The sequence below is a fragment of the Engystomops pustulosus genome, chromosome 1 (genome assembly GCF_040894005.1).
Source record: "Engystomops pustulosus chromosome 1, aEngPut4.maternal, whole genome shotgun sequence".
In the NCBI taxonomy this organism is placed as follows: domain Eukaryota; kingdom Metazoa; phylum Chordata; class Amphibia; order Anura; family Leptodactylidae; genus Engystomops; species Engystomops pustulosus.
Genome location: NC_092411.1, coordinates 2556521 through 2628609, shown reverse-complemented (window position 1 = coordinate 2628609; position 72089 = coordinate 2556521). Strand labels below are relative to the sequence as shown.

Sequence of the window (72089 nt, the reverse complement as noted above, 5' to 3'; positions counted from 1 at the left end):
CATCTAAATGATAGGTTCAACTTTTCTTCTGTTCGGGTCTTTTTGGTTAATTCTGGAGCTAAACAAGATTCCTGACATTTCTTATAGATTTATAAATTAGTTTCTATATATATGAGAGTTTCTGTTTTGTTTTGATTGTAATTACTTTACTTGCCAATCGGATGTGGCTCCTGATGCAGCACAGACAGATGATTCCGACATAACGGAGCTACCAGTAATCTGTGGAGAATGGTCTTTTGATCCATCTCAGCTTCCGTACTAGTACGGTTCCTAGATAACTTCGCAACGTCTGCCCCCATATTCATGCAGAAGGCTCAACGATTAGGTACGTCTCTCCTTCCGTGATACTTACAGAAACCACTAGAAGTTTAGGGCACACATGATTATATGAATGTAATATTCCTAAACCTGATTGCCCCGACCAGGACCCGGTCTCTGGGGGTAGAGACGCTGCAGAGAGGAATTTCACAATGGATTTATTTCATCACTGAGACCCCCACAGATCAGATTAGTGGGAAACCCCCTTTAAACCTTGTTTTCTCCAGACGCAGACTCCACCCCCTTGTCTTTTGATTTGATTTAATCTGAAACAACTTACCACCATATTTTTTGTATGGAACATTCATATATTTATATAAATTAATCATGTCCCAGTCGGCTCTTTTCCAGATTAAATAAATCTAGTTGTTTTAATCTTTCCTCATAACTGAGACCCTCCGCACCCCTTATCATTTTTGTGGCTCTACGTTGAACCCTCTCCAGCTCCAGGGCATCCTTTTTATGGACCGGAGCCCAGAACTGGACGGCATATTCCCGGTGAGGCGGAACCAGTGCCTTGTATAGTGGTAATATTACATCCCTATCCCGAGAGTCCAGACCACTGATACATGACACGATCCTACTGGCTTTAGAGGCAGCTGATTGACATTGTGTTATTTAATTTATGATTACATTGTTTTTACTATGACACTAGTGGTCACCGGAATCAGGGAGCCCATAGCTCCACGTGTCTGCACGGTTTCCTTGTGAGCGCCTCGAGTATTTATATCTGTGAGTACATTTGGTACTTGACGAAGACTTTTGTCCCAAGCAGAAACATGTTCCATCAATAAAGTGGACCAATGGAATAAAGAGACAAGGTGTTTATTGTGCTCTAGTTCTTTATGTGCCAAAAGCCTCCAGGATTCTGCTTTGGGGTTCCACATGTTACACAGGGGAGCGGCCATTTCCATGTTTAGGATGTTTAGGAAATGGTTTAACTAGAAATCACAATTGGATTCACATCAGAGAACTCACACAGGTATGAAGCCATTCTCAATGCAGGAAATATTTTACCTTTACATAAAGCCTTGATATACATTAGAGAACTCACACACGAGTCACCATTTCCTTTTTTTTTATAGTTTTTGAGAAAAATGGTTCTGCCTGTTTGTCATTGGACTGAGAGGTGCGCTGATGACGGGTGTCATATAAACCAGCGCTGTGTGTACGAGCCCATAGAAATACATGGGGCCACAAGCTCTCCCTAGAATCTACCACAAAATCAGTTTCCTGTGCTTGTAGCCAGAGAGTGATTAAGATTAAATGAAATGCAGAGAGGATCTCATAGAACTAGAAAGAACAGAGACTCAAAACGTGTTAAATTCTCTTATTAAATGTCCTCTCTGTGCGTTTGGGTCTTTCTTTATTCTTTAGATGGTAATATGACTGTATCCCGCCACTGAGGTGTCCTAGACTGTATCCCACCACTGAGGTGTCCTAGACTGTATCCCACCACTGAGGAGTCCTAGACTGTATCCCACCACTGAGGAGTCCTAGACTGTATCCCACCACTGAGGTGTCCTAGACTGTATCCACCGCTGAGGGGTCCTAGACTGTATCCCACCACTGAGGTGTCCTAGATTGTATCCACCGCTGAGGAGTCCTAGACTGTATCCCACCACTGAGGCGTCCTAGACTGTATCCCACCACTGAGGTGTCCTAGACTGTATCCACCGCTGAGGAGTCCTAGACTGTATCCCACCACTGAGGCGTCCTAGACTGTATCCCACCACTGAGGTGTCCTAGACTGTATCCCACCACTGAGGTGTCCTAGACTGTATCCCACCACTGAGGTGTCCTAGACTGTATCCCACCACTGAGGTGTCCTAGACTGTATCCCACCACTGAGGTGCCCTAGACTGTATCCCACCACTGAGATGCCCTAGACTGTATCCCGCCGCTGAGGTGACCTAGACTGTATCCCACCACTGAGGTGTCCTAGACTGTATCCCACCACTGAGGAGTCCTAGACTGTATCCCACCACTGAGGTGTCCTAGACTGTATCCCACCACTGAGGAGTCCTAGACTGTATCCCAGCACTGAGGTGTCCAAGACTGTATCCACCACTGAGGTGTCCTAGACTGTATCCAACCACTGAGGTGTCCTAGACTGTATCCCACCACTGAGGTGTCCTAGACTGTATCCCACCACTGAGGTGTCCTAGACTGTATCCCACCACTGAGCTGTCCTAGACTGTATCCCACCACTGAGGTGTCCTAGACTGTATCCCACCACTGAGGTGTCTTAGACTGTATCCCACCACTGAGGTTTCCTAGACTGTATCCCACCACTGAGGTGTCCTAGACTGTATCCCACCACTGAGGTGTCCTAGACTGTATCCCAGCACTGAGGTTTCCTAGACTGTATCCCACCACTGAGGTTTCCTAGACTGTATCCCACCACTGAGGTGTCCTAGACTGTATCCCAGCACTGAGGTGCCCTAGACTGTATCCCACCACTGAGGCCTCCTAGACTGTATCCCACCACTGAGGCCTCCTAGACTGTATCCCACCACTGAGGCCTCCTAGACTGTATCCCACCACTGAGGCCTCCTAGACTGTATCCCACCACTGAGGCCTCCTAGACTGTATCCCACCACTGAGGCCTCCTAGACTGTATCCCACCACTGAGGCCTCCTAGACTGTATCCCACCACTGAGGCCTCCTAGACTGTATCCCACCACTGAGGCGTCCTAGACTGTATCCACCACTGAGGCGTCCTAGACTGTATCCCACCACTGAGGTGTCCTAGACTGTATCCCACCACTGAGGTGTCCTAGACTGTATCCCACCACTGAGGTGTCCCAGACTGTATCCCACCACTGAGGTGTCCCAGACTGTATCTCACCACTGAGGTGTCCCAGACTGTATCCCACCACTGAGGTGTCCTAGACTGTATCCCGCCACTGAGGTGTCCTAGACTGTATCCACCACTGAGGTGTCCTAGACTGTATCCCACCACTGAGGTGTCCTAGACTGTATCCCACCACTGAGGTGTCCTAGACTGTATCCCACCACTGAGGTGTCCTAGACTGTATCCCACCACTGAGGTGTCCTAGACTGTATCCCACCACTGAGGTGTCCTAGACTGTATCCCACCACTGAGGTGTCCCAGACTGTATCCCACCACTGAGGTGTCCTAGACTGTATCCCACCGCTGAGGTGTCCTAGACTGTATCCCACCACTGAGGTGTCCTAGACTGTATCCCGCCACTGAGGTGTCCTAGACTGTATCCACCACTGAGGTGTCCTAGACTGTATCCCACCACTGAGGTGTCCTAGACTGTATCCCACCACTGAGGTGTCCTAGACTGTATCCCACCACTGAGGTGTCCTAGACTGTATCCCACCACTGAGGTGTCCCAGACTGTATCCCACCACTGAGGTGTCCCAGACTGTATCTCACCACTGAGGTGTCCCAGACTGTATCCCACCACTGAGGTGTCCTAGACTGTATCCCGCCACTGAGGTGTCCTAGACTGTATCCACCACTGAGGTGTCCTAGACTGTATCCCACCACTGAGGTGTCCTAGACTGTATCCCACCACTGAGGTGTCCTAGACTGTATCCCACCACTGAGGTGTCCTAGACTGTATCCCACCACTGAGGAGTCCTAGACTGTATCCCACCACTGAGGTGTCCTAGACTGTATCCCACCACTGAGGTGTCCTAGACTGTATCCCACCACTGAGCTGTCCTAGACTGTATCCCACCACTGAGGTGTCCTAGACTGTATCCCACCACTGAGGTGTCTTAGACTGTATCCCACCACTGAGGTGTCCTAGACTGTATCCCACCACTGAGGAGTCCTAGACTGTATCCCACCACTGAGGTGTCCTAGACTGTATCCCACCACTGAGGTGTCCTAGACTGTATCATACACATTTTATGTTCTTCAACAACTGGAGAAGCAAGATGGCAGGAAAATCAAATAAAACTGGCAGCTGTCTCTGACTGTCACGTTGTCTGTGGGGAGATTTATCAGAAGTGTCTGAGAGCAGAACTGTTCTAGTTGCCCATGGAAAGCAATCAGAGCTCAGCTTTCATTTTCCCCCATCTGTTTATAAAATGACAGCTGAGCTCTGATTGGTTTCCATGGGCAACTAGAACAGTTTTGCCTCAGATATTTCTGATAAGTCTCCCCCTATCTCTGTCTCTCTCCATATTACCTCACACATAAGCGTCTTATACTCATTGCCTGTAGTAACCAATCACAGCTCAGAGCTCATATTACTGACCTGTGGCAGCAGCCAATCACGGCTCAGCTTCCAACTGCCCCAGCAGCAGCAGCAGACAATAGCTCCTGTATATGGGGGGTAATAAGTGGGCTTTGGAAAGTGCAGGGTGAAAATTTTGGCTCAAAACCGAATCTATGACATTCCCTGAGTCACAGAGAGCGAATTTGGTGATTGTGAATGTGACGGTGCATGCACAAACATACATACAAAGACATGCATATACATACATACACAGACATGCATATACATACACGTCATATACATACATACACGTCATATACATACATATATATACACACACACACATATATATATATATATATATATATATATATATACATACACGTCATATACATACATACACACACACATATATACATACACATATACATACATACACACACATATATATACATACACATATACATACATACACACACATATATATATATATATACACACATACATACACAGCTTTATATATCAGTCTCGTGTCGCTCTTCTATACGTGGCCGAGCTCCTCAGTATCTGGGTGACAGGACGGGGCGATACTTCCTTGTCTCAGTATCCGGAGGGGATGTTCTGGTTTATACTTTATCAGGGACCTCGTGGTTCTCATCTTGTCCTGACTTTCAGGTGATAACTCGGGAAACCCTGCAGAAGACACACACGACGGCTGCCGAGCGCTCGCTCATCCCTCACACACCACAAACATCCACAGCCCCGGCACCTTCATCCCCTGCTGTGCACGGAGGGTCCTCACTGCTGCAGCTCGAGGCCGAGATAGAAGACAACGAGAGAGAGAGGAGTCTCATCCACAGGATCACACAGGAGACCGCGCAGCGTCTGTCATCCCTGTACATTCATTACTGCGACCTCTGTGTCTACTGGGGGTGTCACATCCTGTCACCTCCAACCCAAGAGACGCGCAGTCCCATGTAACCTCCAACCCAAGAGACACGCAGTCCCATGTAACCTCCAACCCAAGAGACACGCAGCCCCATATAACCTCCCGCAGACACAGTCCCATGTAACCTCCCGCAGACACACAGCCCCATGTAACCTCCAACCCAAGAGACACGCAGCCCCATATAACCTCCCGCAGACACAGTCCCATGTAACCTCCCGCAGACACACAGTCCCATGTAACCTCCAGCAGACACGCAGTCCCATGTAACCTCCAGCAGACACGCAGTCCCATGTAACCTCCCGCAGACACACAGTCCCATATAACCTCCGGCAGACACGCAGTCCCATATAACCTCCGGCAGACACGCAGTCCCATGTAACCGCCGGCAGACACGCAGTCCCATGTAACCGCCGGCAGACACGCAGTCCCATGTAACCGCCGGCTGACACGCAGTCCCATGTAACCGCCGGCAGACACACAGTCCCATGTAACCGCCGGCAGACACACAGTCCGATGTAACCTCCAGCAGACACGCAGTCCCATGTAACCTCCGGCAGACACGCAGTCCCATGTAAGCTCCATCTCCTGTAGCAGTCCCATGTAACCTCCCGCAGACACACAGTCCCATGTAACCTCCAGCAGACAAACAGTCCCATGTAACCTCCGGCAGACACGCAGTCCCATGTGACCTCCGGCACATATGCAGTCCCATGTAACCTCCAGCAGACACGCAGTCCCATGTAACCTCCAGCAGACACCCAGTCCCATGTCAGCTCCAGCAGACACCCAGTCCCATGTAACCTCCAGCAGACACCCAGTCCCATATCAGCTCCAGCAACCACGCAGTCCCATGTAACCTCCAGCTCCTGTAGAAGTCCCATGTAAGCTCCATCTCCTGTAGCAGTCCCATGTAAGCTCCATTTAATGTAGCAGTCCCATGTAAGCTGCATCTCCTGTAGCAGTCCCATGTAAGCTCCATTTAATTTATCAGTCCCATGTAAGCTCCATTTAATGTATCAGTCCCATGTAAGCTGCATCTCCTGTAGCAGTCTCATGAAAACTCCATCTCCTGTAGCAGTCTCATGAAAACTCCATCTCCTGTAGCAGTCCCATGTAACCTCCATCTGCCGTAGCAGTCCCATTTAAGCTGCATCTCCTGTAGCAGTCCCATGTAAGCTCCATCTCCTGTAGCAGTCCCATGTAAGCTCCATCTCCTGTAGCAGTCCCATGTAAGCTCCATCTCCTGTAGCAGTCCCATGTAAGCTCCATCTCCTGTAGCAGTCCCATGTAAGCTCCATCTCCTGTAGCAGTCCCATGTAAGCTACATCTCCTGTAGCAGTCCCATGTAAGCTCCATCTCCTGTAGCAGTTCTCTGGCTGCTCCTTCCTCCATACACACATGTATCAGACATCACTCCTGCCCCGCCTCCTCCACGTGTCGTCACATCATCCCCACCCCCTGCATGTAAAAGACACGCCCCTTGTCCCTCCCGAAAACACGCCCTTTCCGGTGACGTCACACCCGCCTCCTCCGCGTGCCGTCACAACATACCGACCCCCTGCATGTAAAAGAAACGCCCCTTGTCCCTCCCGAAAACACGCCCCTTCCAGTGACGTCACACCATATACAGGAAGCCGCAACAGAGATTATCCACAGGTGTGTACAGCGTCCGAGAGAGGATAGGGGTGTACATTACATGGGACTGCAGGCTGGAGGAGGAGAGGGGTGTACATTACATGGGACTGCAGGCTGGAGGAGGAGAGGGGTGTACATTACATGGGACTGCAGGCTGGAGGGGGAGAGGGATGTACATTACATGAGACTGCAGGCTGGAGGAGGAGAGGGGTGTACATTACATGGGACTGCAGGCTGGAGGGGGAGAGGGGTGTACATTACATGGGACTGCAGGCTGGAGGAGGCGAGGGGTGTACATTACATGGGACTGCAGGCTGGAGCAGGAGAGGGGTGCACATTACATGGGACTGCAGGCTGGAGGAGGAGAGGGGTGTACATTACATGGGACTGCAGGCAGGAGGAGGAGAGGGGTGTACATTACATGGGACTGCAGGCTGGAGGAGGAGAGGAGTGTACATTACATGGGACTGCAGGCTGGAGGGAGGAGATGGGTGTACATTACATGGGACTGCAGGCTGGAGGAGGAGAGGAGTGTACATTACATGGGACTGCAGGCTGGAGGAGGAGAGGGGTGTACATTACATGGGACTGCAGGCTGGAGGGAGGAGAGGGGTGTACATTACATGGGACTGCAGGCTGGAGGAGGAGAGGGGTGTACATTACATGGGACTGCAGGCTGGAGGAGGAGAGGGGTGTACATTACATGGGACTGCAGGGTGGAGGAGGAGATGGGTGTACATTACATGGGACTGCAGGCTGGAGGAGGAGAGGAGTGTACATTACATGGGACTGCAGGCTGGAGGAGGAGAGGGGTGTACATTACATGGGACTGCAGGCTGGAGGGAGGAGAGGGGTGTACATTACATGGGACTGCAGGCTGGAGGAGGAGAGGGGTGTACATTACATGGGACTGCAGGCTGGAGGAGGAGAGGGGTGTACATTACATGGGACTGCAGGGTGGAGGAGGAGATGGGTGTACATTACATGGGACTGCAGGCTGGAGGAGGAGAGGTGTGTACATTACATGGGACTGCAGGCTGGAGGGGGAGAGGGGTGTACATTACATGGGACTGCAGGCTGGAGGAAGAGAGGTGTGTACATTACATGGGACTGCAGGCTGGAGGAGGAGAGGTGTGTACATTACATGGGACTGCAGGCTGGAGGAGGAGAGGGGTGTACATTACATGGGACTGCAGGCTGGAGGGGGAGAGGGGTGTACATTACATGGGACTGCAGGTGGAGGAGGAGAGGGGTGTACATCACATGGGACTGCAGTCTGAAGGAGGAGAGGGGTGTACATTACATGGGACTGCAGGCTGGAGGAGGAGAGGGGTGTACATTACATGGGACTGCAGGCTGGAGGGGGAGAGGGGTGTACATTACATGGGACTGCACATGGCAGGGGGGGGGACATTACATGGGACTGCAGGCTGGAGGAGGAGAGGGGTGTACATTACATGGGACTGCAGGCTGGAGGAGGAGAGGGGTGTACATTACATGGGACTGCAGGCTGGAGGAGGAGAGGGGTGTACATTACATGGAACTGCAGGCTGGAGGGAGGAGAGGGGTGTACATTACATGGGACTGCAGGCTGGAGGAGGAGAGGGGTGTACATTACATGGGGCTGCAGGCTGGAGGAGGAGAGGGGTGTACATTACATGGGACTGCAGGCTGGTGGAGGAGAGGTGTGCACATTACATGGGACTGCAGGCTGGTGGAGGAGAGGGGAGTACATTACATGGGACTGCAGGCTGGAGGAGGAGAGGGTGTACATTACATGGGACTGCAGGCTGGAGGAGGAGAGGGGTGTACATTACATGGGACTGCAGGATGGAGGGGGAGAGGGGTGTACATTACATGGGACTGCAGGCTGGAGGTGGAGAGGGGTGTACATTACATGGGACTGCAGGCTGGAGGAGGAGAGGGGTGTACATTACATGGGACTGCAGGGGGGAGGGATATACATTACATAGGACTGCAGGCTGGAGGAGGAGAGGGGAGTACATTACATGGGACTGCAGGCTGGAGGAGGAGAGGGGTGTACATTACATGGGACTGCAGGCTGGAGGAGGAGAGGGGTGTACATTACATGGGACTGCAGTCTGGAGGAGGAGAGGGGTGTACATTACATGGGACTGCAGTCTGGAGGAGGAGAGGGGTGTACATTACATGGGACTGCAGGCTGGAGGAGGAGAGGGGTGTACATTACATGGGACTGCAGGCTGGAGGAGGAGAGGGGTGTACATTACATGGGACTGCAGGCTGGAGGAGGAGAGGGGTGTACATTACATGGGACTGCAGGCTGGAGGTATGAGCGGGCTGTACATTACATGGGACTGCAGGCTGGAGGAGGAGAAGGGTGTACATTACATGGGACTGCAGGCTGGAGGAGGAGAGGGGTGTACATTACATGGGACTGCAGGCTAGAGGAGGAGCGAGGTGAACATTACATGGGGCTGCAGGCTGGAGGAGGAGATGGGTGTACATTACATGGGACTGAAGGCTGGAGGAGGAGAAGGGTGTACATTACATGGGACTGCAGGCTGGAGGAGGAGAGGGGTGTACATTACATGGGACTGCAGGCTAGAGGAGGAGCGAGGTGAACATTACATGGGGCTGCAGGCTGGAGGAGTAGAGGGGTGTACATTACATGAGACTGCAGGCTGGAGGAGTAGAGGGGTGTACATTACATGAGACTGCAGGCTGGAGGAGGAGAGGGGTGTACATTACATGGGACTGCAGGCTGGAGGAGGAGAGGGGTGTACATTACATGGGACTGCAGGAGGGGGAGAGGGGTGTACATTACATGGGACTGCAGGATGGAGGAGGAGAGGGGTGTACATTACATGGGACTGCAGGCTGGAGGAGGAGAGGGTTTACATTACATGGGACTGCAGGCTGGAGGAGGAGAGGGTTTACATTACATGGGACTGCAGGCTGGAGGGAGGAGAGGGATGTACATTACATGAGACTGCAGGCTGGAGGAGGAGAGGGGTGTACATTACATGGGACTGCAGGCTGGAGGAGGAGAGGGGTGTACATTACATGGGACTGCAGGCTGGAGGAGGAGAGGGGTGTACATTACATGAGACTGCAGGCTGGAGGAGGAGAGGGGTGTACATTACATGGGGCTGCAGGCTGGAGGGGGAGAGGGGTGTACATTACATGAGACTGCTGGCTGGAGGAGGAGAGGGGTGTACATTACATGGGGCTGCAGGCTGGAGGGGGAGAGGGGTGTACATTACATGGGACTGCAGGCTGGAGGAGGAGAGGGGCGTACATTACATGAGACTGCAGGCTGGAGGAGGAGAGGGGTGTACATTACATGGGGCTGCAGGCTGGAGGGGGAGAGGGGTGTACATTACATGGGACTGCAGGCTGGAGGGGGAGAGGGGTGTACATTACATGGGACTGCAGGCTGGAGGAGGAGAGGGGTGTACATTACCTGGGACTGCAGGCTGGAGGAGGAGAGTGGTGCACATTACATGGGACTGCAGGATGGAGGGAGGAGAGGGATGTACATTACATGGGACTGCAGGCTGGAGGAGGAGAGGGGTGTACATTACATGGGACTGCAGGCTGGAGGAGGAGAGGGGTGTACATTACATGGGACTGCAGGCTGGAGGAGGAGAGGGGTGTACATTACATGGGACTGCAGGCTGGAGGAGGAGAGGGGTGTACATTACATGGGACTGCAGGCAGGAGGTGGAGAGGGGTGTACATTACATGGGACTGCAGGCTGGAGGTGGAGAGGGGTGTACATTACATGGGACTGCAGGCTGGAGGTGGAGAGGGGTGTACATTACATGGGACTGCAGGCTGGAGGTGGAGAGGGGTGTACATTACATGGGACTGCAGGCTGGAGGTGGAGAGGGATGTACATTACATGGGACTGCAGGCTGCAGGAGGAGAGGGGTGTACATTACATGGCACTGCAGGCTGGAGTAGGAGAGGGGTGTACATTACATGGGACTGCAGGCTGGAGGAGGAGAGGGGTGTACATTACATGGGACTGCACATGGCGGGGGGGACATTACATGGGACTGCACATGGCGGGGGGTACATTACATGGGACTGCACATGGCGGGGGGGACATTACATGGGACTGCACATGGCGGGGGGTACATTACATGGGATTACACATGGCGGGGGGACATTACATGGGACTGCACATGGCGGGGGGGACATTACATGGGACTGCACATGGCGGGGGGTGTACATTATATGGGACTGCACATGGCGGGGGGGGACATTACATGGGACTGCACATGGCGGGGGGTACATTACATGGGATTACACATGGCGGGGGGACATTACATGGGACTGCACATGGCGGGGGGGACATTACATGGGACTGCACATGGCGGGGGGTGTACATTATATGGGACTGCACATGGCGGGGGGTGTACATTACATGGGACTGCACATGGTGGGGGTGTACATTACATGGGACTGCACATGGTGGGGGGGACATTACATGGGACTGCACATGGTGGGGGGGACATTACATGGGACTGCACATGGCGGGAGGACATTACATGGGACTGCACATGGCAGGGGGTGTACATTACATGGGACTGCACGTGGCAGGGGGTGTACATTACATGGGACTGCACATGGCAGGGGGTGTACATTACATGGGACTGCACATGTCGGGGGGGACATTACATGGGACTGCACATGGCGGGGGGGACATTACATGGGACTGCACATGGCGGGGGGGGACATTACCTGGGACTGCACATGGCGGGGGGGACATTACATGGGACTGCACATGGCGGGGGGGACATTACATGGGACTGCACATGGCGGGGGGGTACATTACATGGGACTGCACATGGCGGGGGGGTACATTACATGGGACTGCACATGGCGGGGGGGTACATTACATGGGACTGCACATGGCGGGGGGGACATTACATGGGACTGCACATGGCGGGGGGGACATTACATGGGACTGCACATGGCAGGGGGGGGTACATTACCTGGGACTGCACATGGCAGGGGGGACATTACATGGGACTGCACATGGCGGGGGGGACATTACATGGGACTGCACATGGCGGGGGGGGACATTACATGGGACTGCACATGGCGGGGGGGGACATTACATGGGACTGCACATGGCGGGGGGGACTGCACATGGCGGGGGGGACATTACATGGGACTGCACATGGCGGGGGGGACATTACAAGGGACTGCACATGGCGGGGGGACATTACATGGGACTGCACATGGCGGGGGGGACATTACATGGGACTGCACATGGCGGGGGGACATTACATGGGACTGCACATGGCGGGGGGGGACAGTACATGGGACTGCACATGGCGGGGGGGGGACAGTACATGGGACTGCACATGGCGGGGGGGGGACAGTACATGGGACTGCACATGGCGGGGGGGACATTACATGGGACTGCACATGGCGGGGGGGGATACATTACATGGGACTGCACATGGCGGGGGGGACATTACATGGGACTGCACATGGCGGGGGGGATACATTACATGGGACTGCACATGGCGGGGGGGACAGTACATGGGACTGCACATGGCGGGGGGGACATTACATGGGACTGCACATGGCGGGGGGACATTACATGGGACTGCACATGGCGGGGGGGACAGTACATGGGACTGCACATGGCGGGGGGGACATTACATGGGACTGCACATGGCGGGGGGACATTACATGGGACTGCACATGGCGGGGGGGACATTACATGGGACTGCACATGGCGGGGGGACATTACATGGGACTGCACATGGCGGGGGGGACATTACATGGGACTGCACATGGCGGGGGGGGATACATTACATGGGACTGCACATGGCGGGGGGGACAGTACATGGGACTGCACATGGCGGGGGGTGTACATTACATGGGGCTGCACATGCCGGGGGGACATTACATGGGACCGCACATGGCCGGGGGGACATTACATGGGACTGCACATGGCGGGGGGGACATTACATGGGACTGCACATGGCGGGGGGTGTACATTACATGGGGCTGCACATGGCGGGGGGACATTACATGGGGCTGCACATGGCGGGGGGGACATTACATGGGACTGCACATGGCGGGGGGGATACATTACATGGGACTGCACATGGCGGGGGGGACAGTACATGGGACTGCACATGGCGGGAGGGACATTACATGGGACTGCACATGGCGGGGGGGGATACATTACATGGGACTGCACATGGCGGGGGGGACAGTACATGGGACTGCACATGGCGGGGGGGACATTACATGGGACTGCACATGGCGGGGGGACATTACATGGGACTGCACATGGCGGGGGGGACAGTACATGGGACTGCACATGGCGGGGGGGACATTACATGGGACTGCACATGGCGGGGGGACATTACATGGGACTGCACATGGCGGGGGGGACATTACATGGGACTGCACATGGCGGGGGGACATTACATGGGACTGCACATGGCGGGGGGGACAGTACATGGGACTGCACATGGCGGGGGGGACATTACATGGGACTGCACATGGCGGGGGGGGATACATTACATGGGACTGCACATGGCGGGGGGGACAGTACATGGGACTGCACATGGCGGGGGGTGTACATTACATGGGGCTGCACATGCCGGGGGGACATTACATGGGACCGCACATGGCCGGGGGGACATTACATGGGACTGCACATGGCGGGGGGGACATTACATGGGACTGCACATGGCGGGGGGTGTACATTACATGGGGCTGCACATGGCGGGGGGACATTACATGGGGCTGCACATGGCGGGGGGGACATTACATGGGACTGCACATGGCGGGGGGACATTACATGGGGCTGCACATGGCGGGGGGGACATTACATGGGACTGCACATGGCGGGGGGGACATTACATGGGACTGCACATGGCGGGGGGGGTACATTACATGGGACTGCACCTGGCGGGTGGGACATTACATGGGGCTGCACATGGCGGGGGGGACATTACATGGGACTGCACATGGCGGGGGGGACATTACATGGGACTGCACATGGCGGGGGGACATTACATGGGACTGCACATGGCGGGGGGTGTACATTACATGGGACTGCACATGGCGGGGGGTGTACATTACATGGGACTGCACATGGCGGGGGGGATATTACATGGGACTGCACATGGTGGGGTGTACATTACATGGGACTGCACATGGTGGGGTGTACATTACATGGGACTGCACATGGCAGGGGGTACATTACATGGGACTGCACATGGCGGGGGGGACACTACATCTTCCCTGTAATCTCCTCCGGTCTCTGGATTTCTCTTCTTCCTCCTCAGGTTCTTACAATCCAGAATCTTCTATATCGGAGAATATTCCGGAGCGACTCATCAAGGATGGAGAGAGGGGGAGACAAGATGGCGGAGAGCGTCCTGCGCCTCACCCTAGAGATCCTGTACCGGCTGACAGGAGAGGTGAGAGCCCCCCATATCATGTGGTGGTGGGGGATGGGACATGGATGTGGGGATATTATCCCGCTGTCTCCCCATAACCAGGATTACACATTAGTGAAGAAGACGTCTAGTGAGCGCTGTCCGGCCCCTGTGTATGAAGAATGGGGGGGACCCCTGCGCCCCATCCCCCGGCCTCACCCCCTGATACATGACCAGATCCTAGAACTGACCATGAAGATGACGGAGCTGCTGACTGGAGAGGTGACACTGCTGGGAATGCTGGGACATGATCCAGTAATGGAGGCTCCGGGGGATGACTGTAGCCATTGTGTGTGTCAGGTTCCTATAAGGTGTCAGGATGTGGCCGTCTATTTCTCCATGGAGGAGTGGGAGTATGTAGAAGGACACAAGGAGCGCTACCAGGAGCCGCGGAGCCTGACATCACCAGGTAATAGACAGGACTATAGACACGTGTCCCCCCAGGTGAGGAGTGTGAGGAGGACGTCCCGGCACGTGTCCCCCCAGGTGAGGAGTGTGAGGAGGACGCCCCGGCACGTGTCCCTCCAGGTGAGGAGTGTGAGGAGGACGCCCCGGCACATGTCCCCCCAGGTGAGGAGTGTGAGGAGGACGCCCCGGCACATGTCCCCCCAGGTGAGGAGTGTGAGGAGGACGCCCCGGCACATGTCCCCCCAGGTGAGGAGTGTGAGGAGGACGCCCCGGCACATGTCCCCCCAGGTGAGGAGTGTGAGGAGGACGCCCCGGCACATGTCCCCCCGGGTGAGGAGTGTGAGGAGGACGCCCCGGCACCTGTCCCCCCAGGTGAGGAGTGTGAGGAGGACACCCCGGCACATGTCCCCCCAGGTGAGGAGTGTGAGGAGGACGCCCCGGCACATGTCCCCCCAGGTGAGGAGTGTGAGGAGGACACCCCGGCACATGTCCCCCCAGGTGAGGAGTGTGAGGAGGACGCCCCGGCACATGTCCCCCCAGGTGAGGAGTGTGAGGAGGACGCCCCGGCACATGTCCCCCCAGGTGAGGAGTGTGAGGAGGACGCCCCGGCACGTGTCCCCCCAGGTGAGGAGTGTGAGGAGGACGCCCCGGCACGTGTCCCCCCAGGTGAGGAGTGTGAGGAGGACGCCCCGGCACATGTCCCTCCAGGTGAGGAGTGTGAGGAGGACGCCCCGGCACATGTCCCCCCAGGTGAGGAGTGTGAGGAGGACGCCCCGGCACATGTCCCCCCCAGGTGAGGAGTGTGAGGAGAACGCCCCGGCACATGTCCCCCCCAGGTGAGGAGTGTGAGGAGGACGCCCCAGCACATGTCCCCCCAGGTGAGGAGTGTGAGGAGGACGCCCCGGCACATGTCCCCCCAGGTGAGGAGGACGCCCCGGCACGTGTCCCCCCAGGTGAGGAGTGTGAGGAGGACGCCCCGGCACATGTCCCCCCAGGTGAGGAGTGTGAGGAGGACGCCCCGGCACATGTCCCCCCAGGTGAGGAGTGTGAGGAGGACGCCCCAGCACATGTCGCCTCAGGTGAGGAGTATAAGGAGGACGCCCCGGCACATGTCCCCCCAGGTGAGGAGTGTGGGGAGGACGCCCCGGCACATGTCCCCCAGGTGAGGAGGACGCCCCGGCACATGTCCCCCCAGGTGAGGAGTGTGAGGAGGACGCCCCGGCACATTTCCCCCCAGGTGAGGAGTGTGAGGAGGACGCCCCGGCACATGTCCCCCCAGGTGAGGAGGACGCCCCGGCACGTGTCCCCCCAGGTGAGGAGTGTGAGGAGGACGCCCCGGCACGTGTCCCCCCAGGTGAGGAGTGTGAGGAGGACGCCCCGGCACGTGTCCCCCCAGGTGAGGAGTGTGAGGAGGACGCCCCGGCACGTGTCCCCCCAGGTGAGGAGTGTGAGGAGGACGCCCCGGCACATGTCCCCCCAGGTGAGGAGGACGCCCGGCACGTGTCCCCCCAGGTGAGGAGTGTGAGGAGGACGCCCCGGCACATGTCCCCCCAGGTGAGGAGGACGCCCCGGCACGTGTCCCCCCAGGTGAGGAGGATGCCCCGGCACGTGTCCCCCCAGGTGAGGAGGACGCCCCGGCACGTGTCCCCCCCAGGTGAGGAGGACGCCCCGGCACATGTCCCCCCAGGTGAGGAGTGTGAGGAGGACGCCCCGGCACATGTCCCCCCAGGTGAGGAGTGTGAGGAGGACGCCCCGGCACGTGTCCCCCCAGGTGAGGAGTGTGAGGAGGACGCCCCGGCACGTGTCCCCCCAGGTGAGGAGTGTGAGGAGGACGCCCCGGCACATGGCCCCCCAGGTGAGGAGGACGCCCCGGCACGTGTCCCCCCAGGTGAGGAGTGTGAGGAGGATGCCCCGGCACGTGTCCCCCCCAGGTGAGGAGTGTGAGGAGGACGCCCCGGCACATGTCCCCCCAGGTGAGGAGTCACCGCTCACAGAGGAGGAAACCTCCAGGAGGAGAGCAGATGACAGGAGATGGAAGGACGAGTCTCCAGGGTTTGGGATCTTCTCCTAGTTTAATGTTCCTCACACTATTCCCCGGCCGCAGCCTCTTCATACAGGACATTACTGCCCCCTCCTCCCCTCTAGGTCATGCAGCTATCGGGGGACTTGGGAGGGATTCTGAGGTCGCTGTCTCGCTTATCTCCTTGGAATCTGGAGGTCACTGCCAGGAGACCACCAGGCGCCTCCTTATGGAGCAGTTTTCCGGGCAGCGACCGCTGATCCGACTGCACCAAACACACCAGCGCCTCCTGCTGGAGGGACAGGATCCGAGCATAGACAGAGGGCGGACCGCACAGGTCCGGGGTCACAGTCTGGGGACAGGACAAGCAGCACAAGAGTCCAGGAACTAGTACAAAGCCACAATCTGAGGTGAAACATGGAGGTATCTCCTCACCAATACAGGAAGCAGTGGAGCTCAGAACCTTCTGCTCCGGCTCCTTCCTGTAACTGCCCCACAGAGACCTGAGATATAAAGTTGAAGAGTTTCTTAAAGACACATCACCTCTGTATGCCAGGAACGCAGCGTATTGCCCCCCGTCCAGTATAAACAGTGTAGGGAGAGGATGGGGCAGATGTGGTCAGATGGGTCTCCGTGTTCTAATGATGGACGGCAATGTCTTCTCTCCTTTCAGTTGCTTAATAATTTACCTACAAGTCTTCCACATTGTATTTATTTTTACTTGTTTTACATTATATTATTTTTTGTCAGATAACAACACGAGGAGCTCAGAGGAACATCTGATGTCTTCTGCCTGTAATGATCCTGGTACCACACAAGATACATATGAAGCGCAGACCATGACCCCGGATATACCCCCAGCCCCTCACAGGGAAGACCCCTCATCTGATCCTATTGTATGTCAAGAATGTGGTAAATCGTTTACTCACAAGCAAAATTTTCTTCGACATCAGAGAATCCACACAGGAGAGAAGCCTTTTTCATGTTCGGAATGTGGGAAGTGTTTTATCCAGAAAGCGGGTCTCATTGAACATCAAACAATTCACACAGGGACAAAGCCATATTCCTGCTCTAAATGTGAAAAACATTTTAATAGGAAATACCATCTTGTTTTACATCAGAGAACTCACACAGGGGAGAAGCCCTATTCATGCTCACAGTGTAGCGAGTGTTTTACCACCAAATATTATCTCAATAGACATCAGAGTCTTCACACGGGGGAGAAGCCGTATTCATGTTCAGAATGTGGGAAATGTTTTTACCAGAAATCACACTTGGATACACATCTTAAAATTCACTCAGGGGAGAAACCATTTTCATGTTCGGAGTGTAGCAAATGTTTTTATATAAAAGAGGCTCTTGTAAGACATCAGAGAACTCACACAGGGGAGAAGCCATTCTCATGTTCAGAATGTGGGAAATGTTATACTCAGAAAGCGGGTCTTATTGAACATCAAAAAATTCACACAGGGGCAAAGCCATATTCCTGCCCCAAATGCGAAAAACATTTTACTAGGAAATCCTATCTTGTTTCACATCAGAGAATTCACACAGGGGAGAAGCCGTATTCCTGCAATCAATGTGGGAAATGTTTTACCACCAAATATTATCTCAATGGACATAAGAGACTTCACACAGAAGATCGACCATTTTCATGCTCGGAGTGTAGCAAATGTTTTTATATAAAAGCGGATCTTGTAAGACATCAGAGAACTCACACAGGAGAGAAACCATTTTCATGCTCAGAATGTGGGAAATGTTATACTCAGAAAACAAGTCTCGCTATTCATCAGAGAACTCACACAGGAGAGCAACCATTTGTATGCTCAGAATGTGGGAAATGTTTTACCAAGAAATCAAATCTTGTTCAACACCAGAGAACTCACACAGGGGGGAAGCCAATCTAGTGCTCAGAATGTGGGATAATGTGTTCCCTAGAGTTTTCCCAAGTCTTGGTTAGACAGAAAATTCACACATGACAGTCAGCATTTTCTTTTTTTAAAAGTTTTTTTAAAAAATGGTTCAGCCTCTGTGTCATTGGAGTATGAGGTCCGCTTATAGTAACCAGCGCTGTGTGTATGAGCCCATGGAAATACATGGGGCCGCGTGAAATCTGCAATCGCCAATAAACATCTGGGATCCTACTTCTAATGTTATGGATATTACTAACAATCGCAACCAACCTTCGTACCTTAGAGGTACCCTGTAGTCCAATAATATATCTGAGAATCTGAGCCCATGGATTCTTTGTGTCCACATTATATAATATATATTTGTTTATTAATATCCAATTTGGAGCAGAGATCAATACAAATCAATAAGATCAAAGATAAAGTAAACTTCCTGCTGAGAATGAATGTAGAGAAAGGCGTCCGGTCATGTAACATGGCAAAAAAATTACCTGCCTTCTCACAAAATCCAGGGGTCTCCCCAAAATTCACAGGTCATTATCCAACCCCCAGGGAGCCCTGTAGTCGCCGGAGTTGGCTGAGTGACTGAACAACTTTCTTCAGCGGCCAAGCGTCAGTCACTGTCAATTATGACCCCGAAACGCGTTGTGTTTTCGAGTTAATAAAACATTACGAGAATCCTACGACCTCCTGACTTCCTGTGTTTGATCTAGACGGGTGCGATCTGTCGACTTGTCCTAAGGCAGCACCTATCAGTTATGAAGCCGAAATGCCTGATAGTAACACGTCCTATTTCGGGAGCCTCACTCTTACTCTTTCCTCCAGTATATTTTTCGTAGGATACTCTATGAGCGCTCTTCTCGCCCCCTCTCCTGCCTCGCTACTTGTCCTTTATTCTATTGAATAATACAATCAAACTGACGGTGCAGCAGTGCGGGCGCCTGCACTTATACAAACATCTAGCGTATTTTGAGGATAATGATGTGTTTTCTACAGAAAACCTCTTTGCTGGGAACATCCCCCTGTATCACCGTATTGTGGACGACCATTTCATCGAAGGGTCGGGAATAGAAGAAAGTTTTTCCCAGTCCCTGACATATTTAAATACAATGAACATGTAATCTACATCCAAGTTCAGAGATGGAGAAATGCATTTTCCTAGATGTAAAAGAGAAAATACAAAATAATAAAATCCTCCGTGTAGAAAAAAAAAACACATGGAATTCATTCATTTTTACATTTTTCTAGGTACCATCCAGAACATGTAAAAAAAATAGACGTTCCCTAAGGACGATTTCTACGATTAAGGCTACATTCACACACATGTATGGGGGACGTTTCACCAGTAATTCTGTTTCCATTAGTCCATCGTGATGGCCCAACCTGGAGGATGCCCCTTGACCTCTGTAGGGACAGGAAGAAGAGAGGATACAACTTAATTTTTATTCAGTATGATATAGCAGCACATACATGGTACAACAAACAAGGGAGGGTAATAAGCATGCCGTCATGGTGGACCAATGGAAACAGAACTACCGGTGAGTACTAATTCCCCATTTCCATGATGGTCCAACCTGGAGATTTACAAAATAAGTAGCCAAGATAGTGGAGGACTACAGCTTGTAGCACCTTACTACCAAAGGGCAGGTCCTGGGAGCTGGGCAAGTCAAAGTGGTAATGGTGGAAGGGGATGACCAGGTTGCGGCCTTGCATACTTGCTGACCTGGCACGGTTGGAGTGTGCTTTAATGTTGGGAGGAACTGATTTCCCCTGTTCCATATAACGGAATGCAATAGCAGATCAAAGCCATCTTGCGATGGTCGTCTTGGACACCTTCCTTCACTTGTTCTTTCCCTGAAATTAAAGAGGACCTGTCACCTAAAATTTCGGCACTAGGAGATGTTACTAAAGTGCACAGCTCCTAGTGCTTGAACAAACGCCGCAGTGTTAGAGTGATAGCGTTACCGGAAACCTCCAGTAACACTATCTAACACTGCGGTGGGGTACAATGTAATCATCGGACCGCTCGCAAAGCGGTCTGATGTATTCATGAGGGGGCGTGGATAGGGGGCGGTGACTGCCGCATGACGCGTCGTAGTCACCGCTGGCCTATGGAGCAAGCGGGGCAGTCCGGGGAAAAGGCAGCGCCTCAGACAATCCCCTCATGAATACATCGTATAGCTTTGCAGTGGTCCGACGATTACACTGTACCCCACCGCAGTGTTAGATACCCTTACCGGATGGCTCTTTAATAGATATAGCCTGAACTCTCCCAATCTCCCAGCTGAGGTGACTGCTATCAGTAATGATGTTTTGAAAGTTACATCTCGGATGTTGGCGTTTTCTATAGCCTCATACGCATCCTTACAGAGGGCGTCAAGCAGGATAGTGAGATCCCAGGTTGGCACCTGCCTGAGCATTTGGGGCCTTATACTGGAAGCAGCGGCTATAGATCTTTTGATCCACCTGTGATCAGCGAGGGAATGGTAAAGAAAGGCGCTAAGAGCGGACATTTCTACCTTTTAAGGTACTCATTGAAAGTCCAAGTTCCAGACCTGCTTGCAAGTCCAATACCTAAAAGATATTGGAATTATTTTAAGACGGTGGTTCGTCAATACAAGAGCCATGGATTTCAGAAGCAGGTACCAGCTCTTCTTGGGTCAATGACGACAGATTAGTATCACCCTGGCCCTGTCCTGGAGAATTTTTCTTAGCACCCTTTCTACTAAGGGAATAGGGGGAAGGTGTAAGAGAGAGGCTTGTGCCATACATGACTGAATACGTCTAGATGTTCTTCCAATGAATAGAAAAGATGGCACTTTGAGTTGTTCCTTATGGTGAAGAGGTCCCCTTCTGGAGAACCCCATATGTGGTTATGTGGAGGAAGATCTCCTGATTTAGACACCATAGGAAAATCCGTTTTCATATTTAGATCCTCTCAAGCGGTAAGTTGCTAATATTGAGAGTGTGTTTCTTTCTGCCAAAGAGAAGAAGGTACGAGCTAGGGCGTAGAGTGCTGGAGATCTGGTTCCCCCCGGCATCTGAAGAAGGATACTGACGAGGTGTTGTCCGACAGAATATGAATATGACGGTCTGTCAGGTAAGAGGTGTATTACTTTAAGGCTTTCAACAGTCAAGATACAGCCCCACCACCAACTACAGTCAATATAGAGCCCCCATCATCCCACCCCCCCACAAACAATATACATCCCTCCTCCCATACAATTAATATACAGCCCCATCATCCCCTGCACACTCTATATACAGAATCCATCCCCCATTCCAGTCTATTCATATTTGCAGCAACCGAATAATCAATAAACATTCCCACTCACAATTTAATAATCATTCCCCCCAATCAATAAAATTTGTAATCACCTGGCTGTTCCTACGCCGATGCTGTCTCTCTTCTCCCAGTTCTTCTGCCGGGTTGTGCAGGGACGCAGCCGGTGTATGAAGATGTCGTCACACTCTGCCTGGGTCCTCCACACTCTAGGGAGCGTCTTGTCTGCCTTGTCTTAACACAGGTGCCATTGATAAGTGTTTGCCAGGACCGTACTTCTGGTGGGTGATTTAGGCAGCTGCCCGAGTCACCCACCTGTAAAGCCAATGGCAGGGGCCCTGGACAATTGCCTTATTATTTCACTGCATTTTGCCGGCCCTGGTTCCATTCCTGATTGTCTAATAATCTGGTCTGATTCCACCAAAATCACATCTGAATTTGTCAACTTTCTTAACAATAATGCATATAATCTCAAATTCACTTTTTCCTCTTCTATCACTGAAATACCATTTCTGGATGTCCGCTTCATAGACAACATAGATCCGGATTTATACACTTCACATTAACATTAGAATTAATCTAATAAACATGATTTAGGCTGCTCTACCCCCTTCAGACGCTTCCGTTGCGTCAAGACGTGAGGGACCTGAACCAAGCCTTCACTAAGTTCATATGGAGGGGAAAAAGAGCAAGGATATCCCAGAATACTAATAAAGACTGAAGACTAATACACACCAAAACCTCAGGGGGGATAATTTCCCTGAAGTGAAGTGATATAATTTACGGTGTCTCGCGAGACATATTATAGACTGGAACCAGGGAACCAATAATTATTCCAGCCCAGCATTGGAACAGGCGCAGCTGGGGGAGTGCGGCCTGGTCCCAGCATTAGATACTCCATACACCAAGTTACTAATGAAGACAAAGAGATGTGTCCTCCTGGAGGACACCATAGCGACCTGGATAGTACTAAGAAAACAATTCCGCTAATCCTACCAAATATCTAAACATCTTACACTGTGGGATAACCCGGACTCCAGGCAGGCAGAACCAGCAGATTATTTATTCAGTGGCGAGAAAAGGGAATTCACAAACTACGTTAACTGGTTCATCCGACCGATCACGACTTAAACAACTACAGGGACTTACACAGGAATTTTATTTATCTGACATACAGGAATTTTCCTATGCACAGGTGACTGTGTTCTGTTCATGAAGAGTGGGGGGGAAATGACCTCTAACACATTCGATAGTTTACTGGGTGGGACAGGGTTAAAATGATCTATTTCCCTTTTGTACATATTAATAAGTAGAAAGGAGGGTAGTTTAGAAACGCCACTTGATTTCCTGTACTGGGAGAAGAGTATGGGGATGAATGGAGCGTCCTCTGGTATTCTACATGGTTGGGCGGTGGTCCACAGACACATTCTGAGGGAGTAATGCAGGCAGCCCTATGTGCTTTTAATAAAGCAGCATCAGCATCCCGACCAGACAGGATAACGAAATGTCAATCATGTGAGGCGCCCCTGGTAGCATGCCATATAGGCCAGAAACACGAGACCATATAGACAAGGTTTACTTCGTTACCTTACTGATACCAGCCCTGGCTCTACTCTTTCACTCTATGGCACCACTAGATGCAGAAGATGAGACCAGAAGGCCCCTAGCACCCACTGTCCATATTACACTATTAGTAGCCAAGAGGTGCCTGTAGAACCACTGGTTGGAACAGGCACTCCCTACTTGGGCATAGGCCTTATTACACATTCAATACTATCTGGAAGTGGATAAAGTAGAAACGGAGCATTTAGGAAATAAACGCACCAAGTCCCAGTCTCAGTCAAAAAGAATGGTATCATAAAGCAAATATTAGAGGTACGCTGGGCAGGCTGAAAGCCTGAGGCATGGATGAAGATCTGGGGCAGTGATGAAGGTCTGAGGCAGGATGAAAGCCTGAGGCAGGGATGAAGATCTGAGGCAGGGATGAAGATCTGAGGCATTGATGAAGTTCTGGGGCAGTGATGAAGTTCTGGGGCATTGATGAAGATCTGAGGCATTGATGGAGATCTGAGGCATTGATGGAGATCTGAGGCATTGATGGAGATCTGAGGCATTGATGGAGATCTGAGGCATTGATGGAGATCTGAGGCATTGATGGAGATCTGAGGCATTGATGGAGATCTGAGGCATTGATGAAGGATTGAGGCAGGGATGAAGTCACTTGGGTAACTTAGAAATCTCATGTTCCAAATTTGGGCCTATCTCCCTCTCTCCTCACCAGAATATGTGTGATTGATACCATCTGAGTCATAGTGGAAGTCTTCATGCAGATCCCTTACCGCTCGTCACCGTGATCTGCGCTTAGATGACGTTCACTATAAATAGTGTAATACGCACCAGTTGGTTTTATGTGTAACAGGCGCAGGTTGTGTCTCGGATTTATTTTATGAAGTAAAGGATTTGATTGCACTTCTGCTTACTGGTGGATTGTGACTCCTCCTTATACAAGGTTTATCTGTATAATAACAATGGTACATACAGTATATACACACACATACATCTTTGTTAACCAACCACCAAATAAAGCAGATTAAAAAAAAAAAAACTTTGGAGGCAGAGCCCGAACTATAAGGAAGAGGAGTGACAGATGGAGGCAAAGGGAGAAACTTCTCGCTCCTTTACTTACGAGGGTGGTTCAATAAGTACCTGTGTTAGAAATGAAGACACCATTTTTTCAAACATTTGTTTTTCAACATAGTCCCCTTTCAGAGAGATGCACTTCTCCCAACGTTCGTGCCATTTTTTTAACCCCTCCAAAAAATAGGATTTGTCAAACTCTCCAAAATACGCCTCTGTCTCGGCGATGACTTCCTCATTTGAGCTAAATTTTTTTTCCCACAAGCAATTTTTTCATGTTGGGGAACAAGAAAAAGTCGCAGGGAGAGAGATTGGGTGGGGGTGCGGCAGCAATTCATAACGCAATTTATGCAGTTTGATGGCAACAACTCCAGATGAATGCGCTTCTTATTTGCCAAATGCCGCCGTGTCTCCTTCAATTTTTTTTGTTGAAGCGTTCGTTCTTCCTTTTTCTAAAAAAAAAATCCATGACGATGACACTCTTTGCATCCCAAAAAATTGTCGCCATGACCTTTCTGGCCGATGGGACCATCTTCACCTTCTTTGGGGCAGATTCCATTGTTTTGATTGTTGCTTAGTTTCTAGTGTGTAATGATGAATCCAGGTTTCATGAACATTGACAACTCGACGCAAAAACTCCTTCAGATCTCCTTCAGACTATATACTACAGGGGGGTGGCTGGCTATATACTACAGGGGGGTGGCTGGCTATATACTACAGGGGCTGGCTGTATACACTGGGCGGACCGGTGCGGGGTGTCTGTTGGCACCGGACAGACCGCTGTGAGGTATCGGATGGTGTGAAATGGGCAGGTGTGAGGTGTCGGGTGGTGCTGGGCAGACCGGTGCGGGGTGTCGGTTGGCACCGGAAAGACTGCTGTGAGGTATCGGATGGTGTGGAATGGGCAGGTGTGAGGTGTTGGGTGGTGCGGGATGGACCGGTTTGAGGTGTCGTGTGGTGCAGCATGGACCGGTTTGAGATGTCAGGTGGTGTGATGCGGGACGGAGCGGTGTGTGGTGTCGGGCGGTGCGGTATGGACCGGTGTCAGATAGTGTGGTGTGGGACAAACCGGTGTGTGGTGTCGGGTGGTGTGGGACAGACCGGTGTGAGGTGTCGGGTGGTGTGGGACGCACTGGTGCAAAGTGTCGGCTGATGCTTTACAGACCGGGTTGAGATGTCGGGTGGTGCTGGGTGGACCGATGCGGGGTGTCGGTTGGCACCGGACAGACCGCTGTGAGGTATCGGATGGTGTGGAATGGGCAGGTGTGAGGTGTCGGGTGGTGCGGGATGGACTAGTGTGAGGAGTCAGGTGGTGCGGGATGGACCTGTGTGAGGTGACGGGTGGTGCGAAATGGACCTGTGTGAGGTGTCGGGTGGTGCGGGATGGACCTGTGTGAGGTGTCGGTGGTGCAGGATGGACCTGTGTGAGGTGTCGGTGGTGCAGGATGGACCTGTGTGAGGTGTCCTATGGTGCGGAATGGGCCAGTGTAAAGAGTCCGGTGGCGCGGGATGACCTGTGTGAGGTGTCGGGTGGTGCGGGATGGACAGGTGTAAGGTGTCGGGTGGTGCGGGATAAAATGGTGTGACGTGTCGGGTGGTGCGGGATGGACCGGTGTGAGGTGTCGGTGGTGCGGGACTGGTGTGAGGTGTCGGGTGGTGCAGGATGGACCGGTGTCAGGTGGTGTGGTGCGGGACAAACCGGTGTGTGGTGTCGGGTGGTGTGGGACAGACCGGTGTGAGGTGTCGGGTGGTGTGGGACGGACTGGTGCAAAGTGTCGGCTGATGCTTTACAGACCGGTTTGAGATGTCGTGTGGTGCTGGGCGGACCGATGCGGGGTGTCGGTTGGCACCGGACAGACCGCTGTGAGGTATCGGATGGTGTGGAATGGGCAGGTGTGAGGTGTCGGGTGGTGCGGGATGGACCGATGTGAGGTGTCGGGTGGTGCGGGATGGACTAGTGTGAGGTGACGGGTGGTGAGGGATGGACCTGTGTGAGGTGTCGGGTGGTGAGGGATGGACCTGTGTGAGGTGTCGGTGGTGCAGGATGGACCTGTGTGAGGTGTCGTATGGTGCGGGATGGACCTGTGTGAGGTGTCCTATGGTGCGGGATGGGCCAGTGTAAAGAGTCGGGTGGTGCGGGATGACCTGTGTGAGGTGTCGGGTGGTGCGGGATGGACAGGTGTAAGGTGTCGGGTGGTGCGGGATAAAATGGTGTGACGTGTCGGGTGGTGCGGGATGGACCGGTGTGAGGTGTCGGGTGGTGCGGGACTGGTGTGAGGTGTGGGGTGGTGCGGGATGGACCGGTGTCAGGTGGTGTGGTGCGGGACAAACCGGTGTGAGGTGTCGGGTGGTGTGGGACGGACTGGTGCAAAGTGTCGGCTGATGCGGGATGGACCGGTGTGAGGTGTCGGGTGGTGCGGGATGCACAGGTGTGAGGTGTCGGGTGGTGTGGGACGGACAGGTGTGAGGTGTCGGGTGGTGTGGGACGGACATGTGTGAGGTGTTGGGGGGTGTGGGATGGAATGGTGTAAGGCGTCTGGTGGTGCGGGATGGACCGGTGTGACGTGTCGGGTGGTGCGGGATGGACCGGTGTGAGGTATCGGGTATTGCAGGATGGACCAGTGTGAGGTGTCGGGTGGTGCGGGACTGGTGTGAGGTGTCGGGTGGTACGGGATGGACCAGTGTGAGGTGTTGGGGGGTGCGGGATGGACCGGTGGGAGCTGTCGAGTGGTGTGGGATGGACTGGTGTGAGCTGTCGAGTGGTGTGGGATGGACCGGTGTGAGGTGTTGGGTAGTGCGGGATGGACCGGTGTGAGGTGTCGGGTGGTGCGGGATGGACCGGTGTGAGGTGTCGGGTGGTGCGGGATGGACCAGTGTGAGGTGTTGCGGGGTGCGGGATGGACCGGTGTGAGCTTTCGAGTGGTGTGAGATGGACTGGTGTGAGCTGTCAAATGGTGTGGGATGGACCGGTGTGAGGTGTCGGGTGGTGCGGGATGTGAGGTGTTGGGGGTGTGGGATGGACCGGTGTGAGGTGTCGGGTGGTGCGGGATGTGAGGTGTTGGGAGGTGCGGGATGGACCGGTGTGAGGTGTCCGGTGGTGCGGGACAGACATGTGTGAGGTGTCGGGTGGTGCGGGATGTGAGGTATCGGGTGTAGCAGGATGGACCAGTGTGAGGTGTCAGGTGGTGCGGGACAGACATGTGTGAGGTGTCGGGTGGTGCGGGATGTGAGGTGTCGGGTGGTGCGGGACAGACCGGTGTGAGGTGTCAGGTGGTGCGGGACAGACATGTGTGAGGTGTCGGGTGGTGCGGGATGTACCGGTGTGAGGTGTTGGGGGGTGCGGGATGTGAGGTGTTGGGGGGTGCGGGATGTGAGGTGTCGGGTGGTGCGGGATGTGAGGTGTCGGGTGGTGCGGGATGTGAGGTGTCGGGTGGTGCGGGATGTGAGGTGTCGGGTGGTGCGGGATGGACCGGTGTGAGGTGTCGGGTGGTGCGGGATGTGAGGTGTCGGGTGGTGCGGGATTTGAGGTGTCGGGTGGTGCGGGACTTGAGGTGTCGGGTGGTGAGGGACTTGAGGTGTCGGGTGGTGAGGGACGGACTGGTGTGAGGTGTCGGGTGGTGTGGGATGGACTGGTGTGAGGTGTCGGGTGGTGTGGGATGGACTGGTGTGAGGTGTTGGGGGGTGCGGGATGGACTGGTGTGAGGTGTTGGGGGGTGCGGGATGGACCGGTGTGAGGTGTTGGGGGTGTGTGGGATGTGAGGTGTTTGGGGGTGCGGGATGGACCGGTGTGAGGTGTTGGGGGGGGTGCGGGATGGACCGGTGTGAGGTGTCGGGTGGTGCAGGATGGACTGGTGTGAGGTGCTGGGGGGTGCGGGATGGACTGGTGTGAGGTGTTGGGTGGTGCGGGATGGACCGGTGTGAGGTGTTGGGGGGGTGCGGGATGGACCGGTGTGAGGTGTTGGGGGGGTGCGGGATGGACCGATGTGAGGTGTTGGGGGGGTGCGGGATGGACCGGTGTAACGTGTCGGGTGTCACGGGATTGACCAATGTGAGGTATCGGGTGTTGTAGGATGGACCAGTGTGAGGTGTCAGGTGGTGCGGGACAGACGTGTGAGGTGTCGGGTGGTGGGGGATGTGAGGTGTTGGGTGGTGCGGGATGGACCTGTGTGAGGTGTCGGGTGGTGCGGGATGGACCGGTGTGAGGTGTCGGGTGGTGCGGGATGTGAGGTGTCGGGTGGTGCGGGATGGACCGGTGTGAGGTGTCAGGTGGTGCGGGACAGACATGTGTGAGGTGTTGGGTGGTACGGGATGTACCGGTGTGAGGTGTTGGGTGGTGCGGGATGTGAGGTGTTGGGTGGTGCGGGATGTGAGGTGTTGGGTGGTGCGGGATGTGAGGTGTCCGGTGGTGCGGGATGTGAGGTGTCGGGTGGTGCGGGATGGACCGGTGTGAGGTGTCGGGTGTCACGGGATTGACCGGTGTGAGGTATTGGGTGTTGCAGGATGGACCAGTGTGAGGTGTCAGGTGGTGCGGGACAGACATGTGTGAGGTGTCGGGTGGTGCGGGATGTGAGGTATCGGGTGTTGCAGGATGGACCAGTGTGAGGTGTCAGGTGGTGCGGGACAGACATGTGTGAGGTGTCGGGTGGTGCGGGATGTGAGGTGTCGGGTGGTGCGGGGCGGACCGGTGTGGGGTGTCAGGTGGTGCGGGACAGACATGTGTGAGGTGTCGGGTGGTGCGGGATGTACCGGTGTGAAGTGTTGGGGGGTGCGGGATGGGAGGTGTTGGGGGGTGCGGGATGGGAGGTGTTGGGGGGTGCGGGATGTGAGGTGGTCGGGTGGTGCGGGACGGACTGGTGTGAGGTGTTGGGGGGTGCGGGATGGACTGGTGTGAGGTGTTAGGGGGTGCGGGATGGACCGGTATGAGGTGTTGGGTGGTGCGGGATGTGAGGTGTCGGGTGGTGTGGGATGGACTGGTGTGAGGTATTGGGGGGTGCGGGATGGACCGATATGAGGTGTTGGGTGGTGCGGGATGTGAGGTGTTGGGGGGTGCGGAATGGACCGGTATGAGGTGTTGGGGGGTGTGGGATTTGAGGGGTTGGGTGGTGCGGGATGTGAGGTGTTGGGTGGTGCAGGATGTGAGGTGTTGGGTGGTGCAGGATGTGAGGTGATGGGGGGTGCGGGATGTGAGGTGATGGGGGGTGCGGGATGTGAGGTGTTGGGGGGTGCGGGATGTGAGGTGTTGGGGGGTGCGGGATGTGAGGGGTTGGGGGTTGCGGGATGTGAGGGGTTGGGTGGTGCGGGATGTGAGGGGTTGGGTGGTGCGGGATGTGAGGGGTTGGGTGGTGCGGGATGTGAGGTGTTGGGGGGTGCGGGATGTGAGGTGATGGGGGGTGCGGGATGTGAGGTGATGGGGGGTGCGGGATGTGAGGTGTTGGGTGGTGCAGGATGTGAGGTGTTGTGGGGTGCGGGATGTGAGGTGATGGGGGGTGCGGGATGTGAGGTGTTGGGGGGTGCGGGATGTGAGGTGATGGGGGGTGCGCGATGTGAGGTGTTGGGTGGTGCGGGATGTGAGGTGTTGGGGGGTGCGGGATGTGAGGTGTTGGGGGGTGCGGGATGTGAGGTGTTGGGGGGTGCGGGATGTGAGGTGTTGGGGGGTGCGGGATGTGAGGTGTTGCGGGGTGCGGGATGTGAGGTGTTGGGGGGTGCGGGATGTGAGGTGTCGGAGGGTGCGGGATGTGAGGTGTCGGAGGGTGCGGGATGGACCGGTGTGAGGTGTTGGGGGGTCTCTGGGACTTCTCACATCTTGGGGACTGTGTGACCATTTGATAACAATCTCTATATGTTGCACAATGTGATTTGGCGCCATTTCCCGATCACCCCAGGAATATGAGGTGTTGGGTGGTGCGGGATGTGAGGTGTTGGGGGGTGCGGGATGTGAGGTGTTGGGGGGTGTGTGATGTGAGGTGTTGGGGGGTGCGGGATGTGAGGTGTTGGGGGGTGCGGGATGTGAGGTGTTGGGGGGTGCGGGATGTGAGGTGTTGGGGGGTGCGGGATGTGAGGTGTTGGGGGGTGCGGGATGTGAGGTGTTGGGGGGTGTGGGATGTGAAGTGTTGGGGGGTGCGGGATGTGAGGTGTTGGGGGGTGTGGGATGTGAAGTGTTGGGGGGTGCGGGATGTGAGGTGTTGGGGGGTGTGTGATGTGAGGTGTTGGGTGGTGCGGGATGTGAGGTGTTGGGTGGTGCGGGATGTGAGGTGTTGGGGGGTGTGTGATGTGAGGTGTTGGGTGGTGCGGGATATGAGGTGTTGGGGGGTGCGGGGGTCTCTGGGACTTCTCACATCTTGTGGACCCTGTGATCACCCCAGGAATATGAGGTGTGTATCGGGTGGAGCGGCCTGGGCCCGGGTGTTGTTGCTGTTTCTCCTCAGTCCCTGATCCTCACAGAGAACAAGCAGCAGCTCCTCGTCCTGTGTAATAACCTCCTCCTCCAGACCCCGCCCCTGCTTCCTGTCACGTGACCCGATGATGTCACCAGATCCTTAGTACAGGAAGACACAAGAGACCGGTGTGTACATTACATGGGACTGCAGGCTGGAGGAGGAGAGGGGTGTACATTACATGAGACTGCAGGCTGGAGGAGGAGAGGGGTGTACATTACATGGGACTGCAGGCTGGAGGGGGAGAGGGGTGCACATTACATGGGACTGCAGGCTGGAGGGGGAGAGGGGTGCACATTACATGGGACTGCAGGCTGGAAGAGGAGAGGGGTGTACATTACATGGGACTGCAGGCTGGAGGAGGAGAGGGGTGTACATTACATGGGACTGCAGGCTGGAGGGGGAGAGGGGTGCACATTACATGGGACTGCAGGCTGGAGGGGGAGAGGGGTGCACATTACATGGGACTGCAGGCTGGAAGAGGAGAGGGGTGTACATTACATGGGACTGCAGGCTGGAGGAGGAGAGGGGTGTACATTACATGGTACTGCAGGCTGGAGGAGGATAGGGGTGTACATTACATGGGACTGCAGGCTGGAGGAGGAGAGGGGTGTACATTACATGGGACTGCAGGCTGGAGGAGGAGAGGGGTGTACATTACATGGGACTGCAGGCTGGAGGAGGAGAGGGGTGTACATTACATGGGACTGCAGGCTGGAGGAGGAGAGGGGTGTACATTACATGGGACTGCAGGCTGGAGGAGGAGAGGGGTGTACATTACATGGGACTGCAGGCTGGAGGAGGAGAGGGGTGTACATTACATGGGACTGCAGAAGGGGGAGAGGGGAGTACATTACATGGGGCTGCAGGCTGGAGGAGGAGAGGGCTGTACATTACATGGGACTGCAGAAGGGGGAGAGGGGAGTACATTACATGGGACTGCAGGCTGGAAGAGGAGAGGGGTGTACATTACATGGGACTGCAGGCTGGAGGAGGAGAGGGGTGTACATTACATGGGACTGCAGGCTGGAGCAGGAGAGGGGTGTACATTACATGGGACTGCAGGCTGGAGGAGGAGAGGGGTGCACATTACATGGGACTGCAGGCTGGAGGAGGAGAGGGGTGTACAATACATGGGACTGTAGGCTGGAGGAGGAGAGGGGTGTACATTACATGGGACTGCAGGCTGGAGGAGGAGAGGGGTGTACATTACATGGGACTGCAGGCAGGAGGAGGAGAGGGGTGTACATTACATGGGACTGCAGGCTGGAGGAGGAGAGGGGTGTACATTACATGGGACTGCAGGCTGGAGGGGGAGAGGGGTGTTCATTACATGGGACTGCAGGCTGGAAAAGGAGAGGGGTGTACATTACATGGGACTGCAGGGGGGAGGGATATACATTACATAGGGCTGCAGGCTGGAGGAGGAGAGGGGTGTACATTACATGGGACTGCAGGCTGGAGGAGAAGGAGAGGGGTGTGTATTACATGGGACTGCAGGCTGGAGGAGGAGAGGGGTGTACATTACATGGGACTGCAGCGGGGGAGGGATATACATTACATAGGACTGCAGGCTGGAGGAGGAGAGGGGTGTACATCACATGGGACTGCAGGCTGGATGAGGAGAGGGGTGTACATTACATGGGACTGCAGGCTGGAGGAGAGGGGTGTACATTACATGGGACTGCAGGCTGGAGGGGAGAGGCGTACATTACATGGGGCTGTAGGCTGGAGGAGGAGAGGGGTGTACATTACATGGGACTGCAGGCTGGAGGAGGAGAGGGGTGTACATTACATGGGGCTGCAGGCTGGAGGAGGAGAGGGGTGTACAGTACATGGGACTGCAGGCTGGAGGAGGAGAGGGGTGTACATTACATGGGACTGCAGGCTGGAGGAGGAGAGGGGTGTACATTACATGGGACTGCTGGCTGGAGGAAGAGAGGGGTGCACATTACATGGGACTGCAGGCTGGAGGAGGAGAGGGGTGTACATTACATGGGACTGCAGGCTGGAGGAGAGAGGGGTGTACATTATATGGGACTGCAGGCTGGAGGAGGAGAGAGGTGTACATTACATGGGACTGCAGGCTGGAGGAGGAGAGGGATATACATTATATGGGACTGCAGGCTGGAGGAGGAGAGGGGTGTACATTACATGGGACTGCAGGCTGGAGGAGGAGAAGGGTGTACATTACATGGGACTGCAGGCTGGAGGAGGAGAGGGGTGTACATTACATGGGACTGCAGGCTGGAGGAGGAGAGGGATATACATTATATGGGACTGCAGGCTGGAGGAGGAGAGGGGTGTACATTACATGGGACTGCAGGCTGGAGGAGGAGAGGGGTGTACATTACATGGGACTGCAGGCTGGAGGAGGAGAGGGGTGTACATTACATGTGACTGCAGGAGGAGAGGGAGAGGGGTGTACATTACATGGGACTGCAGGCTGGAGGAGGAGAGGGGTGTACATTACATGGGACTGCAGGCTGGAGGAGGAGAGGGATATACATTATATGGGACTGCAGGCTGGAGGAGGAGAGGGGTGTACATTACATGGGACTGCAGGCTGGAGGAGGAGAGGGGTGTACATTACATGGGACTGCAGGCTGGAGGAGGAGAGGGGTGTACATTACATGTGACTGCAGGAGGAGAGGGAGAGGGGTGTACATTACATGGGACTGCAGGCTGGAGGAGGAGACGAGTGTACATTACATGGGACTGCTGGAGGGGGAAAGGGGTGTACATTACATGGGACTGCAGGCTGGAGGGGGAGAGGGGGGTACATTACATGGGACTGCAGGGTGGAGGAGGAGATGGGTGTACATTACATGGGACTGCAGGCTGTAAGAGGAGAGGGCTGTACATTACATGGGACTGCAGGCTGAAGGAGGAGAGGCGTACATTACATGGGATTGCAGGATGGAGGAGTAGAGGGGTGTACATTACATGGGACTGCACATGGCAGGGGGTACATTACATGGGACTGCACATGGCGGGGGGTGTACATTACATGGGACTGCACATGGTGGGGGGGACATTACATGGGACTGCACATGGCGGGAGTGTACATTACATGGGACTGCACATGGCGGGGGGTACATTACATGGGACTGCACATGGCGGGGGGGACATTACATGGGACTGCAGATGGCGGGGGGGACATTACATGGGACTGCACATGGCGGGGGGGGACATTACATGGGACTGCACATGGCGGGGGGGGACATTACATGGGACTGCACATGGCGGGGGGACATTACATGGGACTGCACATGGCGGGGGGTACATTATATGGGACTGCACATGGCGGGGGGGTACATGGGACTGCACATGGCGGGGGGACATTACATGGGACTGCACATGGCGGGGGGGACATTACATGGGACATTATATGGGACTGCACATGGCGGGGGGGGACATTACATGGGACTGCCCATGGCGGGGGGACACTACATGGGACTGCACATGGTGGGGGGGACATTACATGGGACTGCACATGGCGGGGGGACACTACATGGGACTGCACATGGCGGGGGGGGGACACTACATGGGACTGCACATGGCGGGGGGGACATTACATGGGATTGCACATGGCGGGGGGGACATTACATGGGACTGCACATGGCGGGGGGGACATTACATGGGACTGCACATGGCGGGGGGGACATTACATGGGACTGCACATGGCGGGGGGGACATTACATGGGACTGCACATGGCGGGGGGGACATTACATGGGACTGCACATGGCGGGGGGGACATTACATGGGACTGCACATGGCGGGGGGACATTACATGGGACTGCACATGGCGGGGGGTACATTATATGGGACTGCACATGGCGGGGGGGTACATGGGACTGCACATGGCGGGGGGACATTACATGGGACTGCACATGGCGGGGGGGACATTACATGGGACATTATATGGGACTGCACATGGCGGGGGGGGACATTACATGGGACTGCACATGGCGGGGGGACACTACATGGGACTGCACATGGTGGGGGGGACATTACATGGGACTGCACATGGCGGGGGGACACTACATGGGACTGCACATGGCGGGGGGGGACACTACATGGGACTGCACATGGCGGGGGGACATTACATGGGATTGCACATGGCGGGGGGGACATTACATGGGACTGCACATGGCGGGGGGGACATTACATGGGACTGCACATGGTGGGGGGACATTACATGGGACTGCACATGGCGGGGGGGACATTACATGGGACTGCACATGGCGGGGGGGGACATTACATGGGACTGCACATGGCGGGGGGGACATTACATGGGACTGCACATGGCGGGGGGCGTACATTACATGGGACTGCACATGGCGGGGGGGGGACATTACATGGGACTGCACATGGCGGGGGGGACATTACATGGGACTGCACATGGCGGGGGGGACATTACATGGGACTGCACATGGCGGGGTGGTGTACATTACATGGGACTGCACATGGCGGGGGGGACATTACATGGGACTGCACATGGCGGGGGGGGACACTACATCTTCCCTGTAATCTCCTCCGGTCTCTGGATTTCTCTTCTTCCTCCTCAGGTTCTTACAATCCAGAATCTTCTATATCGGAGAATATTCCGGAGCGACTCATCCAGGATGGAGAGAGGGGGGGACAAGATGGCGGAGAGCGTCCTGCGCCTCACCCTAGAGATCCTGTACCGGCTGACAGGAGAGGTGAGAGCCCCCCATATCATGTGGTGGTGGGGGATGGGACATGGATGTGGGGATATTATCCCGCTGTCTCCCCATAACCAGGATTACACATTAGTGAAGAAGACGTCTAGTGAGCGCTGTCCGGCCCCTGTGTATGAAGAATGGGGGGGACCCCTGCGCCCCATCCCCCGGCCTCACCCCCTGATACATGACCAGATCCTAGAACTGACCATGAAGATGACGGAGCTGCTGACTGGAGAGGTGACACTGCTGGGAATGCTGGGACATGATCCAGTAATGGAGGCTCCGGGGGATGACTGTAGCCATTGTGTGTGTCAGGTTCCTATAAGGTGTCAGGATGTGGCCGTCTATTTCTCCATGGAGGAGTGGGAGTATGTAGAAGGACACAAGGAGCGCTACCAGGAGCCGCGGAGCCTTGCATCACCAGGTAATAGACAGGACTATAGACACGTGTCCCCTCTGTATTATCTGTATATATAATACATATAGCCTGTGTATGTGATCCCTACAGTCCCTACATCCAGGGAGAGCAGATCCCCGGAGAGATGTCCCCGTCCTGCACAGGAGGATCAGGTAGGTGGAGATGTCTCTCCCTATGAGCTGTAGACGGCTGTCACCTCCTGCTCCTCAGTATTAGATGTCTTCTCCTGGAGGATGGAGCATAGACATGACATGTGCTCTGGATCTTCTCCATGTTCCTCAGAGATAAGTAGCGCTGGATTCCCGGCCTCTTCTCCAGCATCTTCTGACTATTAGAATATTTGTTTCTCAGCTTCTGGATGAGGAGAAAGATGTGGACATTATCGGTGCAGCCATAAAAGAAGAGACGTGTGTGAGGGATGAGGAGGAGTGTGAGGAGGACGCCCCGGCACATGTCCCCCCAGGTGAGGAGTGTGAGGAGGACGCCCTGGCACATGTCCCCCCAGGTGAGGAGTGTGAGGAGGACGCCCCGGCACGTGTCCCCCCAGGTGAGGAGTGTGAGGAGGACGCCCCGGCACGTGTCCCCCCAGGTGAGGAGTGTGAGGAGGACGCCCCGGCACGTGTCCCCCCAGGTGAGGAGTGTGAGGAGGACGCCCCGGCACATGTCCCCCCAGGTGAGGAGTGTGAGGAGGACGCCCCGGCACATGTCCCCCCAGGTGAGGAGTGTGAGGAGGACGCCCCGGCACATGTCTCCCCAGGTGAGGAGTGTGAGGAGGACACCCCGGCACATGTCCCCCCAGGTGAGGAGGACGCCCCGGCACATGTCCCCCCAGGTGAGGAGTGTGAGGAGGACGCCCCGGCACATGTCTCCCCAGGTGAGGAGTGTGAGGAGGACGCCCCGGCACATGTCCCCCCAGGTGAGGAGTGACGGACATGCTACCTGTGTTGTACGTGTCACTATGGTTATGGTTATTGCTTCTTTCTAAGGACCGCAACCTCTTTATTGGATAATGTAGCCATGTTGTGGTCTCCCTCTTTCGGGAGCAGATGGAGTTGTTGTCATTAGGATGCACCCTCCGGCCATTGGTTTCCTTGCCCTACAGGGATCACGATTGGGATACGTCCACTCTCTCTCTCTCCCTCCTGGGGAAGGGGCATCAGGGCTTGTACTACAGTCTCTTGCCTAAGTGATCCTCCCTTGAACAAGCTCCTTCCTAGGCTTCTCCTTAGGATGCAGAGATTTCTTATGGTCTTTCTTTGGCTGCTTGGTAGAGGGCACTTTAGGGTCACTAGGGCAGAGCAGGTCCTGGCAGACATGTGGTTTCCGCTTCCGTCTGAAGCTACTATCCTGGGTGCACTGCACGAGAAGTGCGGTTAAATAAGAGACGCTTGTTGCCCCGACAGGAAATTCAGGAGTGGAGGTGGTGAGTATAACTTCACAAGAAGGTCCTCTGAGCTGAGGTATGGTGGTGGAGCTGCCCCATTGTGTTACCATAGGGGATGCATCTGACGTTCCCCATATTGTCATCCTGGGTCCTGTGAGTTACCCTATTGGTTCTTGATTCATACATATGAGTAGCAGAAGGCATCGCTAGCTGATGTCCTCTCCTTCTATGTCATCCGCAGCAACATCTCCCTAGAAGGACGAAGCCTAAAACGGTTCAATAAATACTGTATAAAACTTTAATTCACTTTAAACTGATGATTTTATAAAACCCAAAACTATTCTGGACGAGTTATCCGGGGATTGAGATCTAAAAGGAGATTCCTCCATTAATGGGAATCTGAATGAAGACATCAAAGTGGATTGGATAGATCCCGAAAAAAGTCCTGAGGAGCGGCACTGGTTAATACGCAGACAGATTCTCAAGTATTAAGGGGGCACCAGGCCGGACACAGCAAAATTGCGTTTAAACAATCGGGTGAAACCACCAAATTGAAGATGGAGTCATCACGAGCAGCAGCTCCATTAATAAGTCCAAATGTAGAGATGAGTAGATTAGATGTGAGCAGCCTATTACCAAACCTCACGTTAGCGCCTCACGTGGTGCATCTTCAGTCCAGGGCCTTTCCCTTCAGAATATCTTCTGCTCCAGAACTATTCACCAAAATAATGGTGGTGATTGTGGAGATAATCGGGGAGAAAGACGTCCTCCTTGTACTGTACCTGGAGGACATTTTGCCTCTTGGAGACTCGGGGAGAGACTTGAGTACAGGGGATGGAGATATTGCAATGTCTGGGCTGGATATACAATTTTCAGAAGTCAAGTCTTCTCCAGCTTCCAGTAACGTCTTTCCAAAATAAGGAAAAACTGATCAACATCGAGGAACGGCAACTGACTTCCTGCATCCAGTGTGTTGCCTGGAGTCAGAATCATTCAGGAGAACTTCAGTCATCGATACTCAAGTGCTGCAACAAGAAGCCCCTGCATCTGGATATGAAAGTAAAAATTCACCCTCTCCGCCAGCTAAATGTTTAATGGAAATTCCCTCTGCCTATAAGATAAAGTAATTATCGCAGACAAACCGTTAACTTTACTCCCCTTCCGTTTTTCCTCTGTCCTATCAATAGAAAATGTTAATTGATACCAACTCGCATCTATCCGTGTGTGTGCACCGGTGCTCCTGCGACTCTCCTCTAAGGTCACAGGTGAACCCGTGTGCCTCCCTGTGCCCCCTCGGCTGTGCGGCAGGCTCACTCGCCTGTCCGCCATCCAGTCTCCCGCGATCCTAGGGCGCATGCACGCTGGCTTCTCAAAATTTAAAGGGCCAGCACGCCTCCAATTGGTGTTGGCCACCTGCCAATTTAGTAGATAGCCACCCATTTCCCTCTTGCCCCGCTGAATCTTCTTGCCTTGCTCCTGATGTCCCTTGCGTTTATGGTGATTTCCCGTTGTGACCTCTGCTCCGTTCCTGACTTTGCTCCTTTGCTACCAGCCCTGACCTTCTGCTATGTCCCCGAGTGATCCCATGCTGCCTGTCCTGACCTTCTGCCTGACCACGACTCTGTGCCTGCCTTCTGTTTCTGTACCTCGCCTTGGCACCTGGTGGTACCACGCTGCAGCAAGTCCAACCCTGTTGTTTGGCGGGGTCTGGTGAAAACCAGGTGCGACTTAGACTCTGTCCCCAGGTGTTGTCTTGTGTCATTGTCCGTGGTGGTCCAGTTTGTCCACTTCCCCTGGTTCCTGACAATAAGATCCGGCCATGTATCCTGCCAAGGTTCCGCTACCGGAGCTGGCTGATCTCACTACCATCGTGACCCAGCAGTCCCAGCAGATTGCTGTGCATAGCCTGCAACTTAGACAACTCGCCACCACCTTGCACCCTGTGGTACCTTCCAGTACTATGGCTACATTGTCTACTGCTGAACCCAGGCTGCGATGGAGAGGGGCTTCATTACATAGTGCTCCTTGCATTTTGAACTGATGTTTACAGTTTGCTACAGAACAAGCTAAGGTGGTTTTCGTTTTCCTCTTCTCTCTGGGAAAGCCCTGGCGTTGGCCATTCCCTCTGGGACAGGAACGACCTAGTCACGTCTAGTCTCACTGCATTCCTCGCTGAATTGAAGTATTTGAGGAACCAGTCCGGGCTTCATCTGCTGAGCCTGCCCTGCTGAATCTACACCAAGGGGTCTCCTCAGTTGGTGACTACGTAGTCCAGTTCCGTACTTTAGCTTCCGCGCTGGACTGGAATGAGGCGGGCTTTCTCGCTACCTTCAAGAAAGGATTGTCTAGTCAGATCAAAGACGCCCTGTCAGCACGGGACCTGCCGTCTTCCCTGAGGGGCCTGATCTCCCTGGCCACTCGGACTGACATCTGATTCTCTGAGTGCACAGAGGAGCAGCGAGCTGAACAAGCCCAAGCTAGAGTCCGACGTCTTCCCCGCTTGGCTCCAGTTTTTCAAAGACCACCTCAGTCATCATTAAAAGAAGCTTGGGAGACACTGAAGGCTTGTACAAAGCATCTGCAGAAATCCACATAAAGACTTTATCTGTCAACGTGGTGGTGGGAAAGAATAAAAATATCACTCCTCTCTTTCTCCCAAAATACTTTTCTTGAGAAGAAATGAACTTAAAATGCTTTCGACAATACAGGAGCAGAATATCAATAGATCACAGGCATGGATTTATTTATATTAAGGAAGACCGCCAACCATTCCTTCTAGCTAAACCCAGAGGCTCCATGTGGTCTAGATATGGATTAGTACATGGACCTTGTATATGCTTTCCACCTTTACCTCTAATCTCAAGGTCATCAGCAAGTTCCCAAACATTCAGAAAATGCTTCCCGTTCATACTATCCTCATCCTGCGTATGGAAGATTTTCTATAACCTATTAACAAACAGAATCCATAATTTTTCTTAAATCAAGTAGGAATCCATTAACTTATTCTAGTTATTTAAAAATTTGGAAAAAAAATTGGATCATCTGGTATTGATAATCCACCTAATTAAGATTCTCCAAATATTTCCAAAATTATAAACTTCCTAAAGGTGGAGTTTGAAAAGGTACTCCCTCCATGTACCCCGAGGGTTCAGATTTCTGAGGGTTCAGAAGTGCCTTCTTTGAGAAATCCCTTGATGACACAGGAGGGTAAAGATATTTATTATGCCTACCCCAGATTTAAGCCCAGTATTAAAAACTTCTCACCACTGTGGCAAGTATTCTTGGTTCTTAACAATGTTTCTACTAGAAGCAATGGGATCTTTTATGAGACTAGGTAGATTATAGGCTTTTTCTGCCACACTTACAGATTATGAACAATAAAATTACCAAGACTTTTATGTCTAAATTTGTAACTAGAGACCACATACTGAACCATCTAATCAGGCCCATCTTGCTTACTCAAAAGCACCCTCGGCTGTGGCCGGTAACTGTTAGACAATACCTCCCTTCGCCAATGTGCAAAATACTTAAGACAAAAGAGTACAAACAAAGAAGAATGATCATCCCAGCCAGTTCACAACAGAGAGCGAAGGATGTACAAAATTACATTGGTGGAGTGATCTGAACAATAGCCAAGGATCAGGAAACCAGGCAAAGGAACAGAGCAATAAGTAGTGACCAAGAAGAACTCTATAGTCGGCAAACCTAAGAGCAGGACTCTTATATGATCTCATAGTCCTGGCCTCCGTAGTAATTTGGACAAAATTTAGAGATCAAAACAAAGCAGGGAGCAGGTGACTAGGGTGAGGAGCTGTCAATCACAACCGGTTAACTAGCTTTGATCCAGAGCTAATGCTGCAGGAAAGAGACAGATTTGTGCAAAAGGCAGTTAAACCCGTGTGCACACAATCGGCACCTTCACAGGAACCTAGAGATAGTCTTGTTGTTGTTCTGAGATGCTCCAAGAAACCAGCGTCTGCCCGTGCACACTGTATGATGTCACGCGGCTCTGCCCGTGCACACTGTATGATGTCACGCAGCTCTGCACACTGTATGATGTCACGCGGCTCTGCCCGTGCACACTGTATGATGTCATGCGGCTCTGCACACTGTATGATGTCAAGCGGCTATGTACACTGTATGATGTCACGCGGCTCTGCCCGTGCACACTGTATGATGTCACGCGGCTCTGCCCGTGCACACTGTATGATGTCACGCAGCTCTGCACACTGTATGATGTCACGCGGCTCTGCCCATGCACACTGTATGATGTCACGCGGCTCTGCCCGTGCACACTGTATGATGTCACGCGGCTCTGCACACTGTATGATGTCACGCGACTCTGCACACTCTATGACAGTGGTGGCGAACCTATGGCACGGGTGCCAGAGGTGGCACTCTGAGCCCTTTCTGCAGGCACTCAGGAAAGAGTTCACCAAACACTAAATCTTCCTGCAATCCCAGGCAACTTAAGAGATGCTGTTCTCAGTGCTATTTTAAAGCGACAAATCATTGACTGGAACTGTGGGAAAAGTGAGAAGGTTTTGACAGAACTGCATTATCTTTGGAGGTCCTCCTGTTGGACCCACCATACTTCCTTTACAAAGAGACCCTGGAGAGAAGCTCCAATTATAGTCTGTATTTGCCCTCCTTCTTTCAATTGTATTGGTGGCCTCAGGGGGCCAATACGATAGCAATAAGTTACTGCTTTAAATTCCATGCTGGTACTTCACAGTAAATAAGTGGATTTTTGTTGTAGGTTGGGCACTCGGTCTCTAAAAGGTTCGCCATCACTGCTCTATGATGTCACGCGTCTCTGCCCGTGCACACTGTATGATGTCACGCGGCTCTGCCCGTGCACACTGTATGATGTCACGCGGCTCTGCCCGTGCACACTGTATGATGTCACGCGGCTCTGCACACTCTATGATGTCACGCGTCTCTGCCCGTGCACACTGTATGATGTCACGCGGCTCTGCCCGTGCACACTGTATGATGTCACGCGGCTCTGCCCGTGCACACTGTATGATGTCACGCGTCTCTGTCCACGCACACTGTATGATGTCACGCGTCTCCTCCCACTGTATGATGTCACGCGTACTTGCCTGTGCTCTGATAATCTGATTAGTATAGATAAATATGATAACCTAGCACTCACCCTTCCTGCACCCAATGTTCAGGTGGTTGGAGAGTAGGAAGCAAAACTGGGAGAAAATTACAATTTCCCAAGTTTCCTACTTGAGTTAATACTGCTCCCCCTATATAACCTCATGGGACTTGGGAGTGATCCTGAGGTCACTGTGTGACTGATCTCCTGGTAATCGCCCTTTAACCCCCCGTACAGGAATCTGGAGGTCACTGCCGAGAGACCACCAGGTGCCTCCTCATGGAGCAGTTTCCGGGCAGTGACCGCTGATCCGACTGCACCAAAGACACCAGCGCCTCCTGCTGGAGGGACAGGATCCGAGCATAGACAGAGGGAGACTGCACAGGTCCAGGGTCACATTCCAGGGACCGGATGAACAGGTACAGTAACCCGGGAACTGGTCAGTAAGGATGAGAACCGAGGAAACGGGCACAGATCTTGGAACCTTTTGCTCAGGCTCCTGTAAATGTCCCACAGGGACATGAGATATGAAGCTGAAATGTTTCCTAAAGGCCCATCACATCTCTAGGCAAGAAATTCAGCATATTTCCCCCTGCCCTTTTGTTGAGTAATTAATCTTCAAGTCTTCCAAATTGTATTTTTATATTTTAAATAGAAACATTGTAAGAGCAAAATGTTTTACATGTTCTTTTTTTGGTTTTGTCAGATAACTATACGAGGAGCTCCGAGGAACATCTGATGTCTTCTGCCTGGAATGATCCTGGTACCACACAAGATACATATGAAGCGCAGACCATGACCCCGGATATACCCCCAGCCCCTCACAGGGAAGATTCCTCATCTGATCCTATTATACACGTCTCATCTTCTGACTCATCACAGTTGGAGAAGAAAAATGATACGTACTCAGAATATTACCCAGTGGAGAAGAAATCTCAATTTTCTGGATGTATCGCATTTACTAACGAATCAGATTTTCCTAGTCAACAGAGAATTCACACAGGAGAGAAGCCATTTTCCTCTTTGGAATATGGGAAATATTTTACCCAAATATCAAACCTTTATGTACAGCAGAGAAATCACAAGGAGAAGCAGCTACTTACATGTTCAGACTGTGGCAAATACTTCAACCATCAATCAGAATTGAAGAGACATCAGAGAATTCATACAGGGGAGAAACCATTTTCATGTTCAGAATGTGGGAAAAGCTTCACTCAGAGATCATTTCTTGCTAGACACCACCGAATTCACACAGGGGTAAAGCCATTTTCATGTTCAGATTGTAGCAAAGGTTTCAACCAGAAATCGGAATTGGAGAGACATCAGAGAATTCACACAGGAGAGAAGCCGTTTACATGTTTAGAATGTGGGAAATGTTATACTCAGAAATCAGATCTTATTAAACATCAGAAAAGTCACACAGGGGAGAAGCCATATTCATGTTCGGAATGTAGTAAATGTTTTTATATGAAATCGGATCTTGTAAAACATGAGAGGACTCACACAGGGGAGAAACCATTTTCATGCTCTGAATGTGGTAAATCTTTTACCCATAAATCAAATCTTTATATACACCAGAAAAATCACACAGTGAAGAAGCCACTTGCGTGTTCAGAATGTGGCAAATGCTTCAACTATAAATCTGAATTGGAAACGCATCAAAGAGTTCACACAGGGGAGAAGCCATTTTCATGTTCAGAATGCGGGAAATCTTTTACCCAAAAATCGTATCTTGCTACACACCAAAGAATTCACACAGGGGAGAAGCCATTTTCGTGTTTGGAGTGCACCATTTGTTTTAGCAGGAAATCAGAATATGAAAGACATCAGAGAATTCACACAGGAGAGACGCCGTACACATGTTCAGAATGCGGGAAATGGTATACTCAGAAATCGGATCTTATTAAACATCAGAGAATTCACACAGGAGAGAAGCCATTTTCATGCTCGGAATGTGGCAAATGTTTCCGTATGAAACCGGATCTTGTAAGACACGAAAGAGTTCACAAAGGGGAGAAGCCTTTCTCATGCTCCGAATGTGGAAAATGTTTTACACAGAAATCTAATCTTGTTACACATCTAAGAACTCACAAGGGGGAGAAGCCATAATCCTGCTCAGAATGGGGGAATAGTTTTTTACCTATAGCTCTAAGAACTCATACATGACTATTCGTGTGTCAATGTCAGTCAAGTCGTTACCTCCTTTCACTTTCGCACATTGCCTTTTCCTTGTGCTTATCTTGCGTTAACTTAAACCTACTGTAAACGTCATGTTAACATGCTTTTGATGAAATGTGAACGCGGCCTCCCTGTGAATGTCGCATGTCAGAAGAGATTGTGCGAAAGTGATTAGGACGAGTCTGAAATCTGCAGTCACCAATAAACATCTGATCCATAAAGTGAAGACTCCTGATAACGTTTCTATACTTGTTATAAACTTTTGTTCATCTCCGTTTAAGTAGCCTCTCCGTGGTCAGAGCCGCCCAATGTCTTGACCTATAAGGGTGAAACACTAAAGGGCTTTGTATTCCTGGATGAGAGTGTAGATCAAGGACAAGTGGCAATGGCTGGAAGGATTCGCTAGTGGGTACCTGGATAACAGAGGAGGGGGGGGGGGGGGTCCTGAGCTGACCCGACCTAATACATTTGCAGCACGTTAGCCTGGTGGTAGATCATCTGTCACCAGAAACCAGATATGTTGAGTAGCATGGGGGCTTCCAGTAGATAGGACTCGTCAGCAGGTGGACCTGAAGAAGAGCCAACAATGGTAGATGGAAGGTCCATAACACCTTATCAACGTTGGACAAAACAGTCCTACATGGCAGGAGTAGACTTCATACAATTTTTTTTTTATCAGATACATTTTTATTGAACATTTTTTATATTTTTACAACATTTAACATACCAACCCAAGTTCTCCCCTCCCCCTTCTCTTTATCATAGAATGTGAAACCTTCCATTGACATCAGTACATTACACGGTCACACAATATATATCATCTGGCTTGATATAAGGATCTCTGGAGAGCCGGTTTGACCCCCTCAGTAGCCGATATCTCGTCAAGGTATCTCAGAAGGCACTACAGTGGATTTCTAGGTAACTCTATTTGATATATCCCTTCTATATACTCTAGAACTCAATTCCAGAATCTACCTAAAGGGACACCTTGCCATATGGATGTGTTCTGCTGGACCTCTTGCACATCTAGGGCAGGTAACGAGTCCAGCGCTGTGACAGATTCTTTGTTGTGTTGATGAATCAGTCGCAGTTTAAGGCGGTTGAGTTCTAGTTTTAGACCTACTTTTAGCCGGTCTAAACTGTGGCACGATGTGGGGCCTCCTCCTTTTTTGGCTCAAATTATTTCCTGCATGATCACAATCACTTTTCTCGAGACCACGAAACCTTTCTCGAAGCCACAGCCCCTTTGTCGGACAAGTATTCGATTTTTTTTAGATCATCGATCTATTATCAGATGACTAGTTTTCATAGTTATCGATGCAGAATTGTCTTACAAACAGTGGATTGTATAGACTTGCATAATAGGAACAGACGGGGAAATGCATCTATATGAAAAGCTGAACGCGCTTCAGAAGCCAATTTGCCGGTTACTATACAAATCCAGCATTTGTAAGATAATTCTGAATCAACAACTTTTAACACTGATACTTGATCTTTCTCCTACCACTGAAAATGATCCAATCTCTACCAGCAGAACGACAGAGCAACGCGAGTAAGGAGAAGCGTAACCATCAGCATTGCAGCTTGTGATCCCCGGAGGACAGGGGAAGACTGTTACACACCAGACACCTCAGTGTGACCATTGTATAATGAGTTGTTCCTAGTCACGACGGCTTAGACTTGTATAATGTAAAGTATACACTCACCGGCCACTTTATTAGGTACACCATGCTAGTAACGGGTTGGACCCCCTTTTGCCTTCAGAACTGCCTCAATTCTTCGTGGCATAGATTCAACAAGGTGCTGGAAGCTCCTCAGAGATTTTGCTCCATATTGACATGATGGCATCACACAGTTGCCGCAGATTTGTCGGCTGCACATCCATGATGCGAATCTCCCGTTCCACCACATCCCAAAGATGCTCTATTGGATTGAGATCTGGTGACTGTGGAGGCCATTTGTGTCCAGTGACCTCATTGTCATGTTCAAGAAACCAGTCTGAGATGATTCCAGCTTTATGACATGGCGCATTATCCTGCTGAAAGTAGCCATCAGATGTTACAGGGTACATTGTGCTCATAAAGGGATGGACATGGGCAGCAACAACACCATGACACCACCACCAGCCTGACCCGCTGATACAAGGCAGGATGGATCCATGCTTTCATGTTGTTGACGCCAAATTCTGACCCTACCATCCGAATGTTGCAGCAGAAATCGAGACTCATCAGACCAGGCAACGTTTTTCCAATCTTCTACTGTCCAATTTCGATGAGCTTGTGCAAATTGTAGCCTCAGTTTCCTGTTCTTAGCTGAAAGGAGTGGCACCTGGTGTGGTCTTCTGCTGCTGTAGCCCATCTGCCTCAAAGTTGGATGTACTGTGCGTTCAGAGATGCTCTTCTGCCTACCTTGGTTGTAACGGGTGGCGATTTGAGTCATTGTTGCCTTCCTATCAGCTCGAACCAGTCTGCCCATTCTCCTCTGACCTCTGGCATCAACAAGGCATTTCCGCCCACAGAACTGCCGCTCACTGGATGTTTTTTCTTTTTCGGACCATTCTCTGTAAGCCCTAGAGATGGTTGTGCGTGAAAATCCCAGTAGATCAGCAGTTTCTGAAATACTCAGACCAGCCCTTCTGGCACCAACAACTATGCCACGTTCAAAGGCCTCAAATCACCTTTCTTCCCCATACTGAACTGCAGGAGATTGTCTTGACCATGTCTACATGCCTAAATGCACTGAATTGCCGCCATGTGATTGGCTGATTAGAAATTAAGTGTTAACGAGCAGTTGGACAGGTGTACCTAATAAAGTGGCCGGTGAGTGTATAGCCAATATATATCCAGTCTGCCCCCCAATAGGAAATTGCCAGCCCGTCCTCTGCCCCTCTGTATATAGCCAGCCAGTCCCCCAGTAGTATATAGCCACCACGCCCACCCAGTTGTATATAACCAGCCAGTCCACCAGTAGTATATATCCAGTCTGCCCCCCAGGATATATAGCTAGCCTGCCAACCCATAGGAAATAGCCAGCCAGTCCCCTGCCCCTCAGTATATAGCCACCACGCCCACCCAGTTGTATATAACCAGCCAGTCCACCAGTAGTATATATCCAGTCTGCCCCCCAGGATATATAGCTAGCCTGCCAACCCATAGGAAATAGCCAGCCAGTCCCCTGCCCCTTAGTATATAGCCACCATGCCCACCCAGTTGTATATAGCCAGCCAGTTCTCCAGGAATATATAGCCATCCTCCCCCCTAGTGATATATATCCAGCCTGCCTCCCCTCAATTATATAGCCAGCCACCCTCTGTAGTATATGGCCAGTCTGCCCCCTGTTGTATATAGCCAGCCAGTCCAGCATGTAGTATATAGCTTGCCCCCCAGTATTATAAAGCCAAACCCCAGTATATAGTCAGCCCCCCAGTAGTATATAGCCTTAACCCCATTGTAGACAACCAGCCTGCCCCTCCCTGTAGTATATAGCCTGACCCCATTGTATACAGTCAGCCCCCCGGAAGTATATAGCCTGACCCCACACATTGTATACAGCCAGCAAACACAGCACAGCATCCAGCAATATGTGTATCTTAAAGATACACATATTACTGGTCTTTACAGGGGGCGGGGCGGCGCCCCAAGATGGGAGGTGAGGGTAGCCCCTCGTCCCGGCCTGCACTGCAGTATACACGTCTACTTATGGCTGAACTGGAAGGTATTTACTTTTCTACATGCTCCACAGAATCTTGCCTCAGGCGGCAATCAACCTTTAGGGGGGCGGCAGATGCCATTGATAGGCAGAGCAACCCAGCACTGACCTGTTTGTCTGCTCTGTCCCTCTGGAGGACCCAGGCGCGTGTTTTGACATTATCATACACTGCCCACATCACTGCATAGAAGGCACTGCCTGGGAGAAGAGAGGTGCAGTGTGGGAGCTGGAGGTGAGTAACTTAGTTTTTATTTTACTTCTGTCTACATTTATATGTATTCAAAATTACAAGGTGGCTTTGTATAATTGAAAAGGGGGTCTGTATAAGTGAGCCGGCCCTGTTACAGGTCCCACTCACAAACTTCTAGCTCAAGAGGAACTTTTTAGTACAGTGTGGTAGGGGAAGAGAGGGGGAGTTGGGCAGTTCCCTAGGTCTCCTCCAAGTTGCCATTAATGAAGGCATTTATTATACCTGCTAGCACAAGTGCTAAGCCAGCAAGATCATGCAGTGTGCACCAACTACCACCCTATATCCTTAATTAATGTGGATGTAAAATTATACTCAAAACTTCTGGCCAATTGGCTGGGCGCCATCCTGCCCTCTGTTATACACAGGGACCAGGTGGGATCCTATGAGGGAGGGAGGATCAGGACATTACCAACAGTACCTTGTTGTTGATCTACCGGGCCAAAACCACTGCCTGCTGTTGGTAGAAGCGTGAAAGGCCTTTGACCGCATGCACTGGGGATTCCTATGGGCGGCTCTGGACCAAATTTGCAGGTTTCTGCGAATGATTAAGACCCTTAACTTTGGCCCTACGGCCCAAGTTAGAACTAACAGGATGTCCTCTACGCCATTCCCCATCAGGAATGGAAGCCGCCAGGGTTACCCCCTTAATCCACTTCTGTACATTATTGTTATGGAAGCATCTGTAGCCCTGCACGGGAACCCCAGTGTACACGGCCTCCAGGTAGGGCCCAAACTGTAAAAGACTGCCATTTATGCAGACAACCTGCTCTTGTATATGTCACAGCCCCGAGTCTCCTTAAATGTTTCTCCTTCCAACCAAGAGGCAACCCAGTTCCCCTTTAAATGGCAAAGAGCGCATATCCGCTCATTTTTTTTTAAAAATCCGATCATTTTTATTGAAACTTCTCCAACACATTTTCCATTTTCAAGATTGAAGAAAAAGGCCAACAAACATGTCCCTCCCTCCTCTCCCCCCAATCTCCCGTACAATCCTGTACGAGTGCGTAGCATATCCGCTATTTGGGGATAGATATCTCGAGAGACCTTTCCCGACTTTGGAGCCTTAACTATTAAACTCTGCTAGACCATCCAATAAGGAACCTGGCTAGATATCATAGGGGCAACCTGTCATTGTTTGGGCCGATTGTCCTCATAGTGGACATAATGCTCTGATTCCTATATTTGTACCAAGCCCTACCGATCCACACTCCCTGCAACTTCTTCACTGGTCAGCCTTTCTGAGATCCGTATGGGGAGGGGGATGAGCCGGATCAGTTATGCCACCTAGGCCTGACATAAATTTGTGCCTTCGGGGGTTGGTTGGGGAAATTCCGCACCCTAAACTATATCACTATATAACCTGGTCAGACTGAAGGGTCTTCTTTGGGTAATGGGAAGGAGATTCCTATTCTGGGAGATGGAGGTGATACCTGTAAGGGACAGGTGGTGAGCAGAGCCGTCCTGCCTACCTGTGGCTCCTTGCCAGCCTCCTCCAACCCAAACACCCCTCTGTCCTGGCTGTAATACTAACTAGCTAATACTACTAATAGCTAGCGTCATACGTGGGCACTTGGATTCTAGAGTTGGGTAGTCCCCTACTGCCCTAGAGGCTCTCCTCAAGCTAGCATCCTCCCGCCCATGTGCTATCTTGCTCTCCGAGTCATCTCGTTTTAACCTAGGATAAGTGGCGGCTTGGGAGGCAGTTGATGGATTGTCCCACAGAAGCAGGATGGGAAAAAGTATTTTTATTTTCCCACAAACTGTCCCTGTCTTGTAGAGCACAAGTGCCCCCTCACGCTTGACAAAATCTATCCAGGAGTCTTTGGTGGTGCAGCTCGTTGATACAGGCCTTTTGGTGGATGGTGTTTGACACCTACAACAGGGTCTCTGGTAAGACTGCACAGTTCAGCCCAAAGGTTTCTCTTCTTTCCGTGCTCCTGGGCTCCATCTCCTCCATTAAAAAGGGCCTCCTTTGACAATTTCTCACAGCAGCGACAACAGTGATCTGTTGAAGAGTCCTAAACCCACCACCGTGAAGTGGATACAGGAGCTCCGATTCATATGCAGAATGGAGGAGATGGTAGATGTAGATTCCCCAGATCTGGGAAAAACAACTGAGGTCTGGGCTCCCTGGGAGGAATACCAGTTGACTCCGGCCTTTCAAGATCTCTAAAAATCTCTGGGTAGCACGATTTTGCCTAGCCGGTAAAGTAAGTCTGAAAGATAACTTTGGAGATGCTCTTTACCCCTCCTTCCTTTACTTCACTTTGTCTTGTTTGTTGTCCCGTCTGTCTTTAGTATGTTATCTTACCAGTGGATTGGGTGCAGGAAATCCCTACAGTCACCCACGACTATGTGTGTTACCTCCGCATGCTCGTAGAGCAACGATCACTCTGTTATAACTTGGTGCTGGTTATGTTCAATTATTGGAGTCCTGTGATGTTTTATGTATGTGCGTGTTGTTCAATAAATGTGGATTAAACCTCAAAATCTGACAATGTGACTTTCTGGATTTGTTTTCTCATTTTGTGTCATAGTTGCGGTTCTGCCGATTTGATGTCAAATCTTTTGAATTGGTAGAACTTGTACAATTGGTGTTGGACTAAATACTTTTCCCAACTGTATCGGTGCACCATTGGTTGATTTAATTTGAATGGGCTCATTGACGCTGAATTGGTCTGAATTGGTTTTTATGGCGCCGTGTTTAAACCAGATGCCGAAAGGTCACGCCCATTAATTATGGCCAAAGAAAGCAAATATTTCTGTGCAGGTTAGGTCAAACATTTATTTTGCTCTGTTTTTCCAGATTTTTAAAAAATTTCTTTGATCAAGACTTGAGCTAGATAAACATTTTCCACATTCTGTGCACTAATTTGGCTTTTCTCCCCTGTGTGAGTTCTCTGATGTTTAAGAAGAGACTATTTTAGAGAGAAACTTGACCCTTATTTGCAGCGAGAGAATGGCTTCCTCCCTGTGTGAGTTTTTTTATGTGAACGAAGACTAGAACTATTGGGAAAACATTTCCTACATTCGGAGCAAGAATAAAGCTTCTCCTCTGTGTGAATTCTGTGATGCATCACAAGTGCTGATTTGTAAAGAAACCTTTTCCCACATTCGGAGCATGAATACGGATTCTCCTCTGTGTGGGTTCTCTGATGTATAACTAGAGAGGATTTGTTGGTAAAACTTTTACTACATTCGGAGCATGAATATGGCTTCTCCCCTGTGTGGGTTCTCTGATGTATAACTAGAGAGGATTTGTTGGTAAAGCTTTTACCACATTCGGGGCATGAAAATGTTTTTTGCCCTCTGTGAATGTTTTGATGTTCAACAAGAGTTTCCTTCAAAGGGAACCGTTTCCCACATTCCATACATAAGAAGGGCTTTACCTCTGTGTGGCGTCTAAAATGTTTCTCAAGATTGGATTTAAAATAACAACATTTACCACATTCAACACATGAAAATGGCTTCTCCCCTGCATGGCATCTCTGATGCTTCACAAGTGATGAATTTGCATGAAAACTTTTCCCACATTCTGAACATGAATATGGCTTCTCCCCTGTGTGAATTCTCCGATGTACCACAAGCGCTGATTTGTAAATAAAACGTTTCCCACATTCGGAGCATGGATGCGGCTTATCTCCTGTGTGAAGTCTCTGATGTCTAATCAATGCTGACTTGTGCTTAAAAAGTTTCCCACATTCTAAACATATAAAGGGATCCTTGTGATATCTCAGATGTTCGAGAAGAGTTGAATTGTGGGTAAAACTTTTATCGCACTCTGAACATGAAAATGGCTTCTCCCCTGGGTGAATATTTTGATGTAAAATGAGATTTGACTTTTGGGTAAAACATTTCCCACATTCTTGACATGAGAATGGCTTCTCCCCCGTGTGAATTCTCTGATGTCGATCAAGATCTGATTTGTAGTTGAAATATTTGCTGCACACTGAACATTGATGTTTCTTCTTCCCTGTGTGAGATCCTCGATCTCTTCCTTGAGAGTCATTTTGCTGTAGCGTCTGTGATGAATCAGAGGATGAGACGTGTATTATTGGATCAGATGAGGGGTCTTCCCTGTGAGGGGCTAGGGGTATATCCGGGGTCATGGTCTGCGCTTCATATGTATCTTGTGTGGTACCAGGATCATTACAGGCAGAAGATATCAGATGTTCCTCTGAGCTCCTCGTGTTGTTATCTGACAAAAAAGAATATAATGTAAAACAAGTAAAAATAAATACAATGTGGAAGACTTGTAGGTAAATTATTAAGCAACTCAAAGGAGAGAAGACATTGCCGCCCATCATTAGAACACGGAGACCTGTAGTAACATCTGACCACATCCTCTCCCTGTCTCTACTGGACAGGGGGCAATATGCAGTGTTCCTGGCATAAAGAGGCGATAAAATAAATCTTATAATGTGAAACATAGTTTAAAAAAACAAAACAAAAACTAACATTGGGCTAAAGTTAACCTGACAAAGATGAAGAATAATGTGTAGTAGAAACACAGACAAGCACAGTCAGTCCCCAGGTTAGGTACAAGGTTTGTAGGTTTGTTCTTAAGTTGAACTTGTATGCAACTTTATAATTGTAACCTCGGCCAAATTGTTTTTGGTCTCTGTGACAATTGAATTTTAAAAATGTTGGATTGTTATAAGAACCAGGAGTAACAATAACGCTTCCTTGCAGACACCTGTGATAACTGTTTATTGCAGCCCAAGGCTAAAGTACAAAAAAATTACAAATTAGCAGTGGTCCGTTTGTAACTAGGGGTCGTCTTTAAGTCGGGTGTTCTTAAGTAGGGGACTACATGTACATTAATCCATTGGCAAATTGCAGTAGAAGGCTACAACATCACATATAGCGTAATGTGGCATATGAGACAGTAGCATTAGCTATAATGGGTCATTTATTTATATGTGAAATATACACTCACCGGCCACTTTATTAGGTCCACCTGTCCAACTGCTCGTTAACACTTAATTTCTAATCAGCCAATCACATGGCGGCAACTCAGTGCATTTAGGCATGTAGACATGGTCAAGACAATCTCCTACAGTTCAAACCGAGCATCAGTATGGGGAAGAAAGGTGATTTGTGGCCTTTGAACGTGGCATGGTTGTTGGTGCCAGAAGGGCTGATCTAAGTATTTCAGAAACTGCTGATCTACTGGGATTTTCACGCACAACCATCTCTAGGGTTTACAGAGAATGGTCCGAAAAAGAAAAAACATCCAGTGAGCGGCAGTTCTGTGGGCGGAAATTCCTTGTTGATGCCAGAGGTCAGAGGAGAATGGGCAGACTGGTTCGAGCTGATAGAAAGGCAACAGTGACTCAAATCGCCACCCGTTACAACCAAGGGAGGCAGAAGAGCATCTCTGAACGCACAGTACGTCCAACTTTGAGGCAGATGGGCTACAGCAGCAGAAGAGCACACAGGGTGCCACTCCTTTCAGCTAAGAACAGGAAACTGAGGCTACAATTTGCACAAGCTCATCGAAATTGGACAGTAGAAGATTGGAAAAATGCTGCCTGGTCTGATGAGTCTCCATTTCTGCTGCAACATTCGGATGGTAGGGTCAGAATTTGGCGTCAACAACATGAAAGCATGGATCCATCCTGCCTTGTATCAGCGGCTCAGGCTGGTGGTGCTGGTGTCATGGATCCATCCTGCCTTGTATCAGCGGGTCAGGCTGGTGGTGGTGGTGTCATGGATCCATCCTGCCTTGTATCAGCGGGTCAGGCTGGTGGTGGTGGTGTCATGGATCCATCCTGCCTTGTATCAGCGGCTCAGGCTGGTGGTGGTGGTGTCATGGATCCATCCTGCCTTGTATCAACGGTTCAGGCTGGTGGTGGTGGTGTCATGGTGTGGGGAATATTTTCCTACCTGAGCATTGTTGCTGCCCATGTCCATCCCTTTATGAGCACAATGTACCCTGTAACATCTGATGGCTACTTTCAGCAGGATAATTCGCCATGTCATAAAGCTGGAATCATCTCAGACTGGTTTCTTGAACATGACAATGAGGTCACTGGACACAAATGGCTCCACAGTCACCAGATCTCAATCCAATAGAGCATCTTTGGGATGTGGTGGAACGGGAGATTCGCATCATGGATGTGCAGCCGACAAATCTGCGGCAACTGTGTGATGCCATCATGTCAATATGGACCAAAATCTCTGAGGAGCTTCCAGCACCTTGTTGTATCTATGCCACGAAGAATTGAGGCAGTTCTGAAGGCAAAAGGGGGTCCAACCCGTTACTAGCATGGTGGACCTAATAAAGTGGCCGCTGAGTGTATATCCACGATATGTGATGAGGCGTTGATTATATACACTATAAGAAGCAGCCAGAATTATATGCATCATTTAACCCCTTGGGTTTGATTGTATGCAATCTATAAATCCATTGACTTTCGGTTCTTACCAGAATATTGTCAAGGTTGCCCCACCTTTAATGGTGTTTGACATGGGTTATATCCCACCCTCTAAGGTCGGTGACCCGGAGATTATGCATCTCAGCTCCCGGGCTGGTACAAAATTCTTCTTCTGTTTTATCGCTTCGCATTGTATCTTATTGTAATTCTTTATACTATTAATCGGCTGGCGAATTCTACTCATTAGATTGCTTTACCGACATATAGCAGATCACAGGTAGAGGAAAGGGCATAGACCAATAGTCATACGTGATCTGCTCTCTGATGGATCATCTCTTACCAGAGGAATCCTCAGAGGACACATAATGAGGATTGGGCAGGCCGCAATTGGGGGTTGACTGCACCAACTTTTTAATTTTCTCAGTAGCTGCAGTAGGATCTCCCCAAAGAGTCTTGTAACACATTGTAATCATGAAGCTGCATTATGGCCTCTTATGTACATCACATTTGGCCACAGGACTACATTCTCCTGTTCCTGGACCTGTGCAGTCTGTCCTCTGTCTATGCTTGAAACCTGTCCCTCTGGTGTGTTTGGTGCAGGCGGATCAACGGTCGCTGCCTGGAAACTGCTCCATGAGTCGTCTCCCGGCAGTGACCTGCAGATTCCCAGGAGATAAGCGAGACAGCTACCTAGAGGGGAGGAGGGGGCAGTAATGTCCTGTATGAAGAGGCTGCGGCCGGGGATTAGTGTGAGGAGCATTAAACTAGGAGAAGATCCCAAACCCTGGAGACTCGTCCTTCCATCTCCTGTCACCTGCTCTCCTCCTGCAGGTTTCCTCCTCTGTGAGCGGTGACTCCTCACACGGGGGGACACGTGCCGGGGCGTCCTCCTCACACGGGGGGACACGTGCCGGGGCGTCCTCCTCACACGGGGGGACACGTGCCGGGGCGTCCTCCTCACACTCCTCACCTGGGGGGACACGTGCCGGGGCGTCCTCCTCACACTCCTCACCTGGGGGGACACGTGCCGGGGCGTCCTCCTCACACTCCTCACCTGGGGGGACACGTGCTGGGGCGTCCTCCTCACACTCCTCACCTGGGGGGACACGTGCCGGGGCGTCCTGCTCACACTCCTCACCTGGGGGGACACGTGCCGGGGCGTCCTCCTCACCTGGGGGGACACGTGCCGGGGCGTCCTCCTCACACTCCTCACCTGGGGGGACATGTGCCGGGGCGTCCTCCTCACCTAGGGGGACATGTGCCGGGGCGTCCTCCTCACACTCCTCACCTGGGGGGACACGTGCCGGGGCGTCCTCCTCACACTCCTCACCTGGGGGGACACGTGCCGGGGCGTCCTCCTCACACTCCTCACCTGGGGGGACACGTGCCGGGGCGTCCTCCTCACACTCCTCACCTGGGGGGACACGTGCCGGGGCATCCTCCTCACACTCCTCACCTGGGGGGACACGTGCCGGGGCGTCCTCCTCACACTCCTCACCTGGGGGGACACGTGCCGGGGCGTCCTCCTCACACTCCTCACCTGGGGGGACATGTGCCGGGGCGTCCTCCTCACACTCCTCACCTGGGGGGACATGTGCCGGGGCGTCCTCCTCACACTCCTCACCTGGGGGGACATGTGCCGGGGCGTCCTCCTCACACTCCTCACCTGGGGGGACACGTGCCGGGGCGTCCTCCTCACACTCCTCACCTGGGGGGACACGTGCCGGGGCGTCCTCCTCACACTCCTCACCTGGGGGGACATGTGCCGGGGCGTCCTCCTCACACTCCTCACCTGGGGGGACATGTGCCGGGGCGTCCTCCTCACACTCCTCACCTGGGGGGACACGTGCCGGGGCGTCCTCCTCACACTCCTCACCTGGGGGGACATGTGCCGGGGCGTCCTCCTCACACTCCTCACCTGGGGGAACATGTGCCGGGGCGTCCTCCTCACACTCCTCACCTGGGGGGACATGTGCCGGGGCGTCCTCCTCACACTCCTCACCTGGGGGGACATGTGCCGGGGCGTCCTCCTCACACTCCTCACCTGGGGGGACATGTGCCGGGGCGTCCTCCTCACACTCCTCACCTGGGGGGACATGTGACGGGGCGTCCTCCTCACACTCCTCCTCATCACTCACACACGTCTCTTCTTTTATGGCTGCACCGATAATGTCCACATCTTTCTCCTCATCCAGAAGCTGAGAAACAAATATTCTAATAGTCAGAAGATGCTGGAGAAGAGGCCGGGAATCCAGCGCTACTTATCTCTGAGGAACATGGAGAAGATCCAGAGCACATGTCATGTCTATGCTCCATCCTCCAGGAGAAGACATCTAATACTGAGGAGCAGGAGGTGACAGCCGTCTACAGCTCATAGGGAGAGACATCTCCACCTACCTGATCCTCCTGTGCAGGACGGGGACATCTCTCCGGGGATCTTCTCTCCCTGGATGGAGGGACTGTAGGGATCACATACACAGACTGAATTCCTTCATCTATACAGATAATACAGAGGGGACACGTGTCTATAGTCCTGTCTATTACCTGGTGATGCAAGGCTCCGCGGCTCCTGGTAGCGCTCCTTGTGTCCTTCTACATACTCCCACTCCTCCATGGAGAAATAGACGGCCACATCCTGACACCTTATAGGAACCTGACACACACAATGGCTACAGTCATCCCCCGGAGCCTCCATTACTGGATCATGTCCCAGCATTCCCAGCAGTGTCACCTCTCCAGTCAGCAGCTCCGTCATCTTCATGGTCAGTTCTAGGATCTGGTCATGTATCAGGGGGTGAGGCCGGGGGATGGGGCGCAGGGGTCCCCCCCATTCTTCATACACAGGGGCCGGACAGCGCTCACTAGACGTCTTCTTCACTAATGTGTAATCCTGGTTATGGGGAGACAGCGGGATAATATCCCCACATCCATGTCCCATCCCCCACCACCACATGATATGGGGGGCTCTCACCTCTCCTGTCAGCCGGTACAGGATCTCTAGGGTGAGGCGCAGGACGCTCTCCGCCATCTTGTCCCCCCCTCTCTCCATCCTGGATGAGTCGCTCCGGAATATTCTCCGATATAGAAGATTCTGGATTGTAAGAACCTGAGGAGGAAGAAGAGAAATCCAGAGACCGGAGGAGATTACAGGGAAGATGTAGTGTCCCCCCCGCCATGTGCAGTCCCATGTAATGTACACCCCCCCCCGCCATGTGCAGTCCCATGTAATGCCCCCCCCCCGCCATGTGCAGTCCCATGTAATGTCCCCCCCGCCATGTGCAGTCCCATGTAATGTCCCACCCCCCGCCATGTGCAGTCCCATGTAATGTACCCCCCCCCGCCATGTGCAGTCCCATGTAATGTACCCCCCCCCGCCATGTGCAGTCCCATGTAATGTCCCCCCGCCATGTGCAGTCCCATGTAATGTATCCCCCCCCCCGCCATGTGCAGTCCCATGTAATGTACCCCCCCCCCCGCCATGTGCAGTCCCATGTAATGTACCCCCCCCCGCCATGTGCAGTCCCATGTAATGTCCCCCCGCCATGTGCAGTCCCATGTAATGTATCCCCCCCGCCATGTGCAGTCCCATGTAATGTATCCCTCCCGCCATGTGCAGTCCCATGTAATGTATCCCTCCCGCCATGTGCAGTCCCATGTAATGTCCCCCGCCATGTGCAGTCCCATGTAATGTCCCCCCCGCCATGTGCAGTCCCATGTAATGTCCCCCCCCGCCATGTGCAGTCCCATGTAATGTCCCCCCCCCGCCATGTGCAGTCCCATGTAATGTCCCCCCCGCCGTGTGCAGTCCCATGTAATGCCCCCCCCCCCCCGCCATGTGCAGTCCCATGTGCAGTCCCCCCCGCCATGTGCAGTCCCATGTAATGTCCCTCCCCCGCCATGTGCAGTCCCATGTAATGTCCCTCCCCCGCCGTGTGCAGTCCCATCTAATGTACACCCTCCCCCGCCGTGTGCAGTCCCATCTAATGTACACCCTCCCCCGCCGTGTGCAGTTCCATCTAATGTACACCCTCCCCCGCCGTGTGCAGTCCCATCTAATGTACACCCTCCCCCGCCGTGTGCAGTCCTATCTAATGTACACCCTCCCCGCCGTGTGCAGTCCCATGTAATGCCCCTCCCCCGCCGTGTGCAGTCCATGTAATGCCCCTCCCCCGCCGTGTGCAGTCCATGTAATGCCCCTCCCCCGCCGTGTGCAGTCCCATGTAATGCCCCTCCCCCGCCGTGTGCAGTCCCATGTAATGCCCCTCCCCCGCCGTGTGCAGTCCCATGTAATGCCCCTCCCCCGCCGTGTGCAGTCCCATGTAATGCCCCTCCCCCGCCGTGTGCAGTCCCATGTAATGCCCCTCCCCCGCCGTGTGCAGTCCCATGTAATGCCCCTCCCCCGCCGTGTGCAGTCCCATGTAATGTCCCCCCCGCCGTGTGCAGTCCCATGTAATGTCCCCCCCGCCGTGTGCAGTCCCATGTAATGTCCCCCCCGCCATGTGCAGTCCCATGTAATGTCCCCCCCGCCATGTGCAGTCCCATGTAATGTCCCCCCCCCCATGTGCAGTCCCATGTAATGTCCCCCCCGCCATGTGCAGTCCCATGTAATGTCCCCCCCCGCCATGTGCAGTCCCATGTAATGTCCCCCCCCCGCCATGTGCAGTCCCATGTAATGTCCCTCCCCCGCCATGTGCAGTCCCATGTAATGTACACCCCTCTCCTCCTCCAGCCTGCAGTCCCATGTAATGTACACCCTTCTCCTCCTCCAGCCTGCAGTCCCATGTAATGTACACCCCTCTCCTCCTCCAGCCTGCAGTCCCATGTAATGTTCCCCCCTCTCCTCCTGCAGTCCCATGTAATGTGCACCCCTCTCCTCCTCCAGCCTGCAGTCCCATGTAATGTACACCCCTCTCCTCCTCCAGCCTGCAGTCCCATGTAATGTACATCCCTCTCCCCCTCCAGCCTGCAGTCCCATGTAATGTACACCCCTCTCCTCCCTCCAGCCTGCAGTTCCATGTAATGTACACCCCTCTCCCCCTCCAGCCTGCACTCCCATGTAATGTACACCCCTCTCCTCCTCCAGCCTGCAGTCCCATGTAATGTACACCCCTTTCCCCCTCCAGCCTGCAGTCCCATGTAATGTACACCCCTCTCCTCCTCCAGCCTGCAGTCCCATGTAATGTACACCCCTCTCCTCCCTCCAGCCTGCAGTGCCATGTAATGTACATCCCTCTCCCCCTCCAGCCTGCACTCCCATGTAATGTACACCCCTCTCCTCCTCCAGCCTGCAGTCCCATGTAATGTACACCCCTCTCCCCCTCCAGCCTGCAGTCCCATGTAATGTACACCCCTCTCCTCCCTCCAGCCTGCAGTCCCATGTAATGTACACCCCTCTCCTCCCTCCAGCCTGCAGTGCCATGTAATGTACATCCCTCTCCCCCTCCAGCCTGCAGTCCCATGTAATGCACACCCCTCTCCCCCTCCAGCCTGCAGTCCCATGTAATGTACACCCCTCTCCCCCTCCAGTCCCATGTAATGTACACCCCTCTCCTCCTCCAGCCTGCACTCCCATGTAATGTACACCCCTCTCCTCCTCCAGCCTGCAGTCCCATGTAATGTACACCCCTCTCCTCCCTCCAGCCTGCAGTCCCATGTAATGTACGCCTCTCTCCTCCTCCAGCCTGCACTCCCATGTAATGTACACCCCTCTCCTCCTCCAGCCTGCAGTCCCATGTAATGTACACCCCTCTCCTCCTCCAGCCTGCAGTCCCATGTAATGTACACCCCTCTCCTCCTCCAGCCTGCAGTCCCATGTAATGTACACCCCTCTCCTCCTCCAGCCTGCAGTCCCATGTAATGTACACCCCTCTCCTCCTCCAGCCTGCACTCCCATGTAATGTGCACCCTCTCCTCCTCCAGCCTGCAGTCGCATGTAATGTACACCCCTCTCCTCCTCCTGCCTGCAGTCCCATGTAATGTACACCCCCCTCCTCCTCCAGCCTGCAGTCCCATGTAATGTGCACCCCTCTCCTCCTCCTGCAGTCCCATGTAATGTACACCCCTCTCCTCCTCCAGCCTGCAGTCCCATGTAATGTACACCCCTCTCCTCCTCCAGCCTGCAGTCCCATGTAATGTACACCCCTCTCCTCCTCCAGCCTGCAGTCCCATGTAATGTACACCCCTCTCCTCCTCCAGCCTGCACTCCCATGTAATGTGCACCCTCTCCTCCTCCAGCCTGCAGTCGCATGTAATGTACACCCCTCTCCTCCTCCTGCCTGCAGTCCCATGTAATGTACACCCCCCTCCTCCTCCAGCCTGCAGTCCCATGTAATGTGCACCCCTCTCCTCCTCCTGCAGTCCCATGTAATGTACACCCCTCTACTCCTCCAGCCTGCAGTCCCATGTAATGTACACCCCTCTCCTCCTCCAGCCTGCAGTCCCATGTAATGTGCACCCCTCTCCTCCTCCTGCAGTCCCATCTAATGTACACCCTCCCCCGCCGTGTGCAGTTCCATCTAATGTACACCCTCCCCCGCCGTGTGCAGTCCCATCTAATGTACACCCTCCCCCGCCGTGTGCAGTCCTATCTAATGTACACCCTCCCCGCCGTGTGCAGTCCCATGTAATGTACACCCCTCTCCCCCTCCAGCCTGTATGGTCCAAGTATGTAGGGGTGTGTGTGTAAGAGAAGCAGTCTCAGTGCGTGGAGTGGACTGTATATGATGTCCTAAGGACAAATAATTGTGAATATGGAAGGGCCATAAATATAAGACGTGGATGGATGTAGGTGTACAAGAAAATGGGATGGTGAATAGGGGGTTTATGTTTTGTAGTAGCCGGTGAACAAAAGTTCCTCGTTCAGGCCCCTAGGGGCCATAGTATCCAGCGTGTAGATCCATCTGGATTCACTGCGTAAGAGTAAAGGTGTGAGATTACCTCCCCTGATATTCAGTGTCACTTTCTCCAGGCCTATAAAACTGAGACCTTTTGTACAGCTGCCATGATGTTGTAAAAAATGTAGAGCCACCGAGGTAAGTTTTTTGCCTTTTCGTTGATCGGCGGCTGCCGTGCGGATTGTTGACAGGTGTTGTTCTGTTCTGTGTGTCCCTTCATGTCCCGGACCTCGGAGTTTGAGGAGCCGGTGGGGCACAATAAGTTTAAAATCAAAAGCTACATTAACTGCAAAACAAAGGGAGTTATCTATGTCCTTACATGTCCGTGTCGCAAGCTTTATGTAGGCCAAACGGCCCAGGAATTTCGCAAAAGGTGTCAACAACACCTGTCAACAATCCGCACGGCAGCCGCCGATCAACGAAAAGGCAAAAAACTTACCTCGGTGGCTCTACATTTTTTACAACATCATGGCAGCTGTACAAAAGGTCTCAGTTTTATAGGCCTGGAGAAAGTGACACTGAATATCAGGGGAGGTAATCTCACACCTTTACTCTTACGCAGTGAATCCAGATGGATCTACACGCTGGATACTATGGCCCCTAGGGGCCTGAACGAGGAACTTTTGTTCACCGGCTACTACAAAACATAAACCCCCTATTCACCATCCCATTTTCTTGTACACCTACATCCATCCACGTCTTATATTTATGGCCCTTCCATATTCACAATTATTTGTCCTTAGGACATCATATACAGTCCACTCCACGCACTGAGACTGCTTCTCTTACACACACACCCCTACATACTTGGACCCCTTATATATTTTTTGCTATTATTGGGCCCTCTTAAGTCACTATAATTTGATGTTTTTGTTTTTGCCTATTGCTCACTCTCTTTTTTAAGTTTCAGATACCACCCACTTCTGTTGAATGGGATGGCCCTGTGGGAAACGATGAATGATGAACCCCTCTTGATTACGCTTTATAAGAAGACCTGCGGTGTTATCCTCTGAACCTCCTCTTCATACTCCATGCCCTCTTGCGTTCCTTTTCAGGATATCCTTATACCTCGATGTGGACGTTCTTCTAGTTTCTATTTGACTCATACTACTGACTGTTCTTTGCTGCTCTCGGGTCTGTTTCTCTTAGCTGTTGGGAGTTTTTTGGGCATTTCTATGTCCACATATATATTTTTAGTGATCGTCTTTATATATATATTATATACTCTAAATCTTATTTTTGTCATGTTTATTTCGATGTAGTATACCTTTATACGTGTGTTTCTCTTGCTGCTCTGGCTTGGTTCAGCCTGCCTCCCCCCCCCCTTTCCCTTTCAGGTTTCCTCCCCTCCCCCCCCTCGCCCTTTTACTTCAACCGCATTATCGACTAGGTTCCCCATATACACCTCGTCGTAGAAGATTTGCCTAAACCAATTCATTCACTGTGTTCTAGCGCATCCAATGTGGAGTTCCAATTTTCAGGGACCTCTCAAGGGGCCTTCTTCTAGGTCATACCTTGGTTGGTATATGCCTTTAATTTTAATAGGGGCTATTTTTATTTTTATTTTTACTTTTATTTTTTATAGAACTTCTGGCAGTTATATATGAATTGGATATACAGTTACATCACTTATTCATGCTTACTTTTGGGTTTGTCCGAAAGGGACATTTTATACCTGGGTGCATGTTTCCTAAGTAACGATGTCCTCACCTGTGTCGCCGTTTAGCCTATATTTACTATTATTTGCCTTGGGAGTTTATACTCATTTACTTTTCAGCCACTGCGTCACTACATAAATCCAACTTCGTTGGTACCGCACTTTATCTCACGTATATCTGGACTTGATTTTACATTTTGTCCTTTACTTTCACTCCGTATATATATTTCCTGTTTAATATGCAACTGTACATTTTTGCGTCTTGTTTTGTGCTATACGACCATCGTCGCCCAATGTCAATTGATTTATGTTTCACTGTTTATAGGTTGGGGTGTAGTATTTTATACCCACGTCTTGGTCCACATTTTATACGGTTCTACTCTATCTATGTGCATATTCGACTCTCCTTTTCTAGGAGGGTCATAAAACTTTTAGGGATACACTGTCTGTGCTGGTACTTTAGGACCTTTGTTTGGACCTCTCCATCGGTCATACATTGTTATACTATGCGTCGTATAACACTTATAGTCGTTGCACCATATAGCACTTGGACCTCTACATCGGTCATATACTGTTTTACTATGCGCCGTATAATACTTTTAGTCGTTGCACCATATAGCACTCGATCGACATACTACCTTTGTCTGTATCACCAAGTGTCTATTAGCTCTATACTTACCTTATTCATTATGTTTCCGGCTATGGACATACATTTTTATCTATATACTCTAAGCTTACTTTGCATTGGTAGGAACCTTTATTTCGTTAGCGGCGTTTCTGTTCTTTGAAGGTGTGCACACCCCTACTTCCGGGCTTATGGAACGCACAACCATGTTGGATTAGGTCTCGGCGCATGCCCGGATATGACGTCATATGGGGGCGGTACCTCTTAGGGGGGGCGGCCGGCTTGTTCTCTCGTCAGAGCAGTAAGGTATTTAAACCTGATACCTATACCAGGTAGACATCCCCTGACGAAGCCCGTGTACCGGGCGATACGCGTGGGGCATCTCTGCTCTCCCCAGCTTCATACTTGCTGTACGGTAATACTATTTTTCCTTGAATATATTGTTTACATTATTGGATGTGATTGTGATTGCTCTAAGCCGCTATTGTCTATTTGAGTGTCTTTCTTTGCTACACATGCTGTCTCACCCCATAGTTACCGTATTTGTATACACTTGTATCATTTTTATACTTATGTTTTCAGCATCACACATTGAAATTTGTTATGCTGGGGAGCTTGTCTGCTTTGCTACCCTCTTATATAGGGCTTTTAATTGTTTTTAAGTTCTACATATTTTCTAATAAAATTTGACATTTTTTCACCCATATGCATCTGCCTTTTGCGTTTCTTGGTTCATGTATATACCCGGCACATGTATAATATATACCCGGCACATGTATCATGTATATACCCGGCACATGTATCATGTATATACCCGGCAACTGTATAATATATACCCGGTACATGTATCTTGTTTACTCAGTGTGTGTGTGTGTGTGTGTATATATATATCTCTATCTATCTATATCTATCTATATCTATCTATATCCGGTACATTTATAGTATATACCCGGCACCCACCTGTATAATATGACCCCTCCCCCGGCACATGACTTTATTATTTCTGGTAGTACAGATTCTGCATCACTGCTCGGAGCTTTCCTATTCTATTCACTGTTCTCTGTACTGGTCCTGGTGCAGGAGGTGGGTCAGGACTTACCTCCAGGCTCCGCCCACAGCGACGCTTCTAAATCAAATCGAAAATAAAGTCGATAGAACTGAAATGGGTGAAGAATCTTCCGTGTGGAGAATAACTGTGCAGATGGTGACATCTAGTGGTGGAGGTGCGGAGGTGCAGCGTGTCCTCTATTACAGGGAAGGATCAGGCGAGCTCCTGCTGCAGTCTCTGAGTCTCTGCTGCTGCTGCTGAGCTGTGGGGTTACACGTTCTCCATCACACAAGATGTTCTACATGAAGCCGGGAACTCACAGCGTTTTATACTCATCCGGCAGAGATCCTCAAAGCATCTCAACTCTTCCCTGACCGCCTACTCACGACGTTGCAGTTTCTCCTGCGCTGATGGTGGGAGCAGGACCGGGTCTGCGGCGTCAGACACAACCAGAGACCGCGAGGAGAAGGTTTATCACCGCTTCTGACTTTCTTTCTAGCGCCATGCAGTGAATACAAGAGCCGGCACCGTCTGAAAGGGTTAATCGGAGCTGCAGTGTCTGATCAGACCCAGTACTGATCTGCCCCAGACATCTGCCCCCACAGGGGGTTGTATTCCCCTGTAACTGGGTCTCTTATAGATGGGGGGGGGGGGGGAGTAAATATAAACCAGTAAATGTCCCCCAGGGGTCTTTTATGACCTAACAGGGAGACATATACAAGTATAAAAACACCTAAAATATCTAGAAATAAACATTAACTCCTTCCCGCCGCAGCCCTTTTTACGTTTTTGCGGTTTCATTTTTCACTCCCGACCTTCAAAACAACTTTTTTTTTTTTTTTTCTTTCTTTTCCATGTTCAGAGCTGTGACGGCTTGTTTTCTGCGTAACACATTGCACTTCATAGTGATGGTGTTGAATTTTCCATGTCGTGTACTGGGAAGCAGGAAAATAAAATCCTGAATGCAGTGAAAATGGTGAAAAAAAACCCACGTTTGCGCCCTTTCCTTGTGGGTCTTCGATTTTACGGCTTTCACTGAGCGCCACAAATGACTGGTCTACTTTATTCTTCTGGTTGGTGCGATCACGGGGATAACAAATTTATACAGGTTTTATAATGTTTTCATACATTTACAAAAATTAAAACCTTGTGTACAAAAAAATGTTTTAGAAATGTTGCCATTTTCTGGCGCTGATAACATTTTCATACTTCGTTGTGCGGAGCTGTGGGTGGTGTCATTTTGTGTGACTTTCGATGACTTTTTCAATGATCTCATTTTTAGGACTATACAACCTTGTGATCATTTTTTTATATTTTTCAAAATGGCAAAAAGTGCAGTGAAAAATTGTATCAAAATTATATTTTGATTGGGCATTTTCGGGCGCAGTGATTTTTTATTATTTTTTTTTTTTAAATTTATTATTATAATTTTTTATTTATTTTTTACTGTTATATTTATATCATTTCTAGGGAAAGGGGGTGATTTGAATTTTTGTTTTTTTTTATTTTAAATTTTCTTTTTTTGTATTTACTATTTTTCAGACTCCCTAAGGTACTTTAACCCTAGGTTGTCTAATTGATCGTATACAGGGATTTTCCTCCTCATTCAAAACAATGGGGCAGATTTACTTACCCGGTCCGTTCGCGATCCAGCGGCACGTTCTCTGCGGTGGATTCGGGTCCAGCCGGGATTCATCAAGGCAGTTCCTCCGACGTCCACCAGGTGGCGCTGCTGGGACACAATTTCCTTTTTTAAATGCAGCGGTTTTTCCAAATCCGTCGGGTTTTCGTTCGTTTGCCAAATCCCGGGGGAATTCAGAGAAAATGTGTATAGATGAAAGATGAGGATCGCACTCTGTCTTACTTGTATCCAAAAAGTAAGAAAACTTTATTTGTACATGGAAACAGCGGTTACAGGAATTGGAATAAAATCTGACGCGTTTCTGACCTTTGCGGTCCTTAGTCGTAGATAACACTGTGTGGGGCACGAGAGACATTTATAATCCGAAAACCGGAAATGATTAATTGATTATCAGGTGAGTAGGTCTCTGACGTGTCTCACAACATTAACACTTTAGTATATACAATAAAAACATCGTGATACTTCATAAACATCTGAAATATACAAAAAAGAAAGAAACATGTGCAAACAGTGCATAAGGACAGAAGGGCTGAGAACTGACTAGTAATTAACCAAAAGGTCATTACGTACATTGAATCCTTTAGGATGTATACAGTCCTTAGTAAGGATCCAGAAACCCTCCCGGTTCAGAAGCTTTCTTCTAAGGTCACCACCCCTACGATTCATTTTAACCTTTTCTACACCACAAAAAATAAAACTGGATAAATTTCTGTCATGATGTTGTATAAAATGTCTGGCAGCATTAGAGGGGTTATTATACTCAAAATTGGTAATGCCATTGAGGTGTTCTCTAATACGTTCTTTCAGAGCTCTACTAGTGCAACCTATATAGTCCTTATTACAGATTGTGCAAGTGATGCAATATATGACATTCCTCGTATTACAATTAATAAAATCACGTATAGTTATTTCTGTGTGTTTATCTAAAGTTGTCTTACAATTCTGTGCATATTTGCAGCTCTTGCAGATTTTGGCACCACATTTGAAAAAACCTTTGGTATGAAACCACGGTTTGGTGTTTGGGTTTTTATTAATGTCACTGGGAGACAAGACGCTGCCTATTGTTGGGGCTTTCCTAGTGGAATAGGAAATGCCCGCCCGTAAAAGTTCTCGCAATATGTCATCCTGATATAACATGGGGATATAGGTATTGATAATGTTTTTTATGGCTGTGTTTTCTACACTATAAGTTGTAACAAAGGTGGGTTTAATATGTCGTGTAGAAGAGATGGGGGGTCTATGACTCACGGAGAGTAAATTTTCCCTAGATCGATTCATGCCAATATATTTGGCTCTTTCTAAGTTCCCCTTAGTGTAACCCCTCTTTTTCAATCTTTGTTCTATCATGTTAACTTCTACTTGAAAAGCTGAATCTGTGGAACAATTCCTTTTGGCCCTAAGTATTTCCCCTACCGGGATGCTTTTTATAGTGTGTGCAGGATGACATGAGGAACTGTGGAGTATGGTGTTGCGGGCTGTGTTTTTTCGATAGGTGGATGTGAAGATATGTTCTGAGTTGTGCAACGTATCCAGTTTTAAATTATTTACTTAGTAGCAACTTTTTTCAATACGGTGATGCCTTCTTTTTACAAAAATCAGGGGCAGCAATGGGGGCGAAATTTTCCCCATCGCTGGCCAATCTATACGTTGCGTGGTGGGAGGACATGTATATTTTTTCTGATTGCAATCCATTCAGTGCCCAGATGATCAGATACGGCCGCTATATCGATGACGTCATCATTATATGGGACGTAGATGACAGTTCCTCATGTCATCCTGCACACACTATAAAAAGCATCCCGGTAGGGGAAATACTTAGGGCCAAAAGGAATTGTTCCACAGATTCAGCTTTTCAAGTAGAAGTTTGAAAAAGAGGGGTTACACTAAGGGGAACTTAGAAAGAGCCAAATATATTGGCATGAATCGATCTAGGGAAAATTTACTCTCCGTGAGTCATAGACCCCCCATCTCTTCTACACGACATATTAAACCCACCTTTGTTACAACTTATAGTGTAGAAAATACAGCCATAAAAAACATTATCAATACCTATATCCCCATGTTATATCAGGATGACATATTGCGAGAACTTTTACGGGCGGGCATTTCCTATTCCACTAGCAAGCAGCTGCAAATATGCACAGAATTGTAAGACAACTTTAGATAAACACACAGAAATAACTATACGTGATTTTATTAATTGTAATACGAGGAATGTCATATATTGCATCACTTGCACAATCTGTAATAAGGACTATATAGGTTGCACTAGTAGAGCTCTGAAAGAACGTATTAGAGAACACCTCAATGGCATTACCAATTTTGAGTATAATAACCCCTCTAATGCTGCCAGACATTTTATACAACATCATGACAGAAATTTATCCAGTTTTATTTTTTGTGGTGTAGAAAAGGTTAAAATGAATCGTAGGGGTGGTGACCTTAGAAGAAAGCTTCTGAACCGGGAGGGTTTCTGGATCCTTACTAAGGACTGTATACATCCTAAAGGATTCAATGTACGTAATGACCTTTTGGTTAATTACTAGTCAGTTCTCAGCCCTTCTGTCCTTATGCACTGTTTGCACATGTTTCTTTCTTTTTTGTATATTTCAGATGTTTATGAAGTATCACGATGTTTTTATTGTATATACTAAAGTGTTAATGTTGTGAGACACGTCAGAGACCTACTCACCTGATAATCAATTAATCATTTCCGGTTTTCGGATTATAAATGTCTCTCGTGCCCCACACAGTGTTATCTACGACTAAGGACCGCAAAGGTCAGAAACGCGTCAGATTTTATTCCAATTCCTGTAACCGCTGTTTCCATGTACAAATAAAGTTTTCTTACTTTTTGGATACAAGTAAGACAGAGTGCGATCCTCATCTTTCATCTATACACATTTGTTCAGGAGAGAGGAAAGAGGCGTCCTTGGAGGTTCACGCACCAGGAGTAGAGCAGGTCTGTAACATGTGATCATAGATCACTATTACTTGGAATTCAGAGAAAATCACCGCAAATCGGAAATATTCGGGTAACACGTCGGGAAAATGTGAATCGGGCCCTTAGTAAATGACCCCCACTGTTCTGATCAAGTTCCAAAGACCCAAGGCTGTTTTGCTTCTGAAGCTGTCTGCAAGGCTGCCGATCAGCGGGTGTTTTGCTGCAATATGGAACAAAGACTTACTGGCTTTGGAGAGGGCTCAGCCGGTAAGGGGTTAATGTTAAAATTCTCCCTTTACATGTTAAATATCACACACCAGCGATTCTGGTGATTCTGCATTAAAGGAAACCTACCATTTCAAATGGTAGGTTTAAGCTGTAAACACCGAGCACCAGGTCAGGGTGAGCTCAGGCTGAGCTGGTGCCGGTGCTTAGTTTCGTTAGTGTTAAAACCGCGGTATCGTGGTTTTAACACTTTTTAAACTTTATAGCTTAAACTGCTTCGGCGCTGCGCGCGCACGATCGTGCGTACACAGCGCCGAAGCAGTTTATGCTATAAAGTTTAAAAAGTGTTAAAACCGCGATACCGCGGTTTTAACACTAACGAAACTAAGCACCGGCACCAGCTCAGCCTGAGCTCACCCTGACCTGGTGCTCGGTGTTTACAGCTTAAACCTACCATTTGAAATGGTAGGTTTCCTTTAAAGTAAAAAGAAAAAACAAGTATATATTAAAAAATAACTTCTTCAATTTTTGTAACTTTAACCACCTGGGAGATCTTTCCTTCTGTAATCGCATATATCAGCTCGGTGCCGGCTCATGCGCTGGTGAAGTCTCATCAAGAAACACTGCACTATACAAGTCTACTTATGGCTGAACGGGTAGGTACTTACCTTTCTACATGCTCCACAGAACCCAGGATCTACCTCTGTCACACAATGATTATCTGGACGGCAGGTAAGTAGATCCTACTTCATTTCCATGAGGGTTACAACTCAACTTTCTGAAATTAATCTATTCAGATAATGAAATACATGTTCTGGACCCCACTCAATCCAGGGCTGCGTCTGCCATGAGGCAAGACGAAAATCTTGCCTCAGGCGGCAAGGGGCCCAGAAGGGGCGGCTGATGCCATGAGGCAAGGAGATATAATAAAATCTTATCAATAAGCTAACGATGCACTAATATGAAGTATTTGTGCATCAGATCTCACTGAAAATATGCCCTTAACATGTCCAAATTGCCAAAAAAAAATATATATATATATTGTATAGTCTTTACAAAGTGACAGTGCAAATCTGGTCTAAATGGCACAGCGTCTCTGCCATGGCGTGTGCCCATACAGCAGTTTACCACCGCATGGGGGGGATTGTTAATGGAAGAAATTGGGGATCAACCTGTTGTGGAGCGTTTTGGTATTTAATCCACAGAGAATGTGTAAATTTTTTGAAAAATACCTTCATTTAAACAAAAAAATTTCAATTTCAAGATTGTAACGGATTTTGTTTTAACTGCTGTAATAGTGACACAGGTCAGATTGGAAAAAATGGGCTGTCAGGAAGGTTAAAAGTGGCTTTGGCGGCTGACCAGTTAATGTTCATTTTCAGTCAATTTGAAAATTTGTGAAAAAATTTATATACTATAAATTACATAAAAGCACTTTATTTTTCCACTTTTAACCCCAAATGAAAAAAAAAACCTTTTTTATTACGTTTTAACAAACCGCATGTCTCCCTAAACAAACACAATGGGGCAGATTAACCTGTTGCGATCCCGTGGTTCGTTGTCCGACGAGGATTCGGGTCTGCCGCGATTAACTAGGATCGGGCGCCCGAGTTCCTGCATCCATCGCTGCGTCGAGGTCCGCCGGAGTTCACTTCTTGCAT

General features: G+C 51.0%; 3 protein-coding genes across 3 annotated transcripts in view; 2 read left to right on the top strand and 1 right to left on the bottom strand.

Moving 5' to 3' along the window:
* LOC140085330 (uncharacterized) overlaps positions 1 to 20131 on the top strand; it is a 309037-nt gene extending 288906 nt beyond the window's left edge. The window contains exon 3 of the mRNA XM_072126522.1: positions 17746 to 20131. Coding sequence (XP_071982623.1) covers positions 17746 to 18902 — 1157 coding nt within the window. The 3' untranslated portion in view covers positions 18903 to 20131. The remainder of the gene's footprint in view (positions 1 to 17745) is intronic.
* Positions 20132 to 31330: 11199 nt separating this feature from the next.
* LOC140114742 (uncharacterized) lies at positions 31331 to 45302 on the top strand. Its single transcript, XM_072132733.1, has 6 exons — positions 31331 to 31387; positions 35832 to 36206; positions 36285 to 36393; positions 36478 to 36539; positions 36739 to 36850; positions 43585 to 45302. The coding sequence occupies exons 2-6, from the start codon at positions 35889 to 35891 to the stop codon at positions 44985 to 44987; spliced, it is 2004 nt and encodes a 667-aa protein (XP_071988834.1). The 5' UTR covers positions 31331 to 31387; positions 35832 to 35888; the 3' UTR covers positions 44988 to 45302.
* A 3179-nt stretch (positions 45303 to 48481) lies between these two features.
* LOC140114774 (uncharacterized) lies at positions 48482 to 58559 on the bottom strand. Its single transcript, XM_072132735.1, has 5 exons — positions 58126 to 58559; positions 57939 to 58047; positions 57792 to 57853; positions 57481 to 57592; positions 48482 to 53212 (listed from the first exon to the last, which is right to left on the bottom strand). The coding sequence occupies exons 1-5, from the start codon at positions 58441 to 58443 to the stop codon at positions 51957 to 51959; spliced, it is 1857 nt and encodes a 618-aa protein (XP_071988836.1). The 5' UTR covers positions 58444 to 58559; the 3' UTR covers positions 48482 to 51956.
* Positions 58560 to 72089: the final 13530 nt, after the last annotated feature.

Excerpts from the sequence above, each read along its gene's own strand:
- LOC140114742 (XM_072132733.1), top strand. The coding sequence starts at position 35,889 with ATGGAGAGAGGGGGGGACAAGATGGCGGAGAGCGTCCTGCGCCTCACC. Across the intron at positions 36,394-36,477 it reads GCGGAGCCTTGCATCACCAG|TCCCTACATCCAGGGAGAGC; the intron begins GTAATAGACAGG and ends TGATCCCTACAG. Across the intron at positions 36,851-43,584 it reads CCCGGCACATGTCCCCCCAG|ATAACTATACGAGGAGCTCC; the intron begins GTGAGGAGTGTG and ends TGGTTTTGTCAG.
- LOC140114774 (XM_072132735.1), bottom strand. The coding sequence starts at position 58,443 with ATGGAGAGAGGGGGGGACAAGATGGCGGAGAGCGTCCTGCGCCTCACC. Across the intron at positions 58,048-58,125 it reads CGGAGCTGCTGACTGGAGAG|GTTCCTATAAGGTGTCAGGA; the intron begins GTGACACTGCTG and ends TGTGTGTGTCAG. Across the intron at positions 57,854-57,938 it reads GCGGAGCCTTGCATCACCAG|TCCCTCCATCCAGGGAGAGA; the intron begins GTAATAGACAGG and ends TGATCCCTACAG.